A 72,089-nucleotide genomic window follows, 5' to 3' on the forward strand; every position below is an offset into this window, starting at 1 on the left:
GTGTGGCTCTACTTGTCACAGTTGTCTTGGTGTTAGTCTCATGCCAATGATTTGTATTCATAAGGGGTTGTGGATAATGTGGTTGTGTGTTTTATAGTGGTGTGGGTGTGTGGGTGTGATGGGTGTATGGGTGTCAGGTGTGTGTTGTTTGAATTGCCCAATGTAGTGTTGTTCTGTATGTGGGTGTCCATTGTGAGCACAGCAGTACCATATGTACCGCCAATGGTTTAACGGTGTTGAATGTCCACCGTGGTGATTCGTGGGACATAATGTGATGGGCGTTGTTCTGTTGGCGTAACGGTGTGGATTTTGGGACCGCCAGTTTATCACTGACCTTTGGTCTGGTGGATATGTGTTTATGGCTGTATTCTTTCGGATTGGTGAGTGTGTGTCATAATATGGTGAACGGATATCGGCAACCGCGGCTGTAACTTGGCGGCCGTCAGCGTGGCAGTAAGTGGGATTTACCACCAGTGTCATAATGAGGGCTATAGTCCCAAAGCAAACAAAAAATAAGATTTATGAAAGAAACTGGAGGATTTTAACCAAATTTGGCATTGTGAAACCTCTGTTTGCTTTGAAAAAAGCACACAATTTACGTGAATATTAAAATGTGATCTATTGTATCAAATGCCCCAGTGAGCTGATATACATTGGACAGACACCACAGCCAGTCAAAACCAGAATTTTGAAACACAGTTCAAGAATCAAATGTGCAATGAGAGAAGTACTGCTGGTGGAACATTACAGTAAACTCAATCACAAGCCAGATGACATATGGTGTACAGTACTTCAAGTACTTCAAGTAATACATGCTAAATGAGATGGACTATCTATATCCACCAATCTGGCCAGAATGGAGGCCAGATTAATAGAAAAATATGGAACAGCAAGAGATGGTCTAAAATTATTTGGATGAAGTGCGGGCCTTGATTTAGAAGGACTGTCTAAACTATATTTATTTATAATGTATAAGAGTATGTTGCATTTAGCATATTGTAGCCGCTCCTCAAGATGTATTTAAAGATTTGCTATTTTACATTGGAACTATGATTATAGAACACACTGTACAAACAAGACATCATCTTTAATTTCTTGAGAATACAAATTTACAAGAAGATTTTTGGGATTCCAAAAAGTATAGCCTTTATATGCATTCAAATAATCTGTAACACTCTAAAGGTTTAGTTGTCACAAGACAATAGTATTTTTAATGAATGAGGCCGATAATAACAAGACCTGTGCAGTTATTTTGTTTTGATTTCTTAAAAAGGGTTGCTCTTTTTTTATTACAAGTACACAGAATGAAGAGATAGCGGCCGTGTAAAACAGAGAAAAGGTTTTTCTTCCTCTAAGATGGCTTCCATAAAAGAACGTGAAGGGAAAGAGGAGCGGTTCCGACATGAACGGAGACCACTATAGTGGTAATTTCATAATTGAGGTGCCAGAGGTGTTCTAGGTTAAGACGTGGTTTAGGTAATTGCACCCATGAGGAGCCATGATGTGGCCCTCGCATTGGTGTCGGCAATAATCAGCATGACTTCAATACAGTGAGGTAAGTGCTTAATCATAACAGCACCTTGTGTTTTTGCGGTCTACTGAAATAATATCTAGTGAAAGGTGGCAGCCCCCAAAGAGGTATTTAGACTACGATGGCTGCCACGTTTGAGTGAGAAAGGATATTTAATCCTTTTCTAAAATGTCCGCCCTTTAGGATGCTCAAAGAAACGCAGTGAACTCTTAGACACACGGTGGCATCCAAAGGGGACCCCAATGCGCATTCGTAGGACAGAAGAGTCCCGTAAATAGGATTCTATTTATGTTACTGCATCTAAAATGAGCAACTAACGCAATGTCAAGACTATGAATATGACTGCTTTGGCGTTCTTTGAGAGGAAAGCAATTGCTTTAACTTTGTTTTGTACTTCGTTTGTCATCCAGGAAAGAGATGATAATGGTCAAGTTTTTGTCTGACCCTAGTTAAGAAAAAAGGTACATTTCTTTAGGTTTGTGGCCTGGCAGTGTCAGATGCGGTAGTAATGTGTGCACATAGATTACTTCAGCCGCAGAAGAGACTGGGCACCGAGAGGGCTTCCACACTTAATATTTGTCATTTGACCACGCATGAGCAACACTAAGGCCCTCATTGTGACATTGGTGGTAAATTCCACTTACTGCCATGCCGACTACCGCCAACATACCGCTGACACGACGGATATCCGCCAACCATAGTATGACACACACACACCAATCCGTCACTATACAGCCACACACAAGTCCGCCAGCCCAAAGGTCAGTGATAAACTGGCGGTATCCAAACCCACACCGTTATGCCAACAGAACTGCGCCCACCACATTATGACCCACGAATCACCACGGCGGACATTCAATGACGGTAAACCATTGGCGGTACATACCTCCGTGCTCAAAATACACACAATCTAACAAAACAACACCACTTGGGTCAATCCAAACAACACACACCCGACAACTATACACACACCACACCTACACACCCACACCACTATAAAACACACACACACATTACCCACAACCCTTTATGACTACTAACCATTGCCAACAGAGAGAGAGAGACAGCAAGGGCACCCACACAACCAGAGCCATATACCACCATCACCTATACACCACCCACGCACCTCACAACACACACCCCAAGACATCACCCTACACACCCCCACCCACACCACTCACCCAACACTAGTGGCACCACAACAACACCCCAGGTTCTCTGAGGAGGAGCTAAGGGTCATGGTGAAGGAAATCATCCGGGTAGGGCCACAGCTATTCAGATCACAGGTGCAGCAGGTATCCATTGCTAAGAAGATGGAGGTATGGCAGAGGATCGTAGACAGGGTCAACGCCATGGGACAGCACCCCATAACAAAGGATGACATCCGGAAGAGGTGGAATGACCTACAGAGGAAGGTACGTTCCATTGCAGCAAGATACCAACTAGCTGTACAGAGGACTGGCAGTGGACTCCCACCTCCTACCCCACAACTAACAACATGGGAGGAGCAAGTCTTGGCAATCATGCATCCTGAGGGCCTGGCAGGAGTAGCCGGAGGACTGGACTCTGGTAAGTCAACTCTCTATTACTACCACCCCCCTACCTGCATGCCATCACATACCCCACCCTCACCGTCACCCTCACTCCCATCACTCCACCACCTCCAATACATCCCACCATCACAACCCACTCATCCCAATGCCAAGCCATGCATGCAACACCAATCAATGGACACCCCTCACAGACCTGTATGGACACCTATCACCAGAGCATGCACACTAGCGACAATCACCTAGCCCATTACATAACAACTCACACAAGGAAAAGCTGCCAGGGCAAATCCAACCAAAGAGGGCAACACACTCATACATAATATGTCACACACAGAAACAATAACACTGCATTTACATCTCCATAGGTAACCCAGCCAATGTCACTGGCGAAGAGGTGCCAGCAACATCCAGTCCCCCCACAGAAGAGCCCCACAAAGATGACAGCAGCTCTGGTCGCCTGGATGTGGATGACGAACCTGGCCCATCTGGAACCTCCAGACAGTCGGTTACCCAGGCACAGTCTCAGACCACCACAGAGCCTCCCCCTCATGAAACACCACCACAGCACCCACCCAGCGGGCCCATACCTCTGTTCCCAGGACACGTCAATCAGCAGTGTGTCCACTATAGGCACCCAAAAGCACCCCACAAACACAGGACAATCAGGGACCTGGGGTCTGTGGCAGTGGGCACACGGTTCAGGGGACAGAGGCACAGGACAACAGGGAAGCTGGGAAGACTGCTGTGCAACAGGGGGAGGACAGGCCCAGGGAACCGACCCTCAAGGAGGCACTCACTGTGATCCTGGGAGCATTCCACCATTCCCAGGATACGCTGGTCCAGATTCTGGACAAGTGGCAGGAGAACATGCCGCTGCAGGAGGGACAGTACCTGGGGATCAGGGAGGACTTGAAGGACATCAACACCACCCTGGTCTCCATTGCAGGGGTGCTGGCAGACATGGGCATCAGTATGAGAGAGGCAGTGTCAGAACACCGGGCCCCTGACACTAGCCAAACCACTGAACAGCCATCCACTTCCACTGACGCTAGAGGACAGGAGGTCCCGCCACAGGACCAACAGGCAACCAGGACCCCTCCAGAAGGAGAACCACCCTGCATAGGTTCCCTGTGATCCAGGCAGAAGCCAGGAAATGAGACTCCCCTGATTGCCACCCTTGTGTCCCACTCTGTCACCCTGTCCACCTTGAACTGCCAGTGCTCCCCTTCCTATGCCCCCTTGGACAATGCACCTGTGATAGAAATAGACTGGACTCTAACCTGGACTTTCCTCCATCATCATCCCAGCCCATTTCACTACCACATCTTTTTCCAAGCAATGCAATAAACACCATTTGTTAAAAAACAATTATGTGTCTGTCAAATGTTTTCAAAAATTCATTCATTTAACCAGGTTCAAACATTGAAATTCAACTGTACTGTAATGTTTACATTGCAAAGACCTGTAGTTGGCTGCACTGAACACAGAAGGAGCAATAGTGGGTACCAACATCTGCAAAAAAGGATACCAAGGGGGACAGTGAGTGGGCATAAAAGTAGGAATACACAGCCTGCCAGTGACAATGTCACACATCAAACTGTCAATGAAATGAGTACTAACACTGTCTTACCTGTGTCTCATTGGAAGTATTGATGAATAATTGCACTTCTGTTGTCCTCATCCTCACTGTCCACAGGATCCACTGCTGCCACACGGCCATCTCCAGCCTCCTCCTCCTGCAGAAAAGGCACCTGGCAATGCAAGGCAAGGTTGTGCAACATACAGCATGCCATGAAGATCTGGCAGACCTTTTCGGGTGAGTAGCACAGGGACCACCAGTTAGATGGAGGCAACTAAACCTGGCCTTCAGGAGACTGAAGGTCCTCTCTGTAATCCTTCTTGTTCGCCCATGTGCCTGATTGTGACATTCCTCTGCCCTTGTCCTGACGTCCCTCACAGGGGTCAGTAGCCATGAGAGGTTGGGGTAACCAGAGTCACCTGCAAATATCGAGGGACAACTGATAGCCACACACTCACCCTTAGGGCCCACACCATACCCATACACCAACATCCACTGGGTGGGAACCAGGGCTCGCCTATTGGCCACACCCTGTGCGTCTGGAGTTGGGCCATCACATTTGGGATGCTGCTATTCCTCAGGATGAAGGCATCATGCACAGACCCAGGATACTTTGCATTGACCTGGGAGATGTACTGGTCCGCCAGGCACACCATCTGGACATTCATGGAGTGAAAACTCTTTTGATTTCTGAACACCTGTTCATTTCGCCGGTGGGGGGACAAATGCAATATGTGTTCCATCTCTTGCCACAGTGATGTTGGGGATATATCACATTGCATAGCAGTCAGATTTCACTGTGGCCAAATCCTCCACCTGGGAGAAAATGATGTAGCTGCACATGTGTTTAATCAGGGCAGACAGCACTATTGAGAACATTGGCTGTGACTTTCCTGCTGCCAAGCCCACTGTCACTTGAAAAGAGCCACTTGCCAGGAAATGGAGCACTGATAGGACTTGCACAAGAGGGGGGATCCCGGTGGGGTGACGGATAGCAGATATTAGGTCAGGCTCCAATTGGGCACACAGCTCTGTGATTGTGGCCCTGTCAAGTCTATACGTGAGGATAATGTGCCTGTCCTTCATTGTTGCCAAGTCCACCAGTGGTCTGTACACGGGGGATGTGTCCATCCCCTATTCATTCACAGCGGCAGCAATCTATGGGGCAAAAGAGTGAGCAGCTGGTCATTATCTCTACATTCCAACCACTCCAGTTCAATGCATATTGTGATTGTAACATTATTTTGTTGGAGATGTCCAAATAGTGCGTTTGAGTACCGTGATGCAGTTAGGATCCATGGCCTGCACCCCCCACTGAAATTGCATCCACCTGTCCTGTATGGAGGGACAGGTGGAAATGAGGTAATTCTTCTGACGTTGTGCGCTGTTGCTGGAGGCGGTTGAGAACCGCCGTGCAACTTCTCATTGGGTATCATTGGGCCCTGTGGGGTCGAGTGGCCAATGATGATGTACGCTGGTGGTGAGAGTATGCATCGCCATGGACGTGACTGCCATTTTCTAGCTGTGCACTCACTTTCTACCTGACCTTCAACAGGAGAGGACCTACACTGCAAGTGCTGCTGTGACCTGTGTCTGGAACCAACCATGGCTCATGTTACTGGGGAAAGTGCCCCTGTCTTCACCTTGGCTGAGTTGGAGCGACTAGTGGATGGGGTCCTGCTTGAGTACCGACTGCTGTATTGGCCTCCAAACCAACAGGTGAGTACACCATGAGTACGATGCATGGGGCATTAGTGCGTTGAGTGTTGTGTCTGAAGGCCTCGTGTGGGGGTGGTTGGTGGATGGGCCCTGGGCAGCTTAGAGCATGTACAGTGGGCCATGTCTGTGCTAATGGGGATGGGAAGGGGCATGGTGGGCCATGAGTGTAACAGGCAGGATGGTCGGACTAATACCTTTGCCTGTGTCTATTTCCCTGCAGGTCAGCACCCATCAAAAGAAGGGTATATGGCGTGCTGTCGCCAAGGACGTGCGGACCCTGGGGGTCTACGGCAGGCAGAGCACCCACTGTCGGAAACGGTGGGAGGACCTGAGACGCTGGGCATGGAAGATGGCGGTGGCCCAGCTGGGGATGGCCTCCCAACGAGGAAGGGGTACTCGTTAAACCCTGACCCTCTGATGGCCTGCATACTGGCGGTGGCCTATCTGGAGCTAGATGGGTGGTTGGGGACATCACAGCAGCCACAAGGGGGTGAGTACAGTGCCCTAATTTACAACTTACGCCTGGTATCCGGGTGGGGGGTGGGGGCCCTGTGTGTGCGCCTAGGCCAGGCCTGGCATTGCAGAGTAGGTCCCATGTTGTGCAGGATTGTGATGTGAAAGTCCTCCAACCAAGCTAGTAGGTATCCACTACTGGGCAAGGGGCTGTGGGTCTCAAGTATGCTGCAATTTGTGTTAGATGTCCCTATACATGGGCTGGTGACTAGCATTGTGACTGATAGTGCATTGCCTAGTGCGTAGGGCTGTTCCCTATGTGTGAGTGTGTTGTGTATGCCAATGGTGGTGTTGGTGCCACCACTGACCAAGTGTATTCTTTGTCTCTTACCCCCACCTTTTTGTTTGTCACCCTGTCCTTATGTGCATTAGCATTATCTGGCAGAGGAGCAGAAGCACCGGTGACAGAGGGAGCTGCATCCCACAGGACCCAAAATGCTGAATCCACAGTCGGTGAGGGCACAAGTGGGACAGAGGGCAAGGGGAGCACCACAGCGGAGACTGGAGGGAACAGTTCGGACACGGATTCCTCCTCCGATAAAAGCTCCTCTGTGCCCACCCCAGCTACAGGCACAGCCACCACCCCCCTACGAGCACCGCCCTCCCATCAGCCCCTCAGCGAGTTTCCCGTGCCTGCTCATCCAGGAGGAAGGGCATCTCCTTCGCCCCAGGCACCTCAGGCCCTGCCCCAGTTAGCCCTGCTGGCCTGAATGAGGAGGCTATTGACCCCCTGTGATCCATCTCTGTTGGGCAGTCAACCATTGTGAATGCCATCCAGGGGCTGGCAGCCCAAATGCAACAGTCCAATGTATTTCTGGGGGGTATTCGCACTGGCTTGGCGGCCCAACAGAGATCAATCCAGGCTCTGGCCTCCTCTCTGATGACAGCCATTGTCCCTGTTTCAACCCTCCCCTCTCCAACTTCCTCTACCCCATCCCATCCCATTTCCCTCAACCCCAACCTATCCCAAGCACACAGGGAGAGGAGCAGACACCCAGGACAACACACAAAAAGGGACATGGCAAACACAAGCACCACATTTCATCCCACAGGCACTCACACAAACAACCTCCAGATCCGACATACCAACATACACTGCCTCCACTGTGTCCCCCTCCTCCTCGTCCTCCATCTCTCTCCCAGTTGTGTCTACACTCACACCTGCATGCACCACATCCTCATCCATTGCCGCCATCACCAGCACACCTAACAGTACACACCCCTTACTGGCAGTCACCACCCCCACATCCATGCACACGTCCCCTGTGTCCTCTCCCACTGTGCCTGTGCCCCCTCCTCCCAAAGTACACAAAAGCTGTGCTTTATAAACCTTGATTTGATTTGATTTGATTTGAAAGTGAAAACACCACACAAGAAAAATCCCACACCAAATTCATAAACATTTAGGCATTTTAAATATATAATTTGACACCAGAACAACCAAAATCCAATTAGTAGAACCAAAGTTATGATTTTGTAAATTGTTTAGTGAACAATAGCGCCTGAAAGATTAAGGTAATATCCATGGGCATCTAGTCACTAAGGACCAGAACAAAGTTGAAAGTTATGGCTGACCACCAAGGAATGCCTTTCAGATATGCAAGGTGGTTTGGGCCCAGTGTCTGCTTACCTTAGGACCTGATTTAGATGTTGGTAGCCTTACCACCAAGCCCCATGGGATGCAGGCCTCGAAAGACTGTCACATCTGTGGTCTCCCATATGGAGTATTTAGATGTATTGCGGCTAAGCCAAAAACCACCGCGATGGAGTGTATTCCATGGAATCAGCTGCATCCCACAGCTGATGTGGTGAACTCCAATACTGACAATTAGCACTCCATCGCCATCATGATGGCTGCATCCTTCTAAGCCTATTTAGATCACATGGCGGTGTGTCAGCGGCAAGCCCATGACAGCGGGAGTCAATGCAGTGCCCGTTCAGTGGAGTACCATGGCTGTGGCCATTGGTTGAATGCCAGTAGCCAAAACCTGTTGCAAATTAGACAATTGTGAACACCTGCAAAACACACTGTTCCACTGCAGAAGACCAGACAGCAAGTCAAATCCACAAAATAGGAGACAGTTTTTTTTTATTCTGTTTACCTCTCCCTCTGTCTTTTTTGTCAAATTAATTTTTACAGTACCCTTCTATTTTTAGCACTAGTTTTGTTAAGAATAATTGCACAATGGCAGAAGAAGAAATCCCTGTTTCACTGTGGGGGAATTGTCTGTCATGTTGGATGAAATCATTAGAGTAGAGCCACAATTATGTGAAGCACAAGTCCAAAATACGTCAATTTACCAGAAAAGGCAAATGTGGTCCAGAATGGTTAACAGGGTGAATGCAGTAGGTAACAACCTGCGCACACAGGAGGACATCAGGAAGAGGTGGAATGACCTGCGGGGAAGGTTCGTTCACTGGCCTCCAAACATCACCTGGAGAGGCAGAGGACTCTTGGTGGGTCCCCTCTCCCTCCATTACAACTCTTTCCCTGGAAGGAGAAGGTCTTGCAAATCCTCCATCCAGAAGGCTTGGCTTGAAACCCTGGTGGAGTGCAGACTGGTAAGTCAGATCTATGTATGCCTCCCTAATCACTAATGGAGTCACGCCTTTAAGGTAGACCGTTAGAATGCTGCAACAACCTTAGCAACACAGATGTAGCTATTTGTGAATATTTTGTCATATAAATTGCCAGCAATATGGGCGTAGCTCTCCTTTTAACAGAATGCTATATGGTTAGCCAGATTGTGTGTAGTTCACCATGGATCACCCCTAGCGTGGGCTATGCTCATTACTTTCTATCAATGTATGTTGTTGTCCTACTCAAAACAGGTCCAAAACTGCATCCATTTTCATAGGAGAGTATGGTGTTCCTAAATTGCATTATCTCCCAGTCACATGATTGGCATATGTGTGTATCAGTTGCAAACATGTTTTCATACCTAATGCAGTCATTAAAAGTGAAATGTGGAAGCTATTTTTCAAACAAGTATTGTCCATGGTGTCAACAGATAACTACAGCTACCATGATGCTCTGTTTCTGGATCTGGCAATCAAAAGTAGAGAGTGATGTTGTAACACGGTCAGTAATTTCAATATACACACACATCTAAAAAACTGATGCATGTGTCAGTCACTATTTCATGTTTAGGACTTAAATATCACCTCTTGTACATCTCAACCAAGTAGACACCTGATCGTAGCTACATTGAATTGTTCAAAATGCTTGCATAAGTCATTGTTTTCTGAATCCAAGACATAAGACAATTTATATTGACATGCAGGACAGATTTAGCAGCCACACACAAGTAAAATTTCACAGTTCATATGATGTTCAATTGCAGTATCATGTTCGTTTTGAACCATTGTTTATCCACTGTTTTGCAGAGTGCTAGGCCTTGGGAGATTTCAGGACTCCAATGTAACCATAACTGTGTTCGCCCTTATGTCTGTCACATGTAACCCATAAATCTGAACTTGCACTTTTTCATTTCACGACATTTCTAAAACGTCAGGACTGGAGTTTCCATCTGCATAAATGAGGCTGCATGGGTAAAACAGTGAAAATCACACAAACGCCTAATTAGTCAATCTCGCCCTTTCTACGTTTTAGGTTTTCCCTCATTTAAACACAGACACATGAACTGCACAAACAATATTTAATTCACATATCGTCTGTATCATTCACAGGTCGAACCACCCAGACCAGTGCACCACCATCTGAGCCAGGAGACCTCCACTCCAGCCCAGAAGTCAGTCTTCAGTGAGTACCCCAATGCTGAACATCCATATGAGGAGCACGCTGGCTCATCTGGCCACACCATTCCAGTAAGTCAGAACCAGTCCAGAGCAACACCTCCCACCTCTCCTGCAAGACCACCTGAGCAGGAGGACACCTTCACTGCCTGTGCACCAAGAGTCTGCACACCCATCCTGTGCCCCCCAGTCCTGGCTTCTGTTGAGATACCAAGAACCGTAGTAACAGGTCTTCCAGGGACCAGTGGTCTGGAGCACCACTCAAGGGCACAGGTAAATGGCGCTAGGGGTCGTGTGAGGGAATCTGTGGGCCAGCCAAGGAAGGCTACTTGGGTGTGAGTGAGACAGACCATCCTATAACAAGTGTTTTGATCAGTCCTACAGTCCCAAGACATGATGGGGCAGGCCCTAACTGAAATGCGGGACCTGAAGCAGGTGCAGAGGGAGAACAATGTGGATCTCCAGAACATCAATTCCACTTTGGGCTCCTTGACTGGGGTGATGTATGACATCCACCAGCTCATGCACAGGGCTTCCCCAGTCCATCTGCCCCTGTCTGTGGTCCCTCAGCAGAGGATGACAAGGCCAACACTACCACCTCCAAGAGACACCAAAACTAATCTGCTCCTTTGTGCCTACCATTAACCATGTGGACTGTTCCATGGACATATTTACCGTTTCTGAGGACTGTAGTATTTTGGGCATTGGACTCTAAAATGTTTTTGGCTCTACTACCATGCTTCTATCCACCATGACACACTCTTTTCTGTTGAAAGCTAATTATTATTTGATTTACTTTGCACCTATTTGTGTTTCTACACAATAAATGTAATCGGCACTGAGTACAAGACTCTTGTTTGATTATTTATGTTTTTTCCATTGTCAGTTCCAAATACCAACATCATGTTGGGAATACTATGTACAGTCATCATGTAGAAAAAAAGTTGCAATTAAAAAGAGGGACTGTGTCAAAAATGTACTCAAATATAACAAACTCTGCAGAGAATGTATGTGGAACATACCAAGTTTGGAAACAGGTCCTTTAAAAAATTGAGTCTGGGTAACAAAAATAAGTCATAACCCCAATGTCTGCCAATCAGGTCTATAGGCTCCAATACCCTAATACCATAGAGGAAAGGGATTATTCAACGGGAACAGATGAAATAGGTGAACTATCACTGATGAATGACAGTTGGAGCCATACATTCTGCCCTCACAACAAAATCCTAGATAAAAAACACCAATAGTTCACAACATGGCAGTGACAACATCTCAGGCTCCATGTCCAGCACAGGACACTGGGGCAGTATTTGGTGCAATTACACATTCACTATTCAGTAGTGTGCTAAGAAAAACTCCTATCACCAATTATGAAACACATCAACAGCCACATCCACTGTCCACAAATTGTAGATATAGCCAAAGTGAAGGGAGAACAAATGTTAGGGTTCCACATACATGTGATTTGAGCAACTCAAGTGGCACATATTGTCTTGATAAAAGCATCACACAGAAAACAGGTCAGATACAATCTTCTGAACTTCATGCCATCAGAGTGCAAGTTGCCTGTGGAAATGCTTTGTCCCATCCAAGTGAGTGTCTCTCCCAGGATCAACACATGTTCAATTTGTACTTCCAACAAGCAACACATCACCGCAATATTACAATGTTGAAATGTCCAAATGAAGATGAGATGGAGAAGGACCCTGAAACAGAATAACAATCGAAAATCAATTTTAGCACATAGAATATGTAACTCTTTTGACAAGTCATGATGATACACATACTTAGTCTAAGCACTTTCTAACTATTTCAATGACCACATAACCCAATGCGGGTAAACACTGATACACTAGCATCTTTCCCTTGGCCCTTCCTGCACTGACCAGTCCTAGAAAAGTACCATAGCAGACAGATATGTACCCTAGGGACTAAGTTGTACTGCCGTTGCAGCATAAACCATGTAAAAGTAAACTTACACTCAGATTAAGAAGTGGGCAATCACATCTTGACATAAGTCAACTCCTTCATTTTCACCAATGTCATTTTCACAGGGCATTTCAACATCTTCACCCAGGGGATCATTCCGGTCACCCTCCTCTGCAATTATAGGAATGTCTCTCCTTAGGGCGATGCTATGAAGATTGCAACAGGCAACCGTGATTTGGCACACCTTATTGGGTGAGTAGAGGAAGGCTCCACCGGTCTTGTCCAGGCACCTAAATCTGGCCTCTAGGATCCCAGAAGCCAGCTCCAATGGCATCAGTGTTCTTCCATGGGCTTCATTGAAGCAGACTTCCTCTGGCATTGTTTGATTCCTCAGCGGTGCCAGCAACTACGCGGTATCTTCTACACAGAAACTACGCATCAACAGATTACTATCAGATCAATCCATTGTCCCTTCCTAAACTAGGATTCAGGCAAAATATGTGCAAGTCATGTTGTACTTCCCAACAAATCAGGCCCTCTCTGGCCCAAGTTGTGACATCTACATGGGTATATTGCTGTTCTGTAGTATGAATGAATCATGTGTTGACCCAGGGAAGAGGGCACACATACTTGTGATGTATAAGTCTGGTAACCAGACAACTTGCACACTGATGGAATGGAAGTTGTTCCAATTGGCACATTAATGGAATGGACGTTCTTCCAATTCCGATAGACCTGTTCTCTGTTGTGTTGTGGCACCAAGGCAATATGCATGCCATCTATTGCTCCAACCACATGTGATATTCCACCCAAAGCATAAAATTCTACCTTCACAGTGGCTAAATCCAGTGGACATGGAAATTGGATGTAGCTGTTCATGTTCTTAATCAGGGAAGTAACAACATCTTATAGCATACCACTGAAAGTTGACTGGGACATGCCCTCAGATACTGTTGCAGTGTACTGAAAGGTGCCAGTGGCTACAAAATGCAGTACTGTCATGAGTTTGACTATTGGTGTTAAGGCTGTTGGATTCGTATTGCGAGGCAGAAGATTAGGCTCCAACTGTTGGCACAAATCCAGGATAGTTTGCCTATTGGATGATACAACTTGATGACACCCCTTTCCTCCATTAGGTAAAGTCTGGAAAGGGCAGGAAAAGCTGGGGCTGTCGTCATCTACCCATGGCTGGGTCCAATGTCTGTATGTATGGAAAAGAAAATGTCAGATGAAATGGTCACACCATACTGTTAATGTCAAAGCACATTTGACTACTGGGTAAAAGTAAAAATGTCATTAGGTAATACATGTACACACTGACATCAAATATATGGCCCACTAATATGTAAATTATACACGTATGATTTTTCTTTATGTGCAAATAATACATTTGACCTGTATTGTTTGCACCTATGTCTTTTTTTATTTTATTTTTTTAAATACCATCAATGGGGATAACACCACCCCCACAGCACTATCATTGACAAACACAGTCACAGTACACATTTTTACATGTCATATCTTAACCTGAAAAATGTTGTTCATATCTGAGTGTTAGAAATGCACTAGCCCCCATTTTTAGTGCTGATGCTGCATATACAATGGTAAAATGCGCAGATAAACACCCTAAAATGTCAGCTGCCTGACATCAGGACATTGAATAGCCAATTGCCGCCAGCAGACGTTGACCATGTAGTAGGTGTGAACCTCCATGACAGTCCCTGCCATAGGCCAACCTGTGTGACGGCTATGCATGAAAGCCAATGGCTGTGCCCATCTCTGTCACAGATTGTGTCAGCCATGTACTTGTGTGCCCAGTTGTGTAAGAGAAATCACTTTCCTCCTAACATTGAAGCCATCAAGATCTCCTTGATTTCTGCTGCTATAACCGGCCTCTAGGAGACAGGATGTCGGGCAACGCAGGTGAGAGGGCCCCTGCCTTTTCCCCTGAGGAGCTGGAGCTCCTTACCAGGGAGGTTCTGTCCTTGTACCGCCAACTAGATGGGACCCCAGAGGAACAGGTACATGTCTGATTGGGGAATGTTTGTTGCTGTAACTTCTTTCTTTATGGTTCACAGGATATTTGTTTTCTCTTTTGTTAATGTGGTTGTTGTGCTTTGAGTTGACAGAAATGTATCTGGGACAGACTTTTGTGACCAATGTATGAATGTTCTCTGCATGACAATGTTAAGCCATCTGACAGTAGAAGGTGCAATATGTGGCTATGTATCACACAAATCCCTTTTACTCACACAAACTGCAGGCCACTGACTGACAACTGTACCAGTTGTATGACCAACACCATACAGCTAGTTTTAAAACAATAGTGATTAGGTTAGAAAAATCTGGGGGTCTGGAGTTGTCTGATGCTGTACCTTCATGTTGGAGTCTAGCACATATTGTTGATTATTTAGCTCTGTATGATTTCAACCTCTAATGAAGCCAAACACAGTTAGACTTTTTTTTAAGTGTAGGAAGTTCAGATGACAGTGGCTCACCATCATCCATCCCAGTCTGTCCCATTAGAATCCACACATCCAAATAACCCACAAATCCCTGCTCTCATTGATACATAGCAAGCCTCTTCTGTTGTCCTCAGTTAATGTATGTGATGTAGATCATGGGTTCTCTGACGCTTGGAAGATTAGCCAGGAAGCCAATGTAGGATGTGAGTATGATTATGTGCAAGGATTGTACAGGTGGTTTGGCCTACAGTGACTCACAATGATTGTGAGTGATAATGGGTGGCTCTCACAACAGATTGGTTGCAGAGTTCTGACAAAAGTGATGTTGTAGGCCTGAGTAGGTAACACGAGGATCTAGCAAGTATTGATAGTGCACATTAGATTACAGCAGATCAGTATTTCCACTCTACCTGTGACTGTTTTGTTGACAAAAGAAACTGTAACTGTTTTGTAAATGTATGTGTTCAGTGGGAATATATGATGTCACAGCAGTGTTGTCCAACAGTGACACTGAATTGCCTTTTCCTGTTCTTTCATGTTATCTAAACAGGTCAACGCCATCAAAAGCGGGATATCTGGAAGACCATTGCAAAGAAGGTGCAGACCTTGGGGGACTACGAGCGGCGTAGCCTGTACTGTTGAAAGAGGTGGAGGACCTGTGTCAGGCAACCAGAAAATCCACCAAAAGCCAAGTCAGCCAGTCCTCTCAGTGATCCATGTGGGTGCCCCGCACCCTGACCCCCCCTAGTGGCCTGCATCCTTGCTGTGGCTTACTGGGAGCTAGATGGGTATTTGAGGGCCCAACAGCAGCAATAAGGGGGTAAGTAATTGTTTAGCGATATTGCTGTGGTTTAACCTCTTTACTTTCCAGCCATGTTTTATGCCAACAAATGCAAGGAAGGCACACATCCCAAGCTCATGATGATTTCTGGAGACGTGAGTTGGTCAGATTCTGTCTGATGCGGTGTGTGTTGTGTTGCTTTGTGCTTTTTCATGCTACTAGATCCCTCCTCCCAAGGCAATTACTGTTATGGCAAACACATTACTGCATGCACATATGAGAATGCCAGCATTTACACAATGACATGAGTGACAGTTTAAATAAACCTGCCCCAGCTCATGATTGGGTTAGATGTGATGGTACGTCACACATGTGTGTAGTGGATGTATGCTTCCTCACTGGTGACTGTGGCAAACTGCACTATTGTGAAGCAGCTGATATTTCTGACTTGACATTGCTACTTTGGTGCTATGACAATGTGAGAATGTGGATATGCACTGATAGTTTTGAAATTATGTGTAGAGTGACATCCCTCCTTCCCTGAATCAATCAGTCATGGATTTTTAAAGCACGGCTAATCACCCATAGGGTCTCAAAGTGCTGAATGTAGGAATGCTGCTCAGTCAATAGCCAGGTCTTGAGGTCCTTCCTGAACTGCTTCAGTAATGCGGTATGCCTGAGCTTGAGGGGAAGTGTGTTCCATGTCTGGGATGCTAGGTAGGAGAAGGATCTTCCTCCTACTGTACTTTTCCGGATCTAAGGGACTGCTGCAACGGCAAGCTGGGAGGAACGGAGATGTCTGTTGGGTACGTAGAAGGTGAGGTGGTGGTTAAGGTTTGCTGGTCCTGTGTTGTGCAGTGCCTTGAAGGTGTTGATCAGGAGTTTGTATGTGATGGGCTTGTTGGCTGGGAGCCAGTGTAGGTCTCTGAGGTGGGAGGAGATTCAGCTGTGTTGGGGGATGCCCAAGATGAGTCTGGCTGCTGCATTTTGGACTCTTTGTAGTCTTGATTGAAGTTTCTTGGTAATGCTGCTATAAAGTGCATTGCCATAGTCCAGTTTCCTGGTGATGAGTGCGTGGGTGACTGTCTTGCTCGTGTTGGGGGGAATCCATTTGAAAATCTCTTGCAGCAGCCAGAGGGTGTGGAAGCTTGGTGAGGAGACGGAGTTAACTTGGCGGGTCATCGAAAGTGAGGATTCCAGGACGATGCCCAGGTTGCACGCATGGTCATTGGGGATGGGGGTGTTACCCAGATGGTGGGCCACCAGGAGTCGTTCCAGGCAGAAGGAGCCAATCGTGAGGATCTCTGTCTTGCTAGAGTTGAGCTTGAGGCAGCAGGCCTCCATCCAGACGGCGACTGCTCTTATCCTGTTGTGGAAATTCCTCTTGGCTTACGCAGAGTCCTCAGACAGGGAGAGGATCAGTTGGGTGTCAGTGTCGGAGACTATGTTTAGCTTGTGCTGTTTGTTGATCTTAGCTTGCGGGCCATGTAGATGTTGAAAAGCATTGGGTTGAGTGAGGATCTTTGGGGCACTCTGCAGCAAGTGTCTTTAGGTTCTGATGTGAATGGTGGTAATTTGACCCTCTGTGTTCCTCCAGTGAGGAAGGACCTGATCCAGTTCAGGGCTTTGTCTTGGATGCTGGCGTTGTGCAGTCTGTTGCAGAGGGCAGAATGGGAGAGGGTTTTGAATGAAGTGGAGAGGTCGAGGAGGATGAATGCGGCAGTGCCTCCGCAGTCCAGTATGATGCCTGAAAAATGTTTAACAGCAGTTTCCCCATCAAAATTATGTTACTTTATGTTGACGGTAACTAGTGGACCTGAGTTCTTAGTCCCTCATAGTTGTGCATGTAAGCCAGTTTGTGAATGGCAATTTCTTTACAAAAATGTCTTGTAAGCAACAGAAAGGAATGTGTCCACATTGGAAAGAGATTTGTGTGTCCAGCACCCAACATTTTGGTGTCCTCAGCCCTGCCCAGAGGGTAATCTGGTCATGGTGAGCAATGTGATTCTGTAAGGTATTTGTATGTGGAAGGCTATATCACATATATGTTGTGGTATCCCATTTCGGGCAGGCAAATTCCATACAAAAATCTTTGGGAGAAGGGAACCAATATTAGCTCTGTACTGCAGTGGTTCAGCGATATAGCCAGGCCTCTCTGTTCACTAATGCTGTTGGAACCCTGGGTTATGGAGTAAACTACAAGTGTATAAGTGGCAAAGGCATACCTATTATGGAACCAGAGATGGAGGAAAACTGAACTTGTTGCACATATTGTGTGATGAACATTGATGTCCATATGTGTTCTCACAGATACACTATAACTGTTGTATCTTGTTTTTCAGCACTAACTGGGCAAGGCAAAGGTGCCACATTGGCGGGGATGAAGCTGGCCACTGGGGTTCGAGTGCTGAGACCACTGACACCAATGGACTCAGTGGCATGGAGGATGAGGGGACAAGCCAAAAGGCCACGAATGACTCAACATCTTCCTTGGAGGTCTATAATGAAGACGAGTCCCTAATGAGGGCAACCCTAGAGAGACTGTGACACCTACACTGTTGTCTGCACCCCGCATTCCCAGCTCCACCCTCCCTCTTGCTTCCCCCCACTTGGCCATAGCCAACCCCTAAAAGGTGTGGCATCACCTTGGCTGCAGGCATCTCTGCCCCTGCCCCAGTGTCCCAGGTTGCATTCACTGAGGAGGCTGTGGACCTATTAAGAATGATGGCTGTAGGCCAGACTGCACTATTCAATGCCATCTAGTGGCTGGATGGCCAGAACACCCAGACGCTGGCTTACCTGGATGGCATTCACAGTGCCCTGCCTGGCCTGCAGAGGTAATTCCAGGGTCTGGCCTCCTCATTGCCCTTAGTGTCCCACCCATCTCAGCCTCATGCCCAGACGCTCACCCTTTCCACATGCCAAATCCCTTAAAACAGCCCTGCTCAAAACAAACACAAACATATGTATGCACCCACAGTAACACCCCCGGTCATTGCACAACCACACACACACACACACCCAGACACGACACCCACCACTACATCACCACTCACAGACACCACTAGCACACCCCAGTCATTCCACACACTACATCCCCAACACACACACACACACCACAGACTCATCACTAACCATCACACCCATCACCACAAATGCATGTACTGACACACCCACAGACACCACAGCAACACATACCACAGCCACAGCAGACATATCCACACACACACATACTCAACATTAACATCCACACTTACCCATGCAATAGACCAACAGTAAAAAACACAAACTTACAGATGCATCACATACACCAGACCCTCATGCATCCCTGCCTTCACCAGACACATGCACAAAAGACATGGCCACTCCCTCTACCTCCCAAACCTCACTCAGTCCCAAACACCCTACCGGTTTCCCTAAGGAAAGCGTGCTCTTTTCCCTGGCCCTGACTCCTACCAAATCCCAATCCACCACTTCCAAACCCAGCCCCCACTTCTAAATCCAAACCCACCTCTTCAAAATCACAACCCAACCCACCCCTCCGAAGCCCAAGCCCACTCCTTCCAAACCCCAAACCATCCCTCCCAAACCCAAGGACCCCCACACCCCACCAATAACATATTTGAGGTACCTACTGTCTGTCACATGGAAGCCCATTCGAGAGGAGGTTTCTTCTGGCACTGACATTAGTGAGCAAGTTGTGGGCATGCATCCACACTGTGGGCTACTGATCTGGTGCCATTGTGTTACAATCTCCTTTAATTTATTTATTGGAAGGTTATGTCATTTTTATAATATTTATATTTTGAGAATACCTTTGTCCTGGCCTTATTTTTGTATTGTTACTAATTATTTGCTGTTGATGTTAGTTCAGCTAATGTGTGGGCCATGCACTTCCTCTCATTTGTAATAGTGACCAGCACAGGTTGTATATTTTAGTTACTATTTTAAATGCACATTAGTGTTGTACATTTGTGATGGACGTAATTTTGATGCAAGCATTCATCATGTTACTGGGCATTTCCACCAAAATTATAAGTGTTTCTGTCATTGTGACTGGAGAATGCATGTGTGTTTATTTTAACATGATATGTTAATGAAATGCACACATGCATTACACAGATGACCTGACACTTTACATTTTTATGTGATCATATGTCTGTGATATATTGCACACACCAAGGGGACATGAGACCTTTGTACATCTCTGACATGTTTGCAGTTCACCAGTGACTATTGTTTTACATTCTGGGTAAAACGACCTGTAGCATGTTCTAGTGTTTGTGCTACATTGAAATGAGTTTTTTCGGTGAATTCTGGGGTTATTTGTCCAATTGTCATTTTCAATGTTTGGTAACATTCTTGCACATACCTTTGCGGATACATTACTATTTGTGATTGTTGAGACTTTTTGTGACGGTGTTCCTTGCCAGGTAGGCAGTCTGTCACTAATTGGTGGGTGCTACTTATGTACCAGGGTCTGTTCTGATCAATTTCACACTTCAACATGACATACTTCCACATTGTGTAACAGTATGGTGGTGTTTACGAAGATTTTGAGGCATGCACAAGTCAGTGTTGCTATGCAAGTTCAGTCCAAGAGTAACAGGAATGCCCGTGACTTACCTTCTGCTCTGGCGGTGACAAGGTTGATTTCCACCTTGGACCTGCCCCTGGAGCAACGGGAGGACTGGTAGCAGCAGATTCATGGCAACAGGATACGTGGAATGTGTTCAAAAGGTGAGTTTGTTTATATAGCTGTCAATCTGCAACTTTGGTGTGGAGGTTTAGTCACCACAGTTGTGTAGGCAGGACTACACATCATGATTGGCTCGACAGTGAAAGGGGTAGTCATTCCGCCCCCAGCCACTTTAGCCTTTGGAAACATCAATGCAGCGAATGATTCTTGGCGGTGGACCATCAGCGGTGTTTCACCTATACTCCTGCTGACATCTAAATAGGGCAGGCTGACCGTCAAGTTGGTGGGTGGTTTTACTGTTCAAAAGTCAAGAACAGGACCATTACTGCCAACATCTAAATCAGGCCCTTAAAAATATTCAGCAGAATTAAGCTGTAGGCTGTAGCCGACAAGAGCTCCAGGAGGCCCGATACCCTTCTGAAGAGGGGCAACTGAACAGGATTTGGTGCTGTGGAGAAGAACGTAATGGGAGCTACTGCAAAGTCAGGCTGACCGGCAATGCACCTTGGGTGGATCAGCAAAAAAGTAGGTCCCAGTCTCCTGTTGATTCGCGGAGTATTTTTTAGGGATTTTCTTTTTTTAAGTCCCATGTTTTAGTTTCTGGCTATTTGGGGAGCTTTTGCACAACCTTCAATGGCCCAGGACTGGGTGGGTACAACTTGAAGAGCAGGACTCGCTTCAGGCTCAGAACAGGAGGCTAGGCAACTGGCCCTTGGAATCACTCTGGTAATCCTGGGATCAAACAGCAAGGGAGGCCCTAAGCAGCAGTGCAGTCCCTGGGAGTACAAGGCAGGCTTGAAGTAACAAGTCAGTCCTCTGGTAGCAGCAGGGCAGTCCTCTAAAGTACAAAGCAGGCCTCTCACAGTAGGGCAGTCCTCTGAAGTACAAAGCAGTCCTTCTGGGGTTCCCACACAGTTCCAGGAGTTAACTGAAGAGTGGATCTGAGAGTCTAATTTTTATACCTGGTACTAGCTTTGAAATGGAAAAAACATATATAGTTTTCTCCCCACAGTAGTTTTGGAATTCTCTTTCTGCCTGCCAAAGGTCCAAGAGGACTGGAGTGACAAAATCTGTTGTGAAGTTCTTTGTGAGTATGCTGAGGTAGCTCCTTTGAAATGTAAGTGAGGCAGGGAACAGCTCCACCCCACACATCCTGGCAGGATGGTCCATCCTGTCAACACTTAATCCCCCTGTGCCTCACTGTCTGGTAGGAATACAAAAAAGGTCAATTGCCATTGTAATCATAGTCAAGTGACCCAGGGCACAGGCTGCAGGCACTAAATGGTTAGGACAAGAAAATGTCAAATTTCTAAAAGCAGCATTTTCAGAATTGTTATTTAAAATCTGACTTTACTGTTAAAGAGGGATTTAACTTACATTTCATTTGAGACCAAACATGACATTTCTACCTGTTCCCAACCAAAAGTGTATCACTTATTAAATGTAATAAGGTAACCCAAGGTTATTCTATGGTATAAGTAAGCCTCTGAATCATGAAAAACGGATTCAGTATTCAGTATTTTTTCACTACCAGGACATGTAAATCTTAAAAGAACATGTCCAACATTTGGAATACAATGCACCCTGCCCTATGGGCTGTTTAGGGCCTGCCCTAGGTGTAACATATGTATTAAAAAGGGATGTTTATGCCTGGCCAAAGGTTTAATTTGTCGGATCGATATGAAAGTTTAAAATTGCACACAGGCTGCAATGGCAGTCCTGAGACATGTTTTAAAGATTTACTTAGGTGGGGACACAATACCTGCGGCAGGCCCAAAGTAGAACTCAATTTATAGTCTATGGGCAGATTTTTTACTGCTTATTAAGTACCTATGAGTACATTAAATATGACAATCGGGTGTAAGCCAAATTTACTATGTTGAAACATGTTGGAAGGAGTGAGAACAAGCACTTTAGCACTGCTCAGCAGTGATAAAGTGCACAGAGTCCTAAGGCCAACAAAAAATGAAATCCAGCAAACAAGTTGGTAGAAAGCAAAATGTTTATAGGAAAACCACCGTAAGGGCTGTCAGGTCTAACAGATGCCATACAATATAGTGAGTAATTTATTCTTAATCTTAATCAATTATGGGTTTCATCAATTGGATATAAATTGAAAGTGAGAAGAGGGCTCCTTTGTCTTTCAAGAAATCGAGATATAGCATTGAAAAACTGTCTGGTTGCCAGCCAATGCCAGTGCTTGGAAATGGTTCTGACATAAGGATTTATGTGATATCAATACTTTGCAGAAAGGAACAGATACATTTGAAAAAAGGTTACGTTTGGATACACAAGTTTACAACAGGGTAGATTGTATCTAATACTTTAATGTGTATTGCATTAAAAAGAAGATGTGACCAAAAGAATCAATCACTTTATCACTTTTTAGAAATGCTGGAGACAGGTTAGCTATTTTTTCTTGCCTATATAAAAAGCTAGTTGTATTAATGGTCGACATTAGCAATTATGGGGGCAGATTTAAAAGCCCCTTGCGCCATCTAACGACACATTAGCATTATTTTTTTGATGCTGATGTGCTGTAAGATGGCCAAAAATGCTGCACCAGATTTACAAAGTGGTGCAAATGCATGCATTTTGCCACTTTGTAACCATTTGCGCTACATCATGCATGTGCCATGCATAATGTATGCAAAGGGGGTGTTTCTCCATTAGGGGGGGCAAAACATAGCACACAGAAGTCATACAGATGTCTTTGCATACTTTTTCCGGCACTCTTAATGCCTGCTCAAGACAGGCGTTAAAAGGAGGCACACCATTAACCATAATGGGCCGCAATGGGCTTTGCAGGATTAGGACTTTTTACCTAATCCTTCAAAGCTCCAAAATAGCATAAAACATGTTTACGCTAGTTCCCTAACTACCGCCATGGTGGGCCGTATCTTGGATATGGCACACACATGGAGGCGTTAGGAATGTGCTAAGGGGGCAAGAAAATTGGTGCTGCCCTTTGTGCAGTGCCACGTTTCTCAAATCTGGCCCATAGTTTGGTAACTATAAGTAAAGAGGTGTTATTCACTAAGGGTCCACAAGTAACATCAAATAGACAAAAAGAGGGAACCCAAAGTTGTATATGATGTTCTAGGAAAAATTGTCTTTTTGCTGGCAACCAAGCGCCCAATTGTAGTACTTGACTCTCTCAGGGTATAGAAGCTGAGTAGTCCAAGGCCTACACAGGGATAGTGGTGTGATCAACATTCACTAGTTTGCGATAATACCACCTAATAAATGACTGAGCAGTCAGTGTTTTTCCTTTGAAAAATAAAAATGACATTTATTACACACTACAAAATACTATGGGCTAATTTGGAAATATAAACATTAGGCGGATAAAAAATACCTTTAGTGACATTCTGAAATCAAATTTGACCTATTCAGGATCATCACAATACATCTAAACAAGAAAGAACTTCACAATATAGGGCGAGAGAATTTTAAATAAAACAGGCCAATTGTCTTTGTCAGAGAGTCACCAAATCAATATATAAAGCAAGCCTTTTGGCTTTGTCAGAGGGTCATCACAGCATTATATCATAAGGCACGCCTATTGGCTTTGTCTAAGAGTCACCACACTAAAATATAAGGCAAATCTATTGGTATTGTCAAGTGCCATCACATCAATATATAAGACAAGCCTATAGGCTTTGTCAAGCAGTCATCAAAATAAAAGAGCAATAACCATACGTTACAAATCACCATTATATAATTGAAACCAATAACCATGTTTAAATGCAGTCATTATTGTCAATAAAGCAATGCAATGGTGGCAAAACCACGGTTAGCAAAGTGCTGCAAATAAAGCATTCATAATGAACATAACGTCTCTACGTCATTCTTATACACCTTTAGGTCACATAAAATGCAACCATAGAACCAACCACTGGAGGTCCCGCACTTACAGACTATAGGACAAAAATTCCAACTTTTAAAACTTAACCCTATGCCTCCCAGGTCCTAAAATGCATGATGTGGAGAGACTAAAATTGCCTCAAGGTGACAAAGAACCAATATATAAATGTATATCTAAAGATGCAGGGAATAGGGGAAGGGTCTATGTAAAGGGACGGTTTTGGACCATTGACAAATGTGTGACTACAGGGCTGAATCCCCTCTATTGTCCCTGTAGTGTCTGATGTAGGAAAAAAAGAGAGCCAACTAAAAAGCTGATGAAGTACTGTAGTGTGAGTCATAGTGAGTATGTCATCGGTGAGGTGCTGTGTGGAATGCTGTGAGGCAGGATAGATTGTAGAGAATGACAGTTGAGCAGATGAAGAGCTGAAGATGGTTGTTGGCTCTGTTTCTGTGATACCTAGTGGCTAAAGAAAGGAAGTTTACATAAATAAGTGTAGCGTACTTAGGACTGGAGGATTGGTGAAGAATAAGTGTGGAATGCAATTAAAGAGGTGTGATTGTGAAAGTTGTGACACTGAGTAGGGGGCATGAATATAGAAACTTAGAAATCAAACACTCCAAATAGTATTACAAGTAGGGATCTCAAAACAATTTCATCCTGAAGAAAGCCAACCGACCATTTATTTCGTTATGAAGGCTGATACACGTAGACCTGAGATGTGGGAGTATATAATTGGCTCCAAGGAGATCCTCTGTGTTTTTAATCTTGCCAGGAGTCCAACAACATACATTTGTATACTGGTTTTTGGTCATCCTGTGGTAATTTTAGATATAGATCCCTAAAAATACCATCCAGAGCTCCCTTGAAAGAACCCCATAATGAAGCACAACACTAAGATAACCAACAGTGGGTGAGAATCCTTTTAAAACAAAACATAGGTTTTGTCTAGGTGGGTGAAAGTCTGTAGATACCTCTCGTAATAGTTCATTCACTACCCTTGAATTATTTATATGAAAACTGTAAGTAAAGTGAATACACTTAAAAAGTTTCTACAGTACTTCTTTTGGTATGAGATGTCTTTCACTTGCAGCCTGTGTGTGTTCATGTGTAATCATCCCAATGCCCCTAACCCTAGCTGCTTCACAATGGCCTTTTCTTAAAAGGTGGACCCTGACAGTAAACATGCACAGTCAAACTCGCCATACAATTAATGGAAGTGAGACTCAGGTAGGGAAACTCAGGCACAATAAAAGTCCAAAAACACGTGATGAAAAGGCAAAACATATGGGTGTATTTAATGGGCAGAGCCATAATTAACATCCCCATTATTCACTTTTTACCCATCTTTAATTTTATTTTGTGTATGTTCCCCCAAATCTCCTGCTTCTTCTTCCAACATGTAACCAGAAATGAAGAATAATGGGGGTGCCATTTACAATAAGTATTCAAAAAGGAAGGAAAAATTACCTCTTTCCACCACCATCTCCACAGTTGAAAAGTCCTCCCCAAAATTAAAAAATAAATGTATACATGGTTCGCTGACATCCACCATCACCACCTTCTGCCCAATCCTATCCACTCACTACATAAACAAAAGAAAACAAAATTGCCTGGTTTCCTGAAAACCATCTCCACCACTCTTTCAGAACTCCGCCCCATACCCGCCCAAAGCTGCTCTCTCTGCTCTCATACTGAGAGTGGAGAACTGGCACTGCCCTGACAACAGCTCTGTGAGAGCAACTTATTTGAGCAACTTCATCTACCCAGTCAGCGGAGGTCTGTAGCGATCCATGCTGATGGGGGAGAAAGTGGTGGTGCAGAAACAGTGGCCACCTGCAATTTTCTATCTTCCTTATGTCTGTGGAGACCTAGGAGAAGTGGGAGAATGCGAGTAAGACCACCAACCACCAACCTGCCACTGCGCTCGAGTTTCTCAAGACCCTGGCGAGGCTCTGGAAAAAATGGGAATCCAGTGATTTCCTGACTGACATCACATCCGTGATTAACCGATTTGTACTAAGAACCTCACTACATACTAGCCTTTGTGTGTGTGACAACGCTAAAAGCACACTAAGGGCATTGGAGCAGATGCAACCAATGCAGGTTCTGTACAGAGGACAGCAGACACATCGCCATAATACTATGGCCGTGTGCTATAATGACCATGTTTTACTTTTAACTAGCAAACACCTGAATTTACTAATGCTGCGATTATCTTGTATAGCTCTGTCAGCATACATACCATCATATTGAAAAGAATCAGGGGCAGGACTATTTGGGTAAATACTGCACTTTATTATCAGCTTAAATAACAGAAGTGTAGAGTAAGTGAATGTCTTATATGTCTATTTGGGTAGGAAGTTTTTGGTTAGCTTCATGGACGTCAATTCACCAAAATGCCAGGGGTAGTGGAAGTGACATCACGCGCCCTTGGACCTCCACTTTCACTCACACACACATGCTTACATATACACACAAATTCACACACACATAGTCTCTCTCACATAAACACACTATCACCTGCAAGCATGCACAGAACATATATTTAAAAGCATTTTTGCTAACCTCAGAAAACAAAGGGAGTGGAGTCTCAACTGATGTCCATAAGGAGGAGCTGCCACTATGTACCTGGCAGTGAATTTGCCACCTCTGAAGCCAGGGGTCGCAAATGCGATGTCAGGGGTCGTAGCTGCGACCCCTAAATGACGTCCATGGTTAGCTTACTGGAACTAAAAGGAAATGAGCCAAGCAGAAAAGCCTAGGGGAACTAAGGCGAAGGGTGCAAAGGAGTCAATTTGCTAAATGGAAGACGATGGAGCTGAGATATAGAGATTAGCAAATTAAAAGTAAGGTTGAAGTGATGGGGAGGTAGGAGGAATCCTTGGAAGGCAGCCAAAGTAATATGAGGGCAAAGAGTGAAAACACAATGTCAATTTAATAAGGGTTGAAGGAGTAAAGGCCAGATTTGGAATTCGGAGTAGTGAACGGTAGTTTCGACTGATCTGAGCAGAAGCTAGTGAACAAGGATGGCGAGGCAAAGCAATAGCAGAGACCATGTTAGGTACGGGGAAGCACTGACAAGAATGAGCAGGTGATGCTGCGTGCCCAGATGCGGCACACTGCGAAAAGCTGTAAGGAAAGCCAGCTGCCCGCAGCCCAACAGAAGTGTGTAGGGAGCTGCCAGGCTCTCGACAAAATACAAAAGTCATTGGCAAAGAGACATTAATAAAGGCAAACAAAAATGTAAGGGAGTGGTTGGCCCGCAGGCACTGGTGGTGAAGTAGACTATTTTAAGAGGCTGTGCGGAATGTGTACTAGCTAAATTCCGTCAGTCACAATGAGGGGTGTCATTGGTTGAAGTGGTCTGACCCACTGCCACATGTATGCGGTGGTGGGCAGAAGATAAGTGTAAATGACAGTTTAACAAACCAATGCATAAAAACTACTGACTTAAAGTTCCTCTAAGTATGATACACATATTTATTTGCCATGTTTTCAGAAACCATGACTGGTAAATCTAAACCAGTCTCACAGACCAGACCTAAAAGCCATTGCCAACCGTAACAATAAAATAAAGTTACTGTGATTATTCGTGCTGTACACAGCGCCCTGCCCCCAGTCTTTTCTAAAGGAATATTCCTAACTGCTATCACACAAGCACAAGGTATGGTAGTGAAACACTAACCGACGGATATCCACCTTTTGGCTTTAGTGTTTTGTTTGTTTCAATATACAAATGAAGTGGAAGTAACTAATCTGAGGGCTAAACGTTACTCTCCTATGTCAGGAGGAAGGAAAGTAAAATAGACATTTACTTTTCCAAAATAGATTGTTGTGTAAACATCTACACCAACCATGTTTTGATTTTAATACCAAAAAGACTCGGTATATAACTACATGAATTTGGGATATCCCTCCAGCGTTTTGGCCTTACATAAGAAAATACACAAACAGTTTCACTTACCCGAGGTCTTTGACTTCAACTATCTCGAGTACCTAGATGGCAGGTTTATTAAAAAAAACAACAACGAAACTGCCAGCTTCAACCAGACGAACGACTCACCATGGGATCAGAAATCCAATAACTGCCTTTATTAAAGTTGAGCAAAAACACTGAGAATGCATCCTGGTTATAAAGTGTTCAGCAGACTTATGCGACCGCCTCGTGCTACTCTCTATTGTCTGCCCTCTATTTTCCTAACACCTGCTATGTTTTAGGACCTAACATGTTAGCTGTCAATCTCCAATGTACAGTGTGTGAGAGGAAAATTGGCCTTCATTATAGAATAAGTAAATATTATTCTCCCTGCCGAAAATGAACCAAAATCAAAATAGAACAAACTACTAACAGTAGATAACTGTAGAAATTCATATTTAAGTATACATTAACTGAACTGGTCATTTAAGTTAAATGCTTGAACAGAATCATGTCTGAGTTCAGGCCTTGATAAACAACGATACAGTGCATATTTGTTTGTTATTTATAAGGCATCGTCTTTCAAAGATACCTCGGAATTAGAAAGTTGCAAAGTAAAAACTTCAGACATCACATATGGGTTTGCCACCAACAGCTGTAACCAATGAGCTAATAAAGAGGGGAGATTTCATCCAAAACATTATCACTATCCACACTTTGCATAAGGTGAGCACCCACTCTAAGCATCATTTGAGCAAGTTGGCAATACACATAAAAGGCATCTTATAAAATATTGATAATTGAAAGAGACATTTCCATTCCATCTTTGGTTATGTCTAGAAGATGGCAAATTAGTTCACCTCTGTGCAGCAAAGGTTGTACCATGAAAACCTGTGTACTCAGTAAACAAAGGATAAGTTACCCATTCACACTGGGGATTTGCCCACATTGTATATAGAAATGCAGCTGCTACAGTTATTTCAAGTTACTATAGCTTGTGCCCTAAGGTAACTATAACTCGAACCCTCACCATGCACAGTTCTCCTCCATACTTTTATAGCAAATGTCACAGTGAAATTATCAATAGTGTTATAGAAGATGTCATAAGTGATGTAATATCTGGGGTAATTAGAAGGGCATGGACAGGGCAGGAGTTATAGTTACCTTTATCTGAGTTCTGAAATAGCAACAAAGCACTTTTAAATTATTTGCTATTGTGATGCTTTTTATTTAATTGATCACTTGATTATATGTTACACTTAGGAGAAAGAATCTGGGATTATACTTAGAGCTGAAGACTTTGCACCCGGCAAACCAGTTTAAAGTTTTATCGTCAGCTCAACAGTCTGTAATTCTGGGCAAATCGCTGAATCTCCCCATGCCTAAAACCAAAATGAATCTATACTTATGTAATCTAAATGATGCCCAGGTAAGGCACTCCAATATCTTCAGGTCAAGGCTGCACCATAAAACCGCAAGAAAACAAAAAAAATAAGTGTTTTGCACATTTCTCTCACTGGAATATATATAGGCTGCATTTAAGTGATATTTGGGCTTTTTTTCTCTGGCAGCCATCTTGGGAGACTCATTTGTCAGGAAGCTCCCCAATTTCTTCATTTACTGCAGTATCCTCAGTAGAAAATGCTTTCAGGTTTGCGCTTCTATTCCATCAAGATGGCGTTCAAATGTGCTACACCTTTGGCATAAATTCAGATTGTTAGCACTCTAGTCGCTCATTAGAAAACTGTAGAAAAGCTGCTGATCACCAGGGAGTTAACTGGCAGTCTGCTGATCGTGTTGAAATTGCATGTTTAAGTCTTCATGTCAGAATGTTTAACTGCTTTAGTGCCGTACCTCCCTGGTGCGGGTCACGACCAGTGGCCGACACCAGGGAGGGGGTTAAAAAATCCTCTTGTGTCGCACCCGAGGATTTTTTTAAATGTAAAAATACCCCGGGAGACACAGAAGATCTTCTGTGTCACCCCCGCCCTCCTACCCGCTCCTTTGTGACATCCGTCACAATCTGTTTTCTCCATCGAGCAGGAAGCTGCCTTGCGACTGCATCCTGCTCCAATGGGGAAACCAGCCCCAAACCGTCTTCCCAGTTTTCGGGAAGGCCTTGTTTGAAAGGGAAGACTCTCCCCTTTCAAACGAGGCCTTTCGAGGGCCAGGAAACCCCAATAGACACCAGGGATTTCACTTGGGGGTGGGGGGGTCAACCCCCTTGGCAAATGGGTCAGCTCCTCCCACCCCCAGGGGCATATTTTCTATTACAAATGGTAGGGTTATCCCTGGGTGGCGGGATTGCACCCAATCTCGCCCCCCAGGGATTTAAATAAAATGTTTTAACCCCTACTGTGCCCAGGACAAGGTGATCTCGTCCAAGGCGCCAGTTCCCCGGTGCCCTGGACGAGATCACCTCGTCCAGATATGGACCCCCGGGCACACCCCTCCCCTAGGCAGGGATGGAAGGGGAATCGCTTCCCCTTCCACCCCCGCCCACCAGTGATCCCTCCCGTGGCGTCTGATGACGTCACCGCGCTTTCGCGCGCTGACCTCATTAGAGGCCTTCCTTCCGGCGCTGGAAGCTTAGCTTCCAGCGCCCGATCGGAGGAGAAATGCAAAGCATTTAGCCTCCGATCACGTGGAGGGGACAGAGGAGCCTGAAAAGAGAGGAAAGGCCTTTCCTCTCCTTTCAGGCTTCTCTGAGCATCGCAATCGGGCAGCAGAAATGCCACTAGACATCAGGGATTTTTTATTTTTTATTTACTTGATAAGGAGAGCGGCCCCTTGGGCAAGGGCTGCTCTCCAGGGGGGCAATTTGTTTTTTGACGTCACAATCTGTTTTCTCAATCGGAGCAGGAAAAATATTTGCCCCCAGAGGAGCGACCCTTGCCTAAGGAGTCGCTCCCCACAAATAAAATACACAAAAAAAATAAAAATACCTGGTGTCTAGGGGGGTTTTTGCCCCCCTGGGGACAGATCGGCCTAAACAAAAGTGAGGGGTGCACTTTTTGGACTTTGGGATGCTGCCATGTAGAAAAATCCACAAGACCTAGACACATCTGAAAACTAAACATCTGGGTGAGTCCAGGGTGGTGTGCTTCAAATGCACCCCGCACCATTTCCTTACCCACAAGGCCCTGAAAACCTCCAACTTTGCTGGAAATCACAAATCTTTTCCACATTTTTGTGATGGAACCTACTGGAATCTGCAGGAATCCACAAAATTCCTACCACCCAGCATTGTCTCATCCATACCGATAGAAATTCTGCCCCACTTGTCAGCCTAAATTCTTTTTTTCCAAACTGCCCTTTTGGACCCGCTTTGGTTCCCCCTCAATTTTGACATGTTTTTGGCTCTTCCTTGTCACAGGCACTTGGCCCACCTACACAAGTGAGGTATCATTTTTACTGGGAAACTAAGGGGAACGTTGGGTGGTAGGAAATTTGTCCCGGTGCTGTGATCCCACACAGAAATGTGGGAAAAATATGATGTTTTAGCTAAATTTGAGGTTTGCTGAGGATTCTGGGTAAGAAAACACTGGGGTATCCACGCAAGTCACACCTCCCAGGACTCCCTCTGGTGTCTAGTTTTCAGAAATGTCTGGGTTTTGTAGGTTTCCCTGTATGGCTGCTGAGCCCAGGACCAAAAACGCAGGTGCCCCCGCAAAAACAGGTAGTTTTGTATTTGATAATTTTGATGTGTCCAGATAGTGTTTTGGGGCATTTCCTTTCGCAGGCACTGGGCCTACCCACACAATTGAGGTACCATTCTTATTGGAAGACTTGGGGGGACACTGGGTGGAAGGAACTTTGTGGATCCTCTCAGATTCCAGAACTTTCTGTCACCGAAATGTGAGGAAAAAGTGTTTATTTGGCCAAATTTTGATCTTTGCAAAGGATTCTGGGTAACAGAACCTGGTGAGAGCCCCACAAGTCACCCCGTCTTGGATTCCCCTAGGTCTCTAGTTTAAAAAAAGGCACAGGTTTGGTAGGTTTCCCTAGGTTCCGGCTGAGCTAGACGCCAAAATCCACAGGTAGGCACTTTGTAAAAAACACCTCTGTTTTCTGTAGAAAAATGTGATATGTCCACGTTGTGTTTTGGAGCATTTCCTGTTGCGCGCGCTATGCCTACCCACACAAGTGAGGTACCATTTTTATTGGGAGACTTAGGGGAACGCTGGGTGGAAGGAAATTTGTGGCTTCTCTCAGATTCCAGAACTTTCTGTCACCGAAATGTGAGGAAAAAGTGTTTATTTGGCCAAATTTTGATCTTTGCAAAGGATTCTGGGTAACAGAACCTGGTGAGAGCCCCACAAGTCACCCTGTCTTGGATTCCCCTAGGTCTATAGTTTTCAAAAATGCACAGGTTTGGTAGGTTTCCCTAGGTGCCTGCTGAGCTGGAGGCCAAAATCTACAGCTAGGCACTTTGCAAAAAACAACTCTGTTTTCTGTAGAAAAATGTGATATGTCCACGTTGTGTTTTGGAGCATTTCGCGGGCACTATGCCTACCCACACAAGTGAGGTACCATTTGTATCGGGAGACTTGGGGGAACATAGAATAGCAAAACAAGTGTTATTGTCCCTTGTCTTTCTCCACATTTTCTACTTCCAAATATAAGACAGTGTGTAAAAAAGATGTCTATTTGAGAAATGCCCTGTAATTCACATGCTAGTATGGGCACCCCAGATTTCAGAGATGTGCAAATAACCACTGCTCCTCAACACCTTATCTTGTGCCCATTTTGGAAATACAAAGGTTTTCCTGATACCTATTTTTGACTCTTTATATTTCAGCAAATGAATTGCTGTATACCCGGTATAGAATGAAAACCCACTGCAAGGTGCAGCTCATTTATTGGCTCTGGGTACCTAGGGTTCTTGATGAACCTACAAGTCCTATATATCCCCACAACCAGAGGAGTCCAGCGGACGTAACAGTATATTGCTTTCAAAACCCTGACATTGCAGGAAAAAGTTACAGAGTAAAATGTAGAGAAAAATGGCTTTTTCTTTACCTCAATTTCAATATTTTTTCATTTCAGTTGTTATGTTCTGCAGGAAACCCTTGTAGGATCTACACAAATTACCCATTGCTGAATTCAGAATTTTATCTACTTTTCAGAAATGTTTAGGTTTCTGGGATCCAGCATTGGTTTCATACACATTTCTGTCACTGACTGGAAGGAGGCTGAAAGCACAAACAATTGTAAAAATGAGGTATGTCCCAGTAAAATGCCAAAATTGTGTTGAAAAATTGTTTTTTCTGATTCAAGTCTGCCTGTTCCTGAAAGCTGGGAAGCTGGTGATCCTAGCACCACAAACTCTTTGTTGATGCCATTTTCAGGGACAAAACAACAAGCCTTCTTCTACAGTCTTTTGTTCCAATTTTTTTTAAAAAAACGAAATTTTCATTGTATTCTGGCTTATTTTTTGGTCTCCTCCAGGGGACCCCACAAACTCTGGGTACCTTTATAATTCCTAGGATGTTGGAAAAAGAGGACACAAATTTGGCGTGGATAGCTTATGTGGGCAATATTCTAGGAAGGCCTAAGTGCGAATTATCCTAAATAGCCAAAAAAAGGCTCAGCACTGGGAGGGGGGGAGCCAGCATCTAAGGGGTTAAAGAAACAGAAGAGGACGGCATTTGAGAACTCATTTAAAACATATCCCAAATTTTCTTTCTACAGTACTAACCATAATTACTATGACAAAATGCACCCCTCATTTTGCTCCTTTCTAAATTAAGGTGGTCATTACAACCCTGGCGGTCGGTGTTAATGAGGCGGCAAAACCGCCAACAGGCCGGTGGTAAAAAAAATGGAATTACGACCGTGGCGGAAACCGCCAACATAGACAGCCACTTTAACACTCCGACGGCCACGGCGGTACAAGCACCGCGGCGGTAACCGCCAACAGACAGGTGGAAGACAAGGTTCCGCCCACTGTATTACAACAGGCCAATCCGCCACCTTTTCCGGGGCGGATTCACCACGAACAAAAACACGGCGGAAACAGGACTTTGAAGGGAAAACGCTCACCTCTACACAACCCACGAGGAACCAGGACGCCATGGAACCCGAGCTCCAGATACTCCCAGCCTTTATCTTCCAGCTCCTCTACCAGGAACAACAAAGACAGTGGCGAAGACCACAGTGAGTACTGCACCCACGACACAGGGGAGGGGGGAGGGAAAAAAGAATGACACACACACGCAACACTCCCAACCTCACCCACTACAACACACACACAAGTACATGTAGATACATTACATTTAAAACCCCCAACCCCCCCTGGAAGAATGTAAGGACAAAAGGAAATGAGTCGAACGTTTGTAATCTATTCAAATACAGTAATAAAAAAAAAATATATATATATATATTTACACTATAAACAAATATATACACCAAGAATACAAGTCCAAGGTATTCCACCATCATAGTCCATGGACCACTGGGCCCAAAATGCATGGGCGAGGCCCACACTCAATACCCAATCAAAATGGAGAGAACACTGCTGGGGCATCAGATAGAAATACAACAGGCACCTCAGGGGGAACGGAAGGGGGGCACCTTAGCCAAATGAGTGCACAACGCCAGATCCACGAGGGGGTTCCATGCCCACTGCTGTATCCTGGGGAGTGCAATCCACAGTCTCACAAGTCTTTCCAGTGGGTGGGTTGCCCACTGCTGCAACCTGACTAGTGCAAAGCCACAGTCTCACAAGTCTTTCCAGTGGGTGGATTGCCCACTGCTGCATCCTGGGGAGTGCCAAGCTACAGTCTCTCAAGTGGATGCCTTACTCCACTGGTTCTGGAGGGGGATTTGTGCCCAGAGTGCTTCCTCCTGCCAGGGACAGAGGTAGTGGATGCCTTTCTCCACTGGTTCTGGAGGGGGCTTTGCGCCCAGAGTGCTTCATCCTGCCAAGGACAGAGGTAGTGGATGTACATCTCCACTGGTTCTGGAGGGGGCTTTGTGCCCAGAGTGCTTCATCCTGCCAAGGACAGAGGTAGTGGATGTAAATCTCCATTGGTTCTGGAGGGGGCTTTGTGACCAGAGTGCTTCATCCTGCTCGTGGCAGCCTCAGTAGCGTTGGAAGCTTTGTCGCTCATTGGCCTGCGGTGCTGGTGGTGTTGGTGTCCTGTTCAGCAGTGCTGGTGGCAGCGGTGTCCTGTTCAGCGGTGCTGGTGGAGGCGGTGTCCTCTTCAGCGGTGCTGGTGGCGGCGGAGTACTGTTCAGTGGTGCTGGTGGTGGCGGTGTCCTGTTCAGCGGTGCTGGTGGCGGCGGTGTCCTTGGCAGCGGTGCTGGTGGTGGCGGTGTCCTTGGCAGCGGTGCTGGTGGCGGCGGTTTCCTTGGCAGCGGTGCTTGTGGCGGCGGTGTCCTTGGCAGCGGTGCTGGTGGCGGTCTTGTCCGCCGTGCAGGTATTCGCTGACTTGCCTGCTTTTCTGTGCCCCTACCCCACCTTGGATGGTGGTGTAGCTGTCTTCCCACTCCCAACTGTACTCCTGGGAGAGGCTTTGGTGGCAGATGTTTTGCGTCTCTCCCGCCGGGCACTGGCCATCTTTTTGTGCTTTTGAGGTGGGGGACTGTCCGTGGTCTGGCTCCTTGGCACACTGGCTGCCCTGCTGTTTGGCGCACTCCAGAAGCCGGTTACTACTGGCACCACTGTTCCCGCAGATGTTGTGGCTGAGCAGCTGGGTTGGGACCTGGAAATGCGGGCCCTAGGAGACTGAAGGGGTGGGGGAGGTGAGGGGAAGAGGTCAAGGTTGGACAGGAAAAGTTTTTTGGACACACTGGGACGGGTAGATGGAGGGGGTTTGGGAGTGGAGGAAGAGGTAGTGGTTGTAGGAGGTGTACGTTTGCTGACTTTGGGTGAAGGTGCATGGGCTGGAGGCTGTCGTGAGGTAGATGGCTGTTGGGTGGATGTGTGGCTGCGTTTGTGTACCTTGGGAGGTGGGCTCACAGACACACTGGGAGAAGACACAGGGGATGTGTGAATGGTAGTGGGGGTGGTGACTGCACGTGAGCGGGGTGTGGTGGTGGGTGTGCTGGTGATGGAGGTAGTGGCTGAAGATGTAGTGCATGCAGGTTTGTGAGGAGATGAGACTGGGAGGGAGGAGGGAGATGAGAAGGAGGGGGACACAGTGGAGGCAGTGGATGTTGGTATGTCTGCATGTGCATGATGCTTGCGTGAGTGCCTGTGGGATGTGTGGTGCTTATGTTTGCCTGAGCTTCCCTTGTGTGTTGACGTGTGTGCATGCTGGTCTGATGGTGTGCTTGGGATAGGCTGAGGTACAGGGGTTTGGGTATGGGTGGAGGAAGTTGGAGGGGGGAGGCTAGAGATAGGGACAATGGCTGCCATCAGTGCTGAGGCCAGAGTCTGAAAAGCTCGCTGTTGGGCTGCCTGACCAGAATGAATGCCCTCCAGGTATGCATTGGTCTGTTGCAACTACCTCTCTACACCCTGGATGGCATTCAAAATGGTAGACTGCCCAACAGTGAGGGATCTGAGGAGGTCAATGGCCTCCTCACTGAGTGCAGCAGGGCTGACTGGGGCAGGGCCTGAGGTGCCTGGGGCGAAGGAGATGCCCACCCTCTACGGGATAGGGGGGGTGGCGGCTGTACCTGCAGATGCGGTGGGCACAGAGGGGCCCACCACCGCAAGGGAGCTCCCATCAGAGGAGGAGTCCGTGTCGCTGGTCTCAGCTCCTGTCCCCGCCGTGGAGCTCCCCTCGCCCTCCGTCCCACTGGTGGCTTCTGATTCCGTTGTGTTGCCCTCCAGGGCCATGTGGGATACAGCTCCCTCCTGCTCTGGTGGCACTTCTCCTCTGCCTGATGATGCTAATGCACACAAAGACAGGGAGACCACAAAAAGGGGGGGGAGGCAGAAGAAAGACATGTTGAGTGCATACAAAACCGCTACAGTTGGCGGACACTACAGACACAGAAGCCCCCTGCACTATGCCGTGCACTTAGAGTTCCCTAATTAATCACAGGGACATGGGTTACAAGGCCTATGCCCAATTGCTGCACACATGGAAGTCACAGGAGCGTGACTAGGTGTAGTTGGCTCTGAACACAGGTGGGGTGCCACAGGGCCTGCCTTATGAAAGGGACCTTGCCTACTAAACTCGCCCTGGCCTAGGGGAACCCACAGCCCAACTCCCCCACCCAGACACCTACAATGCGAGAAGAATCAGCAGAATGAGAGTGTACTCATCCCCTTGTGGCTGCTGTGATGCCCTCAAGCGCCCATCCAACTCCGGATACGCCACCGCCAGGATCCGGAACATCAGGGGGGTCATGGTGCGACGGGCACCCCTCCCACGTTGGGAGGCCACCCCCAGCTGGGCCTCCGCTGTCTTCTTGCTCCAGCGGTGAATGTCCTTACCATCTTTTACGGCAGTGGGTGCTCCGTCTGTGGTGGAACCCCAGGGTCCGGACTTCCTTCGCGATGGCACACCAAATATCCTTCTTCTGGTGGGCGCTGACCTACAGGAATAGTGCAGGGGAAAAGGAGAAGATATAACCGTCCGCACCGTCACAGTCATTGGCCCGCATCCCTACCCTTGCCATGACGCACGTCCACTCACCGTCATATCATGCACACGTCATTCTCCCCTCCCCATCTTTCATCAACACCACTCCACACAGGCATTGCTCATTCAGCATGCTCACAGTGTACTTACCTGTTTGTCTGGAGGACCGTGGAGTAGCGTGTACTGGGGGAGGACCCCATCCACTAGTTACTCCAACTCCTCCGTGCTGAAGGCAGGGGCCCCTTCCCCAGACAGATGAGCCATTGTCTCTTCCAGACTGAGGTCACAGAAGCACTTGCAGTGTAGGTCCTCTCCTGTCGAAGATTAGGTATCAAGTGATTGAACAGAGAGAAAATGGCGGTGACGTCCGCAGCGGTGCATACCATCACCGCCGAGGTACATCGTCATTGGCTCCTGGGATCCGTAGGGTCCAATGTTAACCAATGCAGGATTGCGCCTACCGCGACGGTGTAGAAAGCCAGCACAGTTACCTCACATACCCTTGTCCCACATTACAGGTCAGGCAGCCGCCATTTCAGGGGGCCACATGGCATTAATTTTGACTGCATCACACATATCTAGGCCTTGCTTAAACACTAATACAGCCATATATCGATTTTCAAACATTTTGCTATAAAGTTGTGTTTACGTACCTCAGTGTTGGTTGACTCTCTGCTCGCTGTTCTCCTCCATAGAGCACGTCCGCTGGGGCAGATGAGGAGAATGCGGCATCCTCCGGTGTACAGACCGCTGGTGGACCTGTCGACAATGGAGGAGCAACATGTAATTGTCACATACAGACTTGATCGTAACACAATCCTGGAACTGTGTGCCCAGTTGGAGCCAGACCTGATGTCGGCTATCCGCCATGCCACAGGAATCCCCCCTTTAGTGCAGGGCCTGTCAGTACTTCATTTCCTAGCAAGTGGGTCTTTTCAAACAACAGTGGCCATTGCATCAGGGATGTCCCAGCCTATGTTCTCCAACATGTTGTCCAGAGTGTTGTCTGCCCTGCTGAAACACATGTGCGGCTACATCGTTTTCCCTCAGGTGGAGGATTTGCCTATAGTGAAAGGTGACTTCTATGCCATGGGACATATCCCCAACATCATAGGTGCCATTGATGGGACACATGTGGCCTTGGTCCCCCCGCACAGGAGTGAACAGGTGTACAGAAACCGGAAGAGTTAACATTCTATGAATGTGCAGATGGTGTGTTTGGCCGACCAGTACATCTCCCTTGTAAATGCCAAGTTTCCTGGCTCAGTGCATGACGCTTACATTCTGCGTAATAGCAGCATCCCTTATGTGATGGGGCAACTCCAGAGACACCGTGAGTGGCTATTAGGTGAGGACATGGACCCAATACAGTGTGACTAGGTGTCTGGGTCTGGGGATGTCCCAAAGAGTTAGTGTGTGTCTAACAGTTGTCCCTCGCCATTTGCAGGTGACTCTGGTTACCCCAACCTGTCATGACTACTGACCCCAGTGAGGAATCCCAGGACAAGGGCAGAGGAACACTACAATGAGGCCCCTGGGCGAACTAGGAGGATTATAGAGAGGACCTATGGCCTCCTGAAGGCCAGGTTCCGGTGCCTCCATATGACAGGTGGTTCCCTATTCTACTCACCAAAGAAGGTGTGCCAGATCATCGTATGCTTCACAACTTGGCTTTGCGACGTCAGGTGCCTTTTCTGCAGGAGGATGGTCCAGATGGAGGTGTTGTGACAGCTGTGGAGCCTGTGGACATTGAAGACAAGGAAGCAGAAGAAGAGGACATAGACAACAGGAACACGGTGATCCAGCAATACTTCCAGTGAGACACAGGTAAGAAGACAACACTGCCTGCTACATCTGATTTAATTCTTCTACCTCTCATCTGTCTGTCATTTTTACCCAGTGTATGGACACTGAGTTGTCTCGTTCCCTTTCGATTTCACAGATGTGGGTCCCACTGTGTGACCTCTGCTTTGTTTCTGCATGTACTAGAGCTGTGTGAAATAGGTATGTTGACATTACATTGGATATAGCATTTTTCCACAGTTATTGCAAATACACATTTTCGAAAGCACAGACTGACTCCAGATTGTTTTGTGATTTAAGGGTGTTTATTTAAGTACAAAATAGTGAAGGGGGGTGTAAAATGGTCATGGGTGATGGTGGAGGAATGTCCATGGTAGAGTCCAGTCTATTAGTCTCACAGGTGCATTGTCCATAGGGGCATAGGAAGTGGAGCTAGGGCAGTTTAAGTAAGGACAGGGTGACAAAGTGGGACAGAAGGATGACAATCAGGGTGGTCTCATTTCTTGGTGGGGGTCTTGGCATTGTTCTTTGTCTTTGTCCTGGATCTCAGGGACCGCTTGCGGGGTGGTTCTCCATCTGCAAGGGGTGGGGTGCTGGTGTTGTGGTCCTGTGACAATGCCTCCTCTCCACTAGCACCGGCAGAGGTGGTGGGCAGTTCATCGTCCAGGCTAGTGTCAGGGGCCCCTTGTTGTGCCACAGTGTCCCTCCTGGTGTTGACGAGTTCCTTCAGCACCCCTACAATGGTGCCCAGGGTGGAATTAATGGATTTGAGTTCCTCCCTGAAACCCAAATACTGTTCCTCCTGCAGCCGCAAGGTCTCCTGAAACTTGGCCAGTACCGTTGCCATCATCTCCTGGGAATGGTGGTAGGCTCCCATGATGTTGGAGAGGGCCTCGTGGAGAGTGGGTTCCTTGGGCCTGTCCTCCCCCTGTCGCACAGCAGCCTTCCCAGTTCCCCTTTGTTCCTGGGCCTCTGTCCCCTGAACCATGTTCCCACTTCCACTGCCCCCAGGTCCCTGGTGTTGTTGGGGTGGTGGGTTAGCCTGGGTTCCCTGTAGTGGTGGACACACTGCTGCTTGACGTTTCCGGGGGACAGAGGGATGGGCCCGCTGGGTGGGTGCTGTGCTGGTGTTGCCAGAGGGGGGAAGCTCTGTAATGGCCTGTGCCAGTGTGAGGGGAACCGACTGTCCCGAGGTCCCAGATGGGCCAGGCTGGTCATCTAGATCCAGTTGGACAGAGCTGCTGTCATCACTGTGGGCCTCTTCTGCGGGTGGAGTGGACATGTCTGGACCCTCCTGTCTGGTGACGTTGGGTAGGGGTCCTGCAGGGGTGTAAAGGCATGATTATTGCATCTGTGTGTGCCATGGTGTGCAATGGGTGGGTCACTCTGTACCCCAGTGCTTCCATTCTTGTGTGGGACCTTCTCTGATAATGGTTTAGGGGGGTGTATGGGTATGTGCAGTGAACATGCTTTGGTGATGGGTGTTCATGCTTTGGTGTTGCATGCAGGGCTTGGGATTGGGATGTGTGGTTTGTGATAGTGGGACATGTGTGAGGAGTTGGAGTGATGGGGTGAGGGCGAGGGTGGGTGTATGTGATAGCATGCACGTAGGGTGGGGGATATGGTAGTTAAAAGTTTGACTTACCAGAGTTCATTCCTCCAGCTACTCCTGCGAGGTCCTCAGGATGCAGTATAGCCAAGATCTGCTCCTCCCATGTTGTTAGTTCTGGGGGAGGAGGCGGGGGTCCGCTGCCAGTCCTCTGAACTGCAATCTGGTGTCTTGATACCACGTAACGCACCTTCCCCGTAGGTCGTTCCACCTCTTTCTGATGTCATCCCTAGTTCTTGGGTGCTGTCCCACTGCGTTGACCCAGTCCACGATTCTGCGCCATAGCTCCATCTTCCTAGCTATGGTGGTGTGCTGCACCTGTGATCCGAATAGCTGTGGCTCTACCCAGATGATTTCCTCCACCATGACCCTGAGCTCTGCCTCAGAGAACCTGGGGTGTCTTTGCGGTGCCATGGGGTAGTGTGGGTGATGTGTGGGGTGGTGTGTGTTGTGATGTGTGGGATGATATTTAGAGGTGTGTTGTGTGAGGTGTGTGGATGTTGTGTGAGTAATGGTGTTGAGTGCCTGTGGATGTTAGTGTTGTTTCTGGTGGTGTCTCTCTCTGGCCTTCTGACGCAATTGTTGTTGTAGGGGTTTGTGAGTGATGTGGGTGTGCATTTTATATTGTATTGGGTGTGTGGGAGTGGTGTGTGTATGTGTATCAGGTATGTGTATTTCGATTTGTCCAATGTGGCAGTGTTTTGTAAGAGTATGTGTATTTTGAGCGCGTGGTGTGTACCGCCAATGGAATACCGCAGTTGAAAGACCACAACGTGGATTCGTGGGTCGTGATAGTGTGGGTGCATTCCTGTTGGCGTGTCAGTTTTGTTATTGCCAGTTTATCACTGACCTTTGGTGTGGCGGACTTGTGTGGGTGTCTAGATTTTGGCGGATTCCGAGCTGTGGGTCATAATAGCTGTGGCAGAATTCTGCAGCCGCGGCGGTGTGTTGGTGCTCTTCTGCACGGCAGTAAGCGGCTTTTACCGCCAATGTTGTAATGACCCCCTAAATATTTTAGGTTTTATCAGTTTGATACAATCAAGACAGATTCAGGTGTGCTACACTTTTGTCTTAAGTAAGACTGTTAACACCCTAATTGTTTTTTAGAGCACTCAGGGAGGCTGTAGTAGAACACAGAGACATCAACTGAAAAGCTGCTCTCGCTGGAAATATATGTTACACTAAGAATGTCAGAATTCACTCTCATACGGCAGAGAAAGATAGTATGAATGGTTACAGGGGCAGTATAGTTAGGAAATAGATTAAAAAAGCATAGAAATTAATTTAAGAAACGTTAAAGGGATGTTATGGTGAGGCTCAGATTTTAAACATACAAAATCATAGAAATTCTGCTGTTATGGTTAGAGGTATTTCAAATAACTATAACTCATGCCCTAAAGTAACTATAACTCACACTCCCGCCATGCACAGTTTTCTCCACAATGGTTTTTCTGCAAATATTACATTTATATTATTAATGATGTTATCAAAGATGTCATGAGTAATGTAACATGTGGGGCATGGAAAGTGCACAAATTATAATTACCCTAGGGCACAATTTATAATACTTGAAAAAAACTATAACAGCTGAATTTCTCTAGTTTTGTACATTTAAAATGTGAGCCTCACTATAACATCACTGTAGCTTTTGTTTTTTTTAAGTGAACTTCTATTTGTTTTTTTATTCTGTTTCCTAACTATAATGTTCCTGTGTGGTTTTCTCAGTGAATTTCTATTTATTTTTAAAGTAAAATAATTTTAGTTATTATACGTTAAACCAACCATCGCCATGCACTGCCTTTGTCCATGAGCAGCGAGGGTTGGCCGCATGGTCTGGCCGCCCCTATAACCACCCAAGCCACATACGGGCTTTGTCTGTGTATGGTGGGGCTTGGCCACAAGGCCTGGCTATATTTTAAAAATACCACCTTGCCAGGACAACATTTAAAAAATATATGGGGGGCTCAGATAAACATCCACCAAGCACGGGGACCACCACCTCCCCGGGGCAACAGCAATAAAGTAAAGTGGGGGGCTAGGCGCACCTCCCCAGGGCCCTGGAGACCACCACCTCCATGGGGCTATTTAAAAAAAGAACATGTGGGGTCCACAGATCCAGCCGGTCCCCAGGGACCACCACTTCCCCGAGGCTACATTATATTAATATAAGGGAGCTGCTGGGGCCCTCCCGGGCCCTGGGAACCACCTTCTCCCCAGGGCTGAAACCATAAAATAAAGTGGAGGGGCCGCGCAAAGCCCCTGGGCCCAGGGGACCACTACCTCCATGGGGCTATATTTAAACAAAAATGCGGGAAGCTGTGTGGACACACCCAGGCCCTAGGGACGACCCCTCCTTTTTTTGCACCCATAATGCCACCGGGACCTGACCAACTCAGGGAAAACAGCTTTTTTAAATGTTGGAGACTCTATTTTGTTTTTTCATTAACTACTAAACTCACACATTTCGCTGTGATTTGTAAAAAAAAAATGCTTTTTGTCCTAGGGAGTATTTACGAAGTCATCGCAAACATAAAGATATAAAAATTTGGGTTTCCTGTTTTTCTCCTAAACTACTGAACGGATTTACACCAAATTAAATTACCATTTGCAATGCAATGGATTTTGTGTTTACTCAAGTTACAGCTATTAGTGTTGTAAACTCCTAACTAGACTTTTCTTGCCCCATAAACTGAAAAGTAAAACAGTTTCACATAAGCAAGCCCACGGCCGCCATGAGTGCAAAGCAAACACACAAAAGGAAACAGAAGTTCGCTCAGAGTGAACGATATTTCGGCAAAAGCGCAATTATCCATTTAACCGACAAAAGTGCAATTATTCATGTAACCGGCAAATGTGCAAATATCCATGTAACAGGGTTGATGTCAGGCAAAGCGCTCTACTACTGCCCAGCGAGATAAAGCTACCTATGAAACAGAGAGAAAAAGTAGTCCCGAAACCATACGGAAAACATGGAGCCTCGTATGTTTTCAGTATTTGGTCGGTGCGCTTGAGGTGGGCAAAGCACTGGAGAAGGCATGACGTGTGCATGCCTTTCACTAATGAAATCAAGCTAATTTTAAAAGGCAAGCCCACGAACCAACCAAACTGAGTGCTTGACATGGGTGTGGTTAAAAGCCCACAAAGAGATTACACCAGAGAAGGAGTGCTTTGCGCTCAATCCTAAAAAGGGCTATCTCCCAAACAAAAGCTATCTTTCTGCCAAATTTGGTGTAATGCCATCCAGCAGTTAGGGCAGCAGGAGTGTCTAAAGAGTCTATAGGAATGAATATGGGAAACACACTTTTTTTTAACCATCCCCCCTTTTTCTGAAAATTTCCATGTACCACAAGACCCTAAAAGGCATCTTTTTTTGGAAAATATTGTAAAGATTCTCTAAGCGGTGCCAAAGATATAGCCAAGTCAAAAACCCTTATTCTTTGGAAACTAGGTAATAACTATTACTACGTAGGTAGCATATATCTATATTTTGCCTAGCGACAGTCGCCACTAGGTAAGTTGGGACCTAGTTTCCACCAAAAAAGTGTTTTTTCTTGCCTATATCTTTAGCGCTGGTTGACTAATCTTTACAAAATTTTCCTAAAGAATTTGACGTTCACTTGAGCTGCTGTCTAGAATGTTTCGGAGCGATCCGTGAAGCAGGGGCCAAGAAAAAAGGCAAAGGGGGGTACCAAAACACATTTTCCCCATTTGTTTTTCCATAGGGATTTTGAACAACAGCAGTGACCAAAACACTGGACAGAATTACACCAAATTTGGCAGAAAGGTAGCTCTTGGTCCAGACAGTGAGTTTGCTGTTATTTGGTGTAAATCCATTCAGTAGTTTTTGAGGACTTAAAACAAATCTAAATTTGTATATATATGGACGCAAAGGCTTCATGAACCCCCCTGATATTGTGCTGAGATCTGATTGGCTGCCAACACTTCAACAAGGAAGTTTTGGCAGCCATCTTGGTACTTGGGTTAGTCACCCTGACCCCTTAGCTCTGGTGCTGGGGTCCCTGAGGAACCACACAGAGCAAAAAAGCATTTTTTTCTAAAAATAATTCAGTGGGCTCCGGCAGTCTCAAGGGTATTGGAATTATTGATGTGGGGAGGCCCAGGCCCCCCCCCCATAGACCCGGGGACTGCCACCTCCTTGGGGCTTTGCATGAATCTAAATTGGGGGCCCCCACCCCACTCCCCCCAGGCCCAGGCACAGCCACCTCCCTGGTGTTTTAAAGTAATCTATGGCAGGGGGCACCCGGCCCTCCACCCTACAGCTCCGGGGACAGCCACCTGCCCAGGGATTTAAAGTAATATAATGAGGGGAGGCTGCCCAACCCCAACAGCCCCAGGGACCTTCAGCTCCCCAGGGCTTCAAGCAACTAAAATATGGGGGCTGACCCTCCCCACAGCACCTAGGACTGCCACCTCCCTGGGGCTTTAAAAAATGCAATGTGGGGGCCACCCACCCCCAGGGACTGACACTTCCCCAGGGTTTTTCGTAAATCTAACTTGGGGTCGACCACCTTCCACAGCCCTAAGGACCACCACCCCCAGGGCTTTTTATAATGCAATGAAGGGGGTCCATTGTGGGCCTGGGGACCAATACCCCCCCTAGGGCTATTTTATTTGGAGGGGGGCTGCACAAACCCCCTTGAGGAGCCAATGATGGCTCAGTGGACTGTCACCCCAGGGGGCTGGATCCTGCTATTTCCTGGGGTTCCCACCGCAGGACATAGCTGTTTGCTCTGACTTGAAAGCAGCAGTGACAGCTGCCGCCAAGTCAGAGCAAACACTCCAGTTCCAGCAAGTGAGAGCTGTCAACCAGCTCCCAGTTGCTGGAAGTGGAGATTTCCTCTGTTTCCCTGCCTGCAGAGATGCAGACAGGGAACCAGAGGAAGCATTGCTCTCACAGTGAGAGAGCTGCATGTTCAGCATCTCCCTCTTTGTGACAGCAATGCTGGTTCCCTCAGGGGTCAGGGAGCCAGCTGGGCCTGCGGGAGCCTTCAGGCTCCCCCGCGGTCCCTAATATTGTGACTGGGGGGCACCCAGGTCACATGACCGGGCCCCGAGGGATGGGGTACCTAGGCCCGAGATGGACTAACTATGATGTCCCTGCAACCTTTATTTTTTTCAGTGAATTTCAAAGACTTTTTAAATTCTATTTCCAAACTATAACGTCCCTATAACCTTGTTTTTTCAGTTAACTTGTATGTTTTTTAAAATAAATTCTATTTCCTAAGATAAACTTTAAAAGTTTGAAAATGGGTGTATTCTTGGTTTCGCAGATAGGCGTCTGAGAGTGAGTGTCTGAGTGTTTATGTGGGTGTGTGAGTTTGTGTGAGTAGCTGTATAGGACTGTGAATAGGTCTATTACTGGATATATGAGTGTGTTTGGGTGTGTGGCTGTCTGTATAGGTGTGTGAATAGCTGTAAGAGTCTCTGTATGGGTATATAACTGTGGGTGAGAGAATGTATAGCTATGTGAGTGGGTGTAAGAGTGTCTGTACATGTATATTAGTAGGTGTGAGAATACGTATATGAGCATGTAGGCAGATGTCAGACTAACAGTATGGGTGTAAATGTGGGTGTGAGATTGCCTGTATGGGTCTAGGTGTGAGTGTGATAGTGTGCATGATCTTAAGTGTGGTTCACAGACTGTCTGTATACGTATGTGTGTGGGTGTGAAAATGTTGCCATGTATATGTCAATAGGTGTGAAAGTGAGTGTATACATTCATTTGAAACATGTACATATTGAAAATGATTCAGTAACAGTAAACTATTTGAAAATGTTAGAAGTTTTTCAAACCACCTCAAATATAATGACAGCAAACTACATATGAATAATGGTACTTTCTTTTGTTTTACTTAGTGGTCCACTTACTTAGGTGTATTGTTTGTAAAAATTAAAAATGGTTCAGACTAATGGTATTTGTCTTGCAATCTGTGTACCCCTATTTGTTCTTCAGATCATTTGTTTTTTAAGATTAGAGTGGTGTTTATGCTCCATAGTGAATCCATTACTGAAATAGTTCTACAGTGAGGAGAGTAATATTTTGTAAAAAAAATTTTACGATCCTCGGATCCTCCGCGGTATCGCAGACAGAGATGGGCAAAACTCTATGGTTTTTACTCTGATCACATGTTCGAACTGAATCCGTGGTTCCGATCTGCGGCTTCATGACATTTTAAAATATTTTTTAAATATGTAGGACTCACTGTTTGTGAATTTGATATGAGTCTGGATATATTTAAAACTCCAAATACTTGCTGTTTACTTCGTTTTTAATAAATGAGTAGTTTTACGATTTCCGTGGAGCTGCAAATCTGTGGCTCAGGAGCCACGGATCCGCTTGATGACACAAGAAGATTCTACTTTAGTTTTGGACCACACCTAGGGCATATTTATAAGCCCCTAGTGCCAACTTGCACCACACTAGCCACATTTTTTATTCTAATGTGGCCCAAAGTGGCCAAAATCCTCATCTTCCATTTACAAAGTGGCCCAATGCATGCATTGGGCCACTTTGTAACCCTTTGTGTTACATTATGCCTGTGCCAGGCATAATGTATGCAAAGGAGGGCATTCCCCCATTAGGGGGGGGACAAAAAATGGCGCAAGGAGACCTAACAGATTTCCTTGCATCATTTTGTGAAACACTTTTTATGCCTGCTTAGAGCAGGCATTAAAAGAGGGCTTCCATAATTTATAATGGGCCCCTATGTACTCTGCAGGAGTAGTGCCATTATTTTGGCACTACTCCTGCAGAATACTTCAATAACGTCATGAAAAATTGCATTATTGCCCCCTACCCTGCGCCATATTTTAAATTCAGCTCACACATGGTGGCGGTAGGGGGGCAGTGAAGAGTGCAAGAAAAGTGGCGCTGCACAAATATGCCTTCTAGTTTTTAGCAGGGCCACTCCCTAAAACAGTTATTATTTGTCTAGCTGTTGTGAGAGAAAGCTCATTTTGAACATCCTGATTAAACAGTTGTGTTTATCAAAGCTGAAGGCAGTGCTGAACCACCATCTGCAGAATATTTGGATACTGCACATGGAGAAGAACAGGAAGAGCGCCCTTCATGTTCAAGTACGGAGAGTGAGGTATGGCAGTATTTTACAGCAAGATTTGTAAAGAATTGTTTCCCTGGGTGTCAGCATATGCATCAATGTCTGCCTGACATGTCAGCATATATGTGAGTGTGTGCCTGGGTGTGAGTGTATGGATGGGTGTCTCTCTGAGTCAGTGTAAGCATTAGTGTCTTTCATCTGTCTGGGTGTGTGAGTATATGAATCAGTGTGTTCCTGGGTATGTCAGTGTGTGCATCAGTGTGTGCCTGGGTGTGTTTGTGTGTGCATCTGTGTGTAACTGGATATATCAGTGCATATATCAGTGGTTTCCTGGTACGTTTGTGAATGCATACATGTATGTCTGAGTGTGTCAGTGTGTGCATCAGTGTGTATTAGTGTAAGCATTATTGTGTACCTGGGTGTGTCAGTGTATGCATCCGTGTCTGCCAGTGCATGTAAGCATATTTGTTAGTGTCTGCCCAGGTATGTCATTGTATGTGTAAGTGTGTGTCTGTTTCTGTTAGTATATGTGTCACTGTTTCTCTGGGTATGCCAGGGCATGCATTAGTGTCTGTTTGGGTGTGTCAGTGTATGCATCAGTGTGTGCCTGGGTGTGTCAGTGTGTTCATCAGAGTGTGCCTTGGTGTCTAAGTGTATGCATCAGGGTGTGCCTGGGTGTGTCAGTGTGTGCAACAGTGTGTCTGTGTATTAGTGTATTCATAGGTGTGTGCCTGGGTGTGTCAGTAGATGCATGAGTGTGTGCCTGGGTGTCTCAGCATATGCATCATCGTGTGCCTGACTGTGTCAGTGCATGCATAAGTGTGTACCTGATTGTCTCAGCGTATGCATCAGTGTGTGCCGTGGTGTGTCAGCAGATGTGTTAGTGTGTGCCTGACTCTGTCTGTGTATGCAGGACTGTGTGCCTTGGTGTCTCAATGTATGCATGAGTGTGTGCCTGGGTGTCTTAGTGTATGCATCTGTGTGTGTCCTGGTGTGTCAGTGTGTGCATAAGTGTGCCTGGGTATGTCAGTGTATGCATAAGTGTGTGCTTGGGTGTGTCAGTGTATGCATCAATGTCTGTCTAGGTGTGTCAGTGTATGCATCAGTGTGTGCCTGGGAGTGTCAGTGTGTACATCAGTGTGTGCCTGGGTGTCTAAGTGTGTGCATCAGTGTGTGCCTGAGCGTGTCAATGTATGCATCAGTGTGTGCCTGGGTGTGTCAGTGCATGCATCAGTGTGTGCCTGGGTACGTCTCTGTGTTTTAGTGTCTGCATTAGTGTGTCCCAGGTGTGTCAGTGTATATGTCAGTTTTTCTTTGGATGTGTTAGTGTATGCATCAAAGTCTGCCTGGATGTGTCAGTGTATGCTTCAGTGTGTGCCTGGATGTGTTAGTGTATGCGTCGCTATGTGCCTGGTTGTGTCAGTGTATGCATAAGTGTGTGCCTGGTTGTGTCAGTGAATGCATAAGTGTGTGCCTGGGTATGTCAGTATATGCATAAAAGTGTGTCTGAGTGTGTTAGTATATAAATCAGAGTGTGACTGTGTGTATCAGTGTACGCATTCGTTTGTGTCTGGGTGTGTTAGTGTATGCGTCAGTGTGTGGTTGGTTGTGTCAGTGTATGCATAAGTGTGTGCCTGGGTGTGTCTGTGTATGCATGAGTGTGTGCCTGTGTGTTGTAGTTTATTCATCAGTGCCCGTTTGGGCGTGTCAGTATATATGTCAGTGTGTGCTTGGGTGTGTCAGCCTATGCATAGGTGTAGGCCTGAATGTGTTACTGTATGCGTTAGTGTTTGCCTGGGTAGATCAGTGTATGCATCTGTGTCTGTCTGAGTGTGTCAATGTATGCATCAGTGTGTACCTGCATGTGTCAGTGTGTGCATCAGTGTGTGACTGGGTCTGTTAGTGTATGCATCAGTGTTTCCCTAGATGTGTTAGTCTATGCATCAGTGTATGTCTGGGTGTGTCAGTGTATGCATCACTGTGTACCTGGGTTTGGTAGTGTAAACATCAGTGTGGGGCTGGGTGTGTCCATCTATATATCAGTGTGATGGTGGATGTTTCTGGGTGTATTCATCTGTGCATTAGTGTGCTAGTATATGCATAAATGTGTGATGGGGTGTGGTAGAGTGTGAAATCATTTGTCTCTGGCTGTTTTAGTGTATGCATATGTGTATGCTAGGGTGTGCTTTCATTAGTGTGTATTGCTGTTTTACTATGATAATAACTATGTGTATCAAGTATTTGTATGGATAGTGTCAGAATGAAGAACGATGTAAAAGTTAAAGTTTCATATTACAAATTTCCTTAGTAAAGGTTCATAATCTCTGATAGAAACCTATTGTTAATAATAAAACACAGGAAATCTAGATCATTGTTTAACAATTATACACATTATTTACTGATTTTGTATTCGCTTCCTTCACTGTTCTCTGCTTCTGTACTTTTATATTATAAAGTGTGCACAGATACTCATCCTTGAGCAGTGGGGGGGGGGCTATCATATAGATTGTAAAAAAAACACATAAGTACAGAGCACGTGTAGGAAAATGCCACTGTTGGCATGGTTACCCCCTAACTTTTTGCCTTTTGTTAATGTTAGTTATGATTGAAAGTGTGCTGGGACCCTGCTAACCAGGCCCCATCACCAGTGTTCTTTCCCTAAACTGTACCTTGGTCTTCACAATTGGCACAGCCCTGACACACAAATAGGTCCCTTGTAAATGGTACCCCTGGTACCAAGGGCCCTGTGACCAGGGAAGGTCTCTAAGGGCTATAGCATCTATTAATCCACCGTGGGGACCCCTCACTCAGCACATGCACACTACCTCACAGCTTGTGTGTGCTGATGGGGAGAAAATTACTAAGTCGACATGGCACTCCCCTCAGAGTGCCAGGCCCACAACACACTGCCTGTGGCATAGGTAAGTCACCCCTCTACCAGGCCTTACAGCCCTGAGGCAGGGTGCACTATACTACAGGTGAGGGCATAGCTGCATGAGCACTATGCCCCAACACTGTCTAAGCCATTTCTTAGACATTGAAAGTGCAAGGTAGCCATAAAGAGTATATGGTCTGGGAGTTTGTCAAACACAAACTCCACAGTTCCATAATGGTTACACTGAATACTGGGATGCCTGCTTCACACCTCCCCCTGCAGGAACTGTAACACCTGGCGGTGTGCCTCAAAGGCTCAAGCGTGGTGTTACAGCACCCTAGGTCACTGCAGCTAGTGGAGATGCCACCTCCCTCCCCCCCCCCCCCCCAGACACAGCCCCCACTTTTGGCGGCAAGTCCAGAGGAGATAATGAGAAAAACAAGGAGGATCCAGCCTCCAGCCTGGACAGGCCCTAAGGTGTCCTGAGTTGAGGTGACCCCTGCCTTATGAAATCCTCTATCTTGTTTTGGAGAATTCCCCCCAATAGGATTAGAGATGTACCCCACTCCCCACAGGGAGGAGGCACAAAGAGGGTGTAGCCACCCTCAAGGACATTAGCCATTGGCTACTGCCCCCCAGACCTAAACACACCCCTAAATTTAGTATTTAGGGGCAACCCTGAACCCAGGAAAGCAGATTCCTGATGACCTGGAGCAAGAAGAAGGACTGCTTACCTGAAAGAACCGCAGAGACGACAGAGAAGACAACTGACTTGGCCCCAGCCCTACAGGCCTGTCTCCAGACTCAAAGAACCTGCACAGCGACGCATCCAGCAGCACCAGCGACTTCTGAGGACTAAGAGGACTGCCCTGCAACCAAAGGACTAAGAAACTCCTGTGGACAGTGGCTCTGTCCAAAACTACAACAAAGAAACCATCTTTAAAAGGACTCCAGCCTCACTCTGGAAGCGTGAGTCCCCAACACTCTGCACCCGACGCCCTGGGCTCGTGTCCAGAAGAACCAACACTGCAGAGAGGACCCTCAGGCGACTCCAATGACATGGACACCCTGAGACAACCTCCCTGCACCCCCACAGTGACGACTGCAGAGAGAATCCTGAGGCTCCTCCTGACTGCGACTGCCGAGTAACAAAGGAATCCCACACCTGGAAGAAGCACTGCACCTGCAGCCCCCAGGCCCAAAAGAAACCAACTACCAGTGCAGGAGTGCCCAGCAGATGGCCCTCATCCTTGCCCAGTAGGTGGCTGGCCCGAGAAGCCCCCTTATGCACTGACTGCATCGCCAAAGTGACCACCGGGTCTCTCTGTTGATTTCTTTCTAAAACCCAACACCTAATTCACACACTGCACCCGACCGCCTCTGTGACGCTGAGGGTGTAGTTTGTGTGCCTGTTTGTGACCCCCCCAGTGCTCTACAAAACCCCCCTGGTCTGCGCCCGAGGATGCAGGTACTTACCTGCTAGCAGACTGGAACCTGAGCACCCCTGGTCTCTATAGGCCCCTATGTTATTTGGGCCCTACTTTGACCTCAGCACCTGACCGGCCCTGTGTTGCTGGTGCTGGGTGTTTGAGGTTAACTTGAAGCCCCAACGGTGGGCTGCCTATGCCCTGGAGACTGAACTTGCAATTGCTTTACTTACCTACTTACCTGAAAAACTAACCATTACTTACCTCCCTCAGGAACTGTTGATTGTTGCAGTGTCCACTTTTAAAATAGCTCATTGTCATATTTGCCAAAACTGTGTACATGATTGTTTTAATTCAAAGTTCCATATTTACCTATGCCAAGTATCTTCCAATTTATGTACTTACTTGAATTCTGAATCTTGTGGTTCTAAAATAAATTAATAAAAGAATATGTTTCTCTACAAAAAACCTATTGGCCTGGAGTTAAGTCTTTGAGTGTGTGCTCTCATTTATTGCATGTGTGTGTACAACAAATGCTTAACATTACCCTCTGATAAGCCTACTGCTTGACCGCACTACCACAAAATAGAGCATTAGTATTATCTAATTTTGCCAATATCAACCTCTAAGGGGAACCCTTGGACTCTGTGCACACTATCTCTCACTTTGAGATAGTATATACAGAGGGTCTAAGACTGTGCATTTGCTGGACTACTCAGCCAATACCTGATCACCCAACTAAAATTTCATTTTTTTTTATTAGAAATAGATTTTTGCAATTTTACTATTTTTCTAAATTTTTAAAAGTCCAGCTAGGGCCTTGCGTAAGTCCCTGTTAGCATTTCATTTTAAGTTTAAAAGTTTGTAAAAGTTAGGATTTGAGTACTAGAAGTACTTTTTAGTTCCTTATAAAGTAATCCCAACTTTTAGACTCATAATGAGTCAAACAGATGAGATGGTGATGAAACTCAACCTCGCCCCTTACCTGTATCTGGGGATGTCAGAGTTAAGTTCTCTCTGTAAAGTAAAACAGATAAAAACTGGGTCCAACCCTACCAAGGCAAAGCTCCAGGAGGTCTTGGCAGAGTTCACAAGGGACCACCCCACTGATATGGAGGATCCTCCGTAAAATAAGGAAATTAGGGGGTGATTCTGACTGTGGCGGGCGGCCGAGGCCGCCCGCCACAGTCCAGCCGACAAATGACCGCACCGCGGTCAAAAGACCGCGGCGGCCATTCTTACATTTCCGCTGGGCCGGCGGGCGCTCTCCAAAAGAGCGCCCGCCGGCCCAGCGGAAATGCCCCTGCAACGAGGATGCCGGCTCCGAATGGAGCCGGCGGAGTTGAAGGGGTGCGACGGGTGCAGCGGCACCCGTCGCGTATTTCAGTGTCTGCTTTGCAGACACTGAAATACTTTGCGGGGCCCTCTTACGGGGGCCACTGCAGTGCCCATGCCATTGGCATGGGCACTGCAGGGGCCCCCAGGGGCCCCGCGGCACCCCCTACCGCCATCCTGTTCCTGGCGGGAGACCCGCCAGGAACAGGATGGCGGTAGGGGGTGTCAGAATCCCCATGGCGGCGGAGCGCGCTCCGCCGCCATGGAGGATTCTCCCGAGCAGCGGAAAGTCGGCGGGAGACCGCCGACTTTCCGTTTCTGACCGCGGCTGAACCGCCGCGGTCAGAATGCTCGAGGGAGCACCGCCAGCCTGTTGGCGGTGCTCCCGTGGTCGGTGACCCTGGCGGTCACCGGCCGCCAGGGTCAGAATGACCCCCTTAGTGAACCGAAGGATTAACTCACCCCTCCTGTTCTAATTAGGGAAAACAGGGCTCCTAGAACCCTGTCTCCACAAATCATAGTCAGAGAACCTATTTCTTCCACAGTGGAGACCAGTACCTCTGCAAGCATTGAAGGCAGCCTCAATGAAGAGGATATCCTTTTAGCAAGGATGGACAAGAGATTGGCTTTGGAGAAGCAGCTCCTAGCCATAGAAAGGGAAAGAAAAGAAATGGGTTAGCTCCTAGAAACGGTGGCAGCAACTTAAAGAGTGTCAGAGAGAATAATGACTACCTAAAAATCCCCAAAGGGAGTGTAACTAAATATAAAGAAGGTGATGACATAACCAAATGGTTCACAGCTTTTGAGAGGGCTTGTGCAACCAGAAAAGTAAGCAGATCTCTCTGGGGAGCCCTCCTTTGGGAAATGTTCACTGGAAAGTGTAGGGATAGACTCCTCACACTCTCTGGTAAAGATGTAGAATCCTATGACCCCATGAAGGCTCCCCTGATTGAGGGCTTTAGATTCTCGATTGAGGAGTACAGCATTAGGTTCAGGGGGGCTCACACATCCTCAAACCAGACCTGGGTTGATTTTGTTGACTTCCCAGTCAAAACACTAGATGGTTGGATAACTGGCAGTGGTGTAAGTGATTATGATGGGCTGTATTATTTATTAAAGAACATCTGTTAAGCGATTGCTTCAATGAGAAACTGCATCAACATCTGGTAGACCTAGGTCAAATTTCTCCCCAAGAATTGGGAAAGAAGACAGACCAATGGGTCAAGACTAGGGTGACCAAGACTTCCACAGGTGATGACCAAAAGAAAGGGGTCACTAAGCCTCCCCAAGGGAAGGGTGGTGAGACATCCAAGAACAAAAGCAAAGAGTAATCTACAGGGCCCCAAAAACCTGCTCAGGAGGGTGGACCCGAGCCTCTTCACAGTCCACAAATGGGTATAAGGGTAAAAACGTTGATCCCAAAAAGGCCTGGTGTCACAACTCTAGACAGCCTAGACACCAAACTGGAGACAAGGCCTGTCCCAAGAAAAGTCCCACAACTACTAGTTCAGTTAGTATTGAAATAGCCAGTCTCCAGGCAGGATCAACTGTGTGCCCAGAGCAAATCAGAGTCCACACTGAAGCTACTTTAGTCTCAGAGGGTGGGGTGGATTTAGTCACACTTACTGCCTGGCAGCCTAACATGAAAAAATACAGGCAGCAGCTCTTGATAAATGGGAATAGGGTAGAAGCCCTGAGTGATACGGGTGCCAGTGTCACCATGGCGACCGACAATCTGGTTTCCCTAGGACAGCACCTGGCTGGACAGACATATCCAGTCACAAATACCGACAATAAAACTAAAGTCCATCCCAAAGCAATGGCAACTTTAGAATAGAGAGGGGTCACTGCCCTGAAACAGGTGGTAGTCTCCTCTGCAATTCCAGTAGAGTGTCTGCTAGGGAATGATCTGGAGTCCTCAGCATGGGCTGAGGTAGAGCTCAAGACCCATGCAACCATGCTGGGCATCCCTGAACTGGTGTGTGCCAAAACTAGAGCACAATGCAGGGCACAGGGGTAAAAAGAAGTGTTTGAGTCTGGAATAATGGCCCAACCTTCAAAGAGAAAAGAAAAGAGGACTGGGGGACCAGCTTCTTCACAGCACAAGTAACAGAACCTCTCTTCTCAGGAAAATGTTCTATCACCTGAGGGAACTGAGCCAATGGAACTGGAGCCTTATCAGGTAGAGCTCCTGAGCCCAGGGGGACCCTCAGGGGAACAGCTGTGTCAGGGACAAAAGGCTTGTCCCACTCTTGAAGGCCTAAGACAGCAAGCAGCTGAGCAAGAAAAAGGTAATGTCAGTGGAACCCACAGGGTCTACTGGGAAGATGGACCCCTTTACACTGAGGCAAGAGATCCAAACCTGGTGCCACTAGGGGAGTGGTAGTGCCTTCAAGAGTTTAGGGAGTTCATTCTGACCTTAGCCCATGACATTCCCCTTGCTGGGCATTTGGGACGAACTAAGACTTGGGAGAGATAAGTCAACCATTTCTATTTTCCCAATATGTCCCAGAAGGTAAACGTGTTTTGCAGCTCCTGTGTCACCTGTCAAGCCAGTGGCAAGACAGGTGGCCATCCAAATTCCCCCCTCATTCCACTTCCAGTGGTGGGGGTCCCCTTTGAGAGAGTGGGGGTAAACATAGTGGGCCCACTTGAACCTCCCACGGCATCAGGGAACCAATTTATACTGGTAGTAGTGGATCTTACTACCAGGTACCCTGAGGCAATTCCCCCTAGGTCCACTACTGCCCCTGCAGTAGCCAAGGCACTCATAGGTATTTTTACCAGAGTGGGATTTCCTAAGGAGGTGGTTTCAGACAGAGGTACCAACTTCATGTCAGCTTACCTAAAGCATATGTGGAATGAGTGTGGGGTGACTTGCAAGTTCACCACACCATACCATCCACAAACCAATGGTCTTGTGGAGAGATTTAACAAGACTTTGAAGGGCATGATCATGGGGCTCCCTGAAAAACTCAAAAAGAGATCGGATGTCCTCTTGCCATGCCTGCTTTTTGCCTACAGAGAGGTGCCACAGAAGGGCTTAGGGCTTTCCTCCTTTGAGCTTCTGTTTGGCCATCCTGTAAGGGGACCACTGGCACTTGAGAAAGAAGGCTGGGAGAGACCTATCCATGAGCCTAAGCAAGATGTAGTGGACTATGTACTATGCCTCCGCTCCAGGATGACAGAGTAAATGGAAAAGGCAAGCAAAAACCTTGAGGCCAGCCAACAACTCCAGAAGTTGTGGTATGACCAAAAGGCTGCAATAGTTGAGTTTCAGCCAGGGCAGAAAGTCTGGGTTCTGGAGCCTGGGACTCCCAGAGCATTTCAAGACAGATGGAGTGGCTCTTACCCAGCGCTAGAAAAGAAAAGTCAGGTCACCTACTTGGTGGACCTGGGCACTAGCAGGACACCTAAGAGGGTGATCCATGTTAACTGCCTTAAACTCTATAATGATAGGGCAGACTTAACCATGCTTATTGTTACTGATGAGGATCAGGAGGCAGAGAATGCACCTCTCCCTGACCTCCTCTCAACTGACCCTAAAGATGGCTCAGTAGATGGAGTTGTCTACTCAGACACCCTCTCTGGCCAAAAGCAAGCTGACTGCAGGCAAGTCCTCCAGCAGTTTGCTGAGCTCTTTTCTTTGACCCCTGGTCAGACACACCTGTGTACCCATGATGTGGACACAGGAGACAGTTTACCTGTCAAGACTAAAATATTCAGGCAGTCTGACCAAGTCAAGGAAAGCATCAAAGTAGAAGTAAACAAGAGGCTGGAATTGGGAGTGATAGAGCATTCTAACAGTCCATGGGCTTGCCCAGTGGTCTTGGTCCCCAAACCTCACACCAAGGATAGAAAGAGAGAGATAAGGTTTTGTGTGGACTACAGAGGGCTTGACTCTGCCACCAAGATAGACGCTCACCCCATACCAAGGGCAGATGAATTGATTGATACATTAGGTGCAGCCAAATTCTTAAGTACCTTTGACTTGACAGCAGGATACTGGCAAATCAAAATGGCACCGGGAACAAAAGAAAATACAGCATTCTCAATACCTTATGGGCATTATCAGTTTACTGTTATGCCCTTTGGCTCAAAGAATGCCCCTTCCACCTTCCAAAGGTTGGTGAATCAAGTCCTTGCTGGCTTGGAGTCCTTTAGTGCAGCATATCTAGATGATATTGCTGTCTTTAGCTCCAACTGGCAGGATCACTTGGTACACCTGAATAAGGTTTTGAAGGACGTGCAAGCTGCAGGCTTCTCTATCAAAGCATCCAAATGTCAGATAGGGCAGGGCACAGTGGTTTACTTGGGACAACTTGTAAGTGGAGGCCAAGTTCAGCCATTACAACCCATGATCCAGACTATTCTGGACGGGGAAGCTCCAAAATCCCAGACTCAAGTCAGGGCATTCCTTGGCTTGACTGCCCACTATGGGAGGTTTGTGAAGGGATATGGATCCATAGAGCACCTCTCACAGACATTACCCCCAAGAAAATGCCCAGAAAAGTTAACTGGACCTTGGACTATCAAAAGGCCTTTGACACCCTGAAAGAAGCTATGTGCTCATTTGCAAAAGGGAAGGGGTCCCCATGGGAATGTCGCCATCAATATTTTTTCAGAGCAGGCAGAGGTCTAATGGACCACTGCCTACTCTGAAAAACGAAGCCAAATGGTTTCATTTTTTCTTTTATATTGCAACTCGTTTTCCTTTAAGGAAAACGGGATGCAATACAAACAAGCATTTGCAATGCAACAGGTCTCGCGTTTGCTCATGTTAGAGCTGATCGCGTTGTAAACTCCTAACCCAACTTTTCATCTATCGGCAAAAGTGCTTTTATGTACGTAACCCGAAAAAGTGAAATTAACTGTGTAAAGTGCTCGATTTCTACCAAGCGAAAACGCGCTAGGAAAATAGAGAAAAAGTAGTCCACGATCCGACAGAAAACAGCGAGCCTCGTATGTTTTCTGTACTTGGTTGCTGCGCTGGAGGAGGGCTAAACACCGGAAAAGGCATGACGTGTGCATGCCTTCCACTAATGAAAGCAAGCAGATTTAACTAGGCAAGCCCACAAACCAATGAAACACACTGACGTGACGTCGACAGGGCTCCGAGCCCTTTTCTAATAACTAAAACGTCTCGCTGCGATACGCATGCGCAAGCGCATGCAACGCAGGCTTGACCCTAAAAATAAAAACTGTTTATTAAAAAAGCAGTCACAGACATGGAGGTCTGCTGTCTCCAGCAGGCCACCATCCCTGTGAGTGCAGGGAATATCAAGGGTGTTGCAAATTGCGACCCACCTCATAAGGTGTCTGAGACTTTTCTGCATATGATTTTGCGACTCAGAAATTGCGAGTCGAACCGACTTGCAATTTCAGAGTTGCAAAATCTATTCTTCCTACATCTGGCCCCAAGTGTTACATCTGAACACCACACCAGATGTTTACTTCTGGAAAAATGGAATGGTACAATTCTGGGACTTGTAAAAACAACAAGTTAAGACATCATACGTCCTGTCGTAGTTTGGACTCTTGCCCTGGGCAGGACTGCTGGTTTGGGGATGACAGTACTTATGTTTGTAGGTGACTATGCCTGTCCTACAACAAGTCGAAACTGTAGTCCCAACCCTTCCGGCTCACTAGCAGTACCTCACCAATAACCCAAACAGTCAAAGGTGATTTGTGGCAGCCTTTACGCATGGACTGAGAAATATGACATCTCAGGGAATGTCGTGGTTAAACGGAGATGACCCATTTCTCACAGATGTATTATATCTCAACCAAACACAGGCAATACAAAGATGCTGTAATGTTTCAATAGTTTTTATTCAACATAACGCGGTAAATCATATTTGCTGCAATGATTAGGATATTGAACAGTACAAGAGATAAGATTGTAAAGACGAGGGTCATGATTATGAAGACCCCCACCATCTTGTAATAGCATGGGAAGACGTGAAACGGATCATATGTCCGTGTACCCTAACTGTGAAGTGAGTACCAAACAGGTATGGCCCCAACGTCTTCAGGGACCATACCACAGCAAAAGGCCTCCCTCTCAATGGCACTCCAACTCTCCTCCCTGGGGAGTAAGCTCCTGCTAATAAAAGAAACAGGCTTGTCAAGGCCATCATCATTGGTTTGGGATAGAACTGCTCCTATCCCAGGCTCAGAGGCATCAGTCTGTGCAATGAACTGTTTAGAATAATCTGGAGCTTTCGAAACTGGTGCTGAGCACATAGCTCACTCACATGATGCATCAATCTTGTTCCATGGGATTGACTATATCCCACCACACCCCAGAGGGGGCAATAGGGAACTACAACTACGTAAAAGGGAGGCTGCTTGGATCTGTCGTTTACGAGCAGTTGAGCTGGGACATAACACTGATCATGAATTCCATTACTATTTATGACGTTACTGTCATATTATGTCTATACCAATTCTCTTATAAAAGTTGTTCATTTTTAGTTATTTGCTCTATGATTGACATATTTCATTGAGATTTTCACATAAGCTTGTTTGCCAATATACTGATTCTTTATATTGACTTTATTTATTGCTAGCCGAGGGGATTATTGTAGGTTCAATATGATGAAAAAATCTTTTCATGTACTTGTTTTAGGGCCTCGAATCCGATTTAATTTGAAATATTAATTTCTATGCCCATTGTGGTTGTTGTTCTACACTTATTTGCTTAATTTATGTAAATAGATCACTTCGATGTTAATTGGAGAACTAATCGTTTGTATATCATTTGGACTTGGTTTATTCTCTCCACTTGGGTTCATTATTATCTTTTATTGCTTGTTTGCCCTTTTCTTCTGTATTCTTTACTCTCTCTTTCCGGAGTATTTGACCATATCTCTTTTTTAATATAATTTTTATCTTACTTTGCAAATCACTTTTCACTACCTTTTCACCCTCACTTATCTAAACTATGGTGTTTATTAAAATGTTTTGCGCAATATTGGGTTTGTACACTTTCTCCGTATTTATGATTCTGCTATTCCAACATGGCTGCCATGAATGATCTTGAGCACACCAACTACACACTGACGCTGTTCTTCTATAGTCCGTTGTTTGTGTTGACTTCCTCTTTAAACCCACGGCGGGATTATAAATAACTAATATCCCTCGCCGTACAAGTTTGGACACTCGTATGCCGTATACCCATATTATGAGGTGACGGGCAACACACGATCGGGCCATCTTCTACCTTGTCTATATATATATTTTTTCAATTACTGGTCCCTACGGCTACAGTGACTTTTACTGAGCAATAAATTCGTATATCTCAGGTAAGGCTGGAACAGCCTGTCTACTTACCAACGCAGTTTTTGTAGCGCCGCTATGTTTATTTCTTTTGGTACCGTTGATCCTTTATTTTATTTACTTACAGCAAAGAATCTCTATTCTTTATATTTTCTTTTGTTTCCGTTTTTCCTTAATATAAATACAATACTTTTCGCTCATCCACACTATGCAAAATTACAACCTTCCCGCTGTACATATTGTTATGAGCCCCTTCTTTTCAATTTTTTAGAATCTTCTGACACTTGCGCTCGCATGCTTATTGCGAACAACAACTCCTTTCTCAATTGGATTATTAGTTCTGGTATGTGCTCTTTTCGACGTTTTTCTTGATAATTCATCACTTTGCCTCACAACTTGAATTAACCTTTGATACTTTGTCACCTCGGGGGATGCCTTATATTTTCTTTCTAGTATTTACATTACAATTGCACTGGTGTTGCACCTTACTTCACTTCTTCATGTTCTTGTGCACATTCTCTCATGATATATTTTTGGGACGCTCCCTTTTCTTCTTCCTTGCTGGTTCTATTTACTAAACATGACATGATATTGATTTCAACTAAGATAATCGTTCATAGATTTATTCTTCTTCTCTGTAATGTTGTCTGTAATTATAGAATGTATCGTGTTCTCTGCAATTTGCTTGTTAAATAACACTTTGTGCATCAATATGTTTTTTCTTGTCACTTTATGTATTATAATTATGTTACCTCGCTCTGTGTATGGCTATATGTTATTTTACAGCCCTGAAGAAGCCCATGTATAGGGCGAAACGCGTTGGCTGCTTTATTTAATGAACTTTTTGGTGCAACAAGCTGTTTGTGTCAATTAAAGTCTTTTGGAAGAAATCAACAGACATCTCGCATTATTAATCGTTCGACCATATTGGACTTTCTGCATTTACCGTATTTTACTCGATGGATTGAGTGGTGCACCCCCTTACTGTGTTTAATTATATGGGGTTTTCTGTTACTTCTTAGGCTCTTTTGTGCAGCAGGAGCCTCGGTGGAGTTGCACACCACATTAGTTTGAATAAGTTCTTATTGTGTATCTTGTGATTCATTGGATACTAATAGGGATTGGTGCGTTCTTTTTGGGTTTGCTGCATTTTATTTGTGTTACATTTTCAAGGCCCTCACGCACGCCCTTTCTGTACTTAACATGTCACGCTACAAGGACAATCGGGAAGAGCTGGCAAGGGACCTTTTCACACACCCAACCGGTTCAATTTCAACTAGTATATTAACACGACAGACCGATAGCTTAAAAACTAAATTTCAAAGATTAGAACACTTGAAAAAACAAGAACTAGCGAGATGGTGGGATGGGATCACCTTTCAAAAATACCTAGATAACAACAGGCTACCTAGAGGTCTTAGAATTTTGATATTTCCGACCTATGAAGACCTAGATGAGGAAGCATTTAAGGACTGGGAGGACAACTTGCAGAATGCATCATTTAATATGATGCGTATTTTAATAAAACACACTGAAAAAAAGGTTGCCAAACTGCAGGGCAACATTGAAATACTGGAAAAAGAGATTGACGAAATTCTCCAAAAAGATTTAATCAAAAAGAATTATGAGATTCTCAACAAAGTAGTGGAAGACTATCAAATCTACCTTCGTGATAAAAAACTACGGAAGGTCAAGCGTGAGGATCTTGACTATAAACTGGGTAGAATTTACACTTTTGGACGTAAATATGACAATGTGAAGGTTTCTGACCCAGTGATCAATAGGGATACATCCACAAGTGACACTGATCTTTCTAGTGGTAGCTCTATGTCCTCCAAAGATAGCAGTACCTCAAAAGAAAGTGGCCCCTCAAAGCAAACTCCCCACAGTTCTTCAAATTTTTTAGTTGAATTGGAACGACTACATCTTGGAATAAAAACGAATCGAAGAGGAACAAGACCTGAAGGGGTGGGAAACAATGGAGAAAAAGGTTCAGAAAAACAGGGGGTTCGTACCCGTTCCAGGAAAGACTAGAACGCTCTGCCCCCGAGACACGTGAACCAGGGGGAAACCTGACTATTATTAATTTATCTGACCGTCCCTTAGGTATAATAGAGTGCAAACTGCTTAGCAAAGGCTTGGGATTCTGTCCCACCCAGACTAACGACCAGGTAGAAATTTTCGTTGACTTATTCAAATTCACCCGTCTACTCAAATGAAAAAAATATTTTTCCTCTCATACTAGTGGGCCCTCTAGCAGTGAAATTTGTATATCTCAGACTGCAGATCATACTGTTGAGGATACCCATGTAGCAACAGAATCAATATCAGACTTGTATGGCATACAGCATCTGATGTCCCTGCAAAACGGTAATGAAATTGGCATTGAAAATATTAGAACTGACTTAGGAATCAAGGAGGACTTGAACACTACCAGTAGCCTTAAACCACGATCTAAATTCACACCTACTAATGCACATAGTAATATTGATCTATTTGCAAGTAAGGTATCATCCAACCTTTTTAAATTTCTAAGGGGGTCATTCTGACCTCGGCGGTAAAAGCCGCTTACCGCCGGTCAGAAGGCCGCCACAATACCACCGCGGCCGCGGTCAGCCGCCACGGACATTCTGACCCACAACTGCAAAACCTCCGAAAATCCGCCCTCCACTGCAGTCCGCCACATCAGCGGCCAGCGGTAAACTGGAGAAGACCAAACCTCCACCGCCACGCCAACAGAAATACGCACATCCCATTATGACCCGCAAATCGACGCGGCGGTCATTCAACCGCGGTATTCCATTGGCGGTATACACCGCCGCGGTCAAAATACACACACCTTTACAAACCCCTACCACATTGGACAATTTGAAAGGCACACACCTGAAACACATACACACACCACACCCACACATCCAATACCATATAAAACACACACCCACATCACCCACAAACCCCTACCTACAAAAACCAGAGACGAAGGAGAGAGAGACACATCAGAGAATAGATAGCCAGACACACAGAGGCACACCACAACATCACACACACCACATAGAAGCACAAAGCACCACACACCAACACACACATCATCACATACACCACCCCACACCTCATACACACCACCCCATGGCACCACAAAGGCACCCACGCTTTTCGGACCAAGAACTCCGGGTCATGGTGGAGGAGATCATAAGAGTGGAACCCCAGCTCTTCGGCTCACAGGTCCAGCACACCACCATAGCAAGGAAGGCGGAGCTCTGGCAGCGGATCGTGGACAGGGTCAACGCGGTGGGACAGCATCCCAGAAATCGAGAGGACATCCGCAAACGATGGAACGACCTACGGGGGAAGGTGCGCTCGATGGTCTCGCGACACAACATCGCAGTCCAGAAGACTGGCGGGGGACCCCCACCCACTCCACCCGAATTCACAACATGGGAGCAAGAGGTACTAAACATCCTGCATCCTGATGGCCTCGCTGGAGTACACGGAGGAATGGACTCTGGTAAGTACAAGGCCAACCACTTCACCCCCCCCCCCCAGCATGCTAACCCCCACCCTCACCCCCAACCCCCCAGCACACATCCTCCCTGAGAATGTCTCCCCAGCACAACCCACCCAACACCAACCCCTGCATGCCACCCCCAAACTATGGACACCCATCACCTAAGCATGACCACTGCACATACCCATCCCCCCCCACAAAACACCCTCACAACACCTCCCCCGAGGGAACGCCAGCACTGGGGGACAAGGGCACCCATAAATGCAAGCTAATGCACACACAGAAACAATAACCATACCCTCTTACCCCATGCAGGACCCGAACGACAACACACCGGTCAGGAGGGACCAGAAATGTCCATCCCACCCCCGGAACAGGCCCCTAGTGATGACAGCAGCTCTGTCGACCTGGAACCTGACGACCAGCCCGGACCATCGGGGACCTCTGGGCAGTCGGTTCCCCTCACCCAGACACAGGTCACTGCAGACCCAACCCCCTCTGGGAACAACAGCACAGCTCCCACCCAGCGGGCCCATGCCTCTGTCTCTAGGACAGGTCAAGCAGCGGTGTGTCTACCACTACAGGGCCCCCAGGGTAACCCACCAACCCAACAACAACAGGGACCTGGGGGCAGTGGGAGTGGGCACACCGTCCAGGGGACAGAGGCCCAGGGAAACAGGGCAACTCGGAGGGCTGCTGTGCGACAGGGGGGGGAGGAGAGGCCCAGGGAACCCACTCTCCAAGAGGCCCTCACCACCATCATGGCAGCCTACCACCACTCACAAGAGACGATGGCGACGGTACTGGCCAGGTTCCAGGAGATCCAGGCACAGCAGGAGCAACGCTACATGGGGTTCAGCGACCAACTCAGCAACATCTCAACCGCTATGGGGAGCATAGTCCAAGCCCTGAACCGTATAGAGGACACGTTTCGGGACCATGTGGCATCACACAGGGCCCCTGTCACTAGCCAGGAACAGGAACAGCCTACCACCTCCGCCGGCGCTAGTGGACAGGAGGCCCCACCACAACGACAGCCCACCAGAACCCCACCTCCTGCTGAACAACAACCGCCCCGCAAAAGGAGCCTGAGATAAAAAAAAACGACAGAGTAGGATGTCAAGTCCCCCGCCAGCATCACATACCCCCTGAAGTCCTCCCACTGTTCCACATTGCCACCCTGTCAAACCTTGAACTGCCCCTGCTCCATCCTGCCACAGGCATATGGACAATGCACCTGTGAGACTGAGAACTGGACTCCGCCATGGACATTACTCCACCCCCACCCATCACTGTTTCACTATCATGTACCGATATCTATGCCCTAATAATAAATCACACATTGCACTGAAATCAATCAGGACTCAGCCTGTCTTATTTACAAATGTATGACACATTACATATCAATTACGTATTATTAACATTGTGAATTACACATACCGAGGTAACTTAGCATTAGTCCATGGGCCAACCAAGCCGAGGTCACGCAGTGGCTCATACAGCACAGAAAAGGGAAGGGAAAATCAAACATCATGTTGATAGGTCTGGGGGGAAATCGACAAAGTTGAGATGCAGGAGGCTTTCAGGAAATGTAAAATGGCATGGGTGATTATTACCTGTGTGCTACTGGAAATACTGTTCTATTACTCTGTCCCTGTTGTCTGTGTCGTCCTCTGAGTCTTCCTCCTCTTCACTCTCCGCAGGCTCCACAGCTGCTTCAACACCACCATCTGCACCATCCTCCTGCAGGAAAGGAACCTGACGTCGCAATGCCAGATTGTGAAGCATACAGCAGGCCACGATGATGTGGCACACCTTCTTTGGTGAGTACATCAGGGATCCCCCTGTCATATGCAGGCACCTAAACCTGGCCTTCAGGAGGCCAAAGGTCCTTTTGATGATCCTCCGAGTTCGCCCATGGGCCTCATTGTACCGTTCCTCTGCCCTGGTCCGGGGATTCCTCACTGGGGTCAGTAGCCAAGGCAGGTTGGGGTAACAAGAGTCACCTATTAGCCACACACGTTGTCTCTGTAGCTGCTCCATCACATAGGGGATGCTGCTATTTCGCATCACATACGCGTCATGCACTGACCCTGGGAACTTGGCATTTACATGGGAGATGTACTGGTCAGCCAAACAGAACACCTGGACATTCATCGAATGATAACTTTTTCTGTTTCTGTACGCCTGCTCATCGTCTTTTGGGGGTACCAAAGCCACATGGGTCCCATCAATGGCACCAATGATGTTGGGGATATGTCCCAGGGCATAGAAATCACCCTTCACTGTAGGCAAGTCACCCTCCTCTGGGAAAATGATGTAGCTCCGCATGAGTTTCATCAGGGCAGAGAACACTCTGCTCAAAATCTTTGAAAACATAGGCTGAGACATTCCAGATGACATGGCCACTGTGGTCTGGAATGACCCAGTTGGCAAAAAATGGAGGACTGACAAAACCTGCACCAGAGGGGGAATCCCTGTGGGTTGGCGGATGGGGGACATCAGGGCTGGCTCCAGCTGGGCACACAGTTCATGGATAGTGGCACGGTCAAGTCTGTATCGAAGTATTATATGGCGTTCTTCCATTGTCGACAGGTCCACCAGCGGTCGGTACACGCGAGGATTCGTCCTTCTCCTCGCAAGTCCCAGCGGACGGTGCCTAGGAAGGACAACATGGAGCACAGAGTCAGGCAAACCACAGGTACGTACAGACAGCTTGCACAGTTAAAGAATGGCAATGGGTTGAAAGGCGTGTATGTGTGGCAATGCAAGGCCTAGGCCTGTGTGTCGCAGTCAAAATTATGCCATGTAGGCCCTTGAAATGGCAGCTGCCTGACCTGTGAAGTGGGACAATGGGATGTGAGGTCAATGCGCTGGCGGGGCACACCGTGGCGGTAGGCGGTCGAAGACCGCGCCGCAAAGCCGCATTGGTTAACATTGAACCCTATGGGTTTCAGGAGCCAATGACGATGTGCGGCGGCGGTCGCGGTACGCACCGCCGCGGTACGCACCGCCGCGGGCGTGACCGCCATTTTCTATCTGATTAATCACTCGAGACCTGATCATCCACAGGAGAGGACCTATACTGCAAGTGCTGCTGTGACCTCGGTCTGGAAGATACAATGGCTGCTGCGACTGGGGAAAGGGCCCCTGCCTTCACGTCTGAAGAGTTGGAGAAGCTCGTGGATGGGGTCCTCCCCCAGTATGCGCTACTCTACGGTCCTCCAGACCAACAAGTGAGTACACCGGGTGCACATGGAATGGGCTATGCCTGTGTGGATTGGGGTGGATGTAAGTTGGTGGGGTGGGGGGCGAATGAGGAGTGCAACGCCCGACAGATGAGAGCATGTGCCATATGGCAAAGTTGGTGGGGGGGGCCAATCACATTTAACATGCAGGTCATTGATGATTTCCTCCTTTCCACCCTGTACATGTCAAATAGGTCAGCGCCCATCAGAAGATTGAGATTTGGCGTGCCATCGCCAAGGAAGTCCGGAACTTGGGGGTCCACAACAGACAGGGCACCCACTGCCGCAAGAGGTGGGAGGACATCCGCCGCGGAACAAGGAAGACCGCAGAAACACTGCTGGGGATGGCCTCCCAACCTAGGAGGGGTGCCAGTCGCACCATGACCCCCCTGATGTCCCGGATCCTGGCGGTGGCCTACCCTGAATTGGATGGGCGCCTTAAGACATCACAGCAGACACAAGGGGGTGAGTATCAGCACATTCTCCTATCTTTCTGCGCAGTGGAGGCGTCTGGGTGGGGGAGGAGGGCTGTGGGTGACATTAGGCCAGGGCGCTTTCTGTAGTGTAGTCCTCTCCCTTAGGCATGGCCCTGTGCCCCGGCCCCCACCTCTGTAGGGTGACAAGTACAGCCATTGAAGGTCCAGCATCTCCCATGTGCGCGTTTGACGTCTCTTGGCCTGTTGTCCTAGTCAGTAGTACTGAGTAGTGTACCCCGAATGCGCGGCTTAGTGCATTAGGCTCCTGTGTCTGTCCTCTCCGCCAACGGTGTTGACATTGCATGCACTCAACCTGGTCTTCTTTTTTCTCCCCCCACCCTTTCTCTTCATCTTCTTGTGCATGTGTGCATTAGCATCATCAGGCGGAGGAGATTTGGCATCGGAGCACGAGGGAGCTGCAGGACACAAGGCCCCGGTGGGCCCAGGAACAGACACCGAGGGCACCAGTGATCCGGAGGGCGAGGGGAGCACCACGACGGGGACCGCTGGTGAGAGCAGCGACAGCGACACGTCCTCGGATGGGAGCTCCCTAGCGGTGGCGGCAACATCCGTGCCCCCCGCCTCTACAGGTACAGCCGCCACCCAGCGCACCAGCCCCGCCCTCCCAGCAGCCCCTCAGTCTTCGCTCCGTGCCCATTCGCCCAGGAAGGCGCGCGTCTCCTTCGCCCCAGGCACCTCAGCCCCTGCCCCTGTTGCCCCTGCTGCCCTCAGTGCGGAGCTCATTGACCTGGTAAGGACGCTCATTGTTGGGCAGACGACCCTTTTGAATGCCATCCAGGGTGTGCAAAGGGAGGTGCAACAGAGCAATGCGTACCTGGAGGGCATTCATTCGGGTCAGGCTGCCCATCAACGAGTGTTCACTGCTCTGGCCTCAGCACTGACGGCAGCCATTGTCCCTGTTTCCAGCCTCCCTCTTCTTACTGCCTCCAGCCTTTCTCTGTCTCCTGTTCCTCAGCCTATCCCATCCACACCATCAGACCAGCCTGCACACACCTCAACACCCAAGAGCAGCTCATCCAAACACAAGCACCACAGATCCCACAAACACTCACCCAAGCAACACCCAGATGCAGACATTCCAACAGTCACAACCACCCCTGTGTCCCCCTCCTTCTCGTCTCCCTCCTCCCTCCCTGTGACGTCTACACTCACACCTGCATGCACCCCAACATCAGCCAGTGCTTCCATCACCACCTCACCCTCCAGTACAGTCCACACTCGTGCAGTCACCACCCCCACTGCCATTTACACGTCCCCTGTGTCCTCTCCCACTGTGTCTGTCACCCCCTCTTCCAAGACACACAAACGCAGGCAGCCACCCACCCAACAGACATCCACCTCACGACAGCCTACAGCACCAGCACCTTCACCCAATGACAGCACACCTGACTCTCCTACAACCACCTCCTCTTCCTCCACTTCCATCTCCACTTCTCCTACCCTTTACCTTGGCCCTAAAAAACTTTTCCTGGCTAATCTTGACCTCTTTCCCTCCGATGAGCTCCCCCCTCCATCTGCAAAGAGTCCCAAGAGCACCGCAGCCACCACCAGCCCAGCTTCGGGTGTCACTGTTGTGCATGGGTTCTGGAGCCCACCCTTTGCCAGCAGTGACACATCGATCAGCAGCAAGGACACGTCCAGCCCCCCCCCGGCAAGAGGACCCGCAAAAACAAGGGCCGCCGTGCGAGGACCGACAGGGCTGCCCCCAAGGAGCAATGTGCGGCCACTTCACCACCCACATCATCTAGGGGAGGCAAGGGCCCGAGAGCCCCATCAAAGGAGCGGAAGGGCAGCAGGAGCGCGGAGAAGGTGGACCCCACATGTCACATCCCAGCTGGGAAGGAGGACACTAAGGAGGCCAGGAGTCCGTCCCCGAAGGGTCCAGAAACGTCACGGTCCGAGGGCGACTGAGCAGGGAGTCCAGGCCAGGTCTGGCTCCCTTGACCTGCTGGATGAGCACCGCTGAACAGGGCCCGCCGTGGAGAAGAGCACCGCTGAACAGGGCCCGCGGTGCAGAAGAGCACAGCTGAACAGGGCCCGCCGTGGAGAAGAGCACCGCTGAACAGGGCCCGCGGTGGAGAAGAGCACCGCTGAACAGGGCCCGCGGTGCAGAAGAGCACCGCTGAACAGGGCCCGCCGTGGAGAAGAGCACCGCTGAACAGGGCCCGCCGTGGAGAAGAGCACCGCTGAACAGGGCCCGCGGTGCAGAAGAGCACCGCTGAACAGGGCCCGCCGTGGAGAAGAGCACCGCTGAACAGGGCCCCGCCGTGGAGAAGAGCACCGCTGAACAGGGCCCGCGGTGCAGAAGAGCACCGCTGAACAGGGCCCGCGGTGCAGAAGAGCACCGCTGAACAGGGCCCGCCGTGGAGAGGAGCACCTCTGAACAGGGCCCGCCGTGGAAAAGAGCACCGCTGAACAGGGCCCGCGGTGCAGAAGAGCACCGCTGAACAGGGCCCGCCGTGGAGAAGAGCACCGCTGAACAGGGCCCGCGGTGCAGAAGAGCACCGCTGAACAGGGCCCGCCTTGGAGAGGAGCACCGCTGAACAGGGCCCGCCGTGGAGAAGAGCACTGCTGAACAGGGCCCGCGGTGCAGAAGAGTACCGCTGAACAGGGCCCGCCGTGGAGGAGAGCACCGCTGAACAGGGCCCGCCGTGCAGAAGAGCACCGCTGAAGAGGGCCCTGCCGTCTCAAGCACCGCTCCGCTGGGCCCTTCCTGTCAAGCACCGCTCCGCTGGGCCCTTCTTCTCAAGCACCGCTCCGCTGGACCCCGCCGTCTCAAGCACCGCTCCGCTGGGCCCTTCTTCTCAAGCACCGTTCCGCTGGGCCCTTCTTCTCAAGCACTGCTCCGCTGGGCCCTTCATCTCAAGCACCGCTCCGCTGGGCCCTTCATCTCAAGCACCGCTCCGCTGGGCCCTTCATCTCAAGCACCGCTCCGCTGGGCCCTTCTTCTGAAGCACCGCTCCGCTGGGCCCTTCCTGTCAAGCACCGCTCCGCTGGGCCCTTCATCTCAAGCACCGCTCCGCTGGGCCCTGCCGTCTCAAGCACCGCTCCGCTGGGCACCGCCGTCTCAAGCACCGCTCCGCTGGGCCCTTCTTCTCAAGCACCGCTCCGCTGGGCCCTTCCTGTCAAGCACCGCTCCGCTGGGCCCTTCCTGTCAAGCACCGGTCCGCTGGGCCCCGCCGTCTCAAGCACCGCTCCGCTGGGCCCTTCCTGTCAAGCACCGCTCCGCTGGGCCCTTCATCTCAAGCACCGCTCTGCTGGGCCCTTCTTCTCAAGCACCGCTCCGCTGGGCACCGCCGTCTCAAGCACCGCTCCGCTGGGCCCTTCTTCTCAAGCACCGCTCCGCTGGGCCCTTCATCTCAAGCACCGCTCCGCTGGGCACCGCCGTCTCAAGCACCGATCCGCTGGGCCCTTCTTCTCAAGCACCGCTCCGCTGGGCCCTTCCTGTCAAGCACCGCTCCGCTGGGCCCTTCCTGTCAAGCACCGCTCCGCTGGGCCCCGCCGTCTCAAGCACCGCTCCGCTGGGCCCTTCCTGTCAAGCACCGCTCCGCTGGGCCCTTCCTGTCAAGCACCGCT

The sequence above is a fragment of the Pleurodeles waltl genome, chromosome 8 (assembly GCF_031143425.1).
Source record: "Pleurodeles waltl isolate 20211129_DDA chromosome 8, aPleWal1.hap1.20221129, whole genome shotgun sequence".
Classification (NCBI taxonomy): Eukaryota; Metazoa; Chordata; class Amphibia; order Caudata; family Salamandridae; genus Pleurodeles; species Pleurodeles waltl.